This window comes from Pezoporus occidentalis, unplaced genomic scaffold, assembly GCF_034315485.1.
Source record: "Pezoporus occidentalis ecotype Australia unplaced genomic scaffold, CSIRO_AGI_Poc_V1 ctg3, whole genome shotgun sequence".
Classification (NCBI taxonomy): domain Eukaryota; kingdom Metazoa; phylum Chordata; class Aves; order Psittaciformes; family Psittacidae; genus Pezoporus; species Pezoporus occidentalis.
In genome coordinates this window covers 13,333,035-13,405,123 of record NW_026914940.1, presented here as the reverse complement: position 1 = coordinate 13,405,123, position 72,089 = coordinate 13,333,035, and the positions used below count along the sequence as shown (strand labels likewise).

Sequence of the window (72,089 nt, the reverse complement as noted above, 5' to 3'; positions counted from 1 at the left end):
TCTGCTCCCTGGTTCTTCCCCCCATTTTCATGTGCACATCCCCCTCTTGACCCATTAATTTGCAGCCTCAGGAAACTGGTAAGTGGGAAAGAACAGGAAAACAGGAGGTTGTAACTTTTGCTGGATTTTGAGCTTGGCAGCTCCTGAAATCAAGAAGGAAGGATGAAAGGGAAAAAAAATAATCTCACACCCAGGATTACATTGTGGTGAGTGAGACGGTAGAGAAAGGAGATCACTGTGAACACGAAAGGAGAAGCTGCCTATTTAATGTGCATAGGTATCAAGTTTAGGGATCCTGGTAATTCTTCAGCAGACGCTGGATTTTCACAGACACTGCTTCTCTCCACCTGTGTATGATTCTATGATTCCATGATGGGAAGGACGTGGACCTGTCAGAGTGAGCCCAGAGGAGGCCAGAGGGTTAGATGATCAGAGGCTGGAGCACCTTTCCTATGGAGACAGGCTGAGACAGATGGGGTTGTTCAGCCTGGAGGAGAGAAGGCTCCGCGGAGACCTTAGAGCAGCTTCCAGTGCCCAGAGGGGCTGACAAGAAAGCCGGGGACAAACTTTTCCACAGGGTCTGTTGTGATAGGGCAAGGGGTAACGGCTTTAAACTGGAAAAGGAGAGATTTAGACCACATATAAGGAAGAAAATTTTTATGCTGGGGGTGGTGAAACACTGGCACAGGTTGGCCAGAGAGGTGGTAGATGTCCCATTCTCAGAAACATTCAAGGTCAGGTTCGACAGGGCTCTGAGTATCCTGATCTAAATGAAGATGTCCCTGCTCATTGCAGGGTGGTTGGACTAGGTGACCTTCAAAGGTCTTGTCCAACTCAAAAGATTCTGTGAGTCCACATGTAGCCCAATGTCCTCATATAATTTTATCACAACTCCAGTCCCCTCTTTATTCTTCAGCTATTGGTGCACACCTCTGCTCAGAGCTCTGCATGATGACTTTTATGTCTCTCCCTTCAGAGAGACCTTGAAGAATCCAAGCCCATCAGCCTATCAGAAGTTCAGCCTATTTTTACTAATGTGCATTACCTGACGGTTCTCGATTATACTTTAATAGTCCCTCATGAGGGCTCTTATCAAAAAGTCTTTTGAAAATCCAAGTGTGCTGTTTCCACTGGGTCCCCTATATTAACACAGAAAAGAGCTCTAACAAGGCAAAGAAGCACATTTTTTTTTCTTAGAGAAGCAGTGGTGCTTTGATCCTGAGAAGCTATACTTATCCGAGCATTGTGCTGCTCTATCCCTAATTGAACCCTCAGTCGGGTTCCCTGCTATCATAATAAAGTTCACTGATCTGTAAAGCCTCAGATGGCCCCGAGCTTCATTTTGAAGATAAGCATCATGTTAACGAGTTTTAAGTTTTCAGGCTTCCTTGCTGTAAAGACTGTAATATATCCTTGTCAGTGTTGCTCCTGTTTGATGCTTTGGTTGTTTTTGAATCCTTGGATGAGCATCAGTCAGTCTGTATGATTTACTGCTCCTGGTTTTCACAAGTTGTATCACATATTCAGTCTATTAAAGGCCACAATGAGATTTCAAATAAAAGTGCCCTTTAAATAGGATTTTCCCCATGTTCCACCATAAAGATTGATGCAAAAGAGTACTCTAATTCCTCTGCTTATTCCTATTACAGCTTATAGAAAAGAAAAACATCATAGGAGTGGAACCTTATTAAAAAATACCTTTTCCAAAGTACCACTGTGCCAGGATAGCACAAAACTCACTGTGAGATCACAGAGGAGAGTTCTCCTAGCAGGACTGAAGCCAGCAACATAAAACCATCCAGGTAATTTTCCATACTTTAATCCAAGAAGGAAAAAACCCTCACAATTTGTTTAAGTCCCCTCTGTAGATGCCTCACCTCCTCTGAGTGTAAAGAGACCCCAGGGCAACTCCTAATTTAGGTGCATCAATCGGATTCCTTAAAGAAAGAGGAGTATGAGAGAAGAAGAAACCTCCAGAACTTAATTTGGAGCTCCTCAGTCAGGCTTCTGCTCTGAAAAGCATGTTTGCCTTCTCCAGGAGACCTCTGTTTTCCCCTCACTATGGACCTCCTCAAGGCACTGACTTACATCAGCTCCCCAAAGTACACATTTCTGTATACACAGGAAAACGGTGTTATATCCCAGTCTGCTGGAAGTCTATCCATACTTCCCAAGGTTGATGTTTTTTTCCTGCAAGACTCCTAGAATGCTGTCCAATTGACATTATTTTTAAGACCCCTTGGTTTGAATGTAGTTTTGTTCATAGTGAGGTTGCACAGTTGGAAGAGGAAAATATGAGCTGAAACGGTGGCACCACTTTTGAACATTAAGTGGAACAAAGACATGCTCTTTTGTCAGTAAATAAAAATTCTGTTAGTTTTCCCTTTGGGAACCTCTGGATATTCCTACCTAGGACAGAGAACCAGGGAAAACTAGGGAAAGGGAGAGAACTGACTGGATGTGGTAATCCAGGCTGGTGCTTTTTTCCTGTTTTAGGGAATATCTACTCAAATTTGATCAAGGAGCATAAAACTCTGAAAAACTGTAATTTTCACATGATCAGGAAGGAGGTTGCTTTAAATTTGAATACAATGCCCAAGAAGATTTGGATGCATTCAGCCTTCAACCTAAGGGTACAGACTGTTGAGCACAGTTATTGAGTACACAGGCTGAATGCATTCTGGGCATGGATATGAAACGGCAGAAACTGTTATTTGCCATGTCAATACCTCCCAACATCTGCAAATGAAGTGCACTGAGTACAAGAGGATGGACTCATTGCTATATCAGCAAACTGCTGCCCTGAGAAACTGGATCAGCAGCTAACCCAGCCACAGTGCTCTCCAGTCACCTGCTAAGCAAACTGCAGAGACCAGGCCTTTCAGAGCCACAAACAGTATGTTCTTCATTTTCTGGCTGGCTGAGCTTGCAGCACAGGGGCACTGGTTTGTGTACATGTTGTGTCAGCTGAAACCAGCAATAACTCCTATCAGAGCACATAACTAGAGATGCTCAAAGTGTTTTGGCCCAATGACACTTTATCCAAGTCAAAATATTGCACAGGTGGCTTTGATGATCTTTATTTTGAGGAAAAATAGAACCTGTTGGTAAGGGCACAAGCACAGCACAGTAGCAGGAGGGTCAGGTCCCCACTCTGCCAGATCTGAGGTAACCATACACGCATTAAAAGCTTTTCTTTGAATCGGGGAGTTGAGCAGGGACATCAGCCTGAGGCTATGTTTACACTGGCAAGGGATGCAGCAGGATGGGGAGGAATTTATAGAGCAGAGTAGCTAGTGCTTGAGGGGCCAAAGCCCAAATTATAGGTGTTTCCAGGGTTAGAACTAACCTAGTTTGCTGGACTGAATGTCTAACAGCAGGTTCAAAAGCATCAGGTGCCCTTCAAAGGACATCCTTTAGCTGACTTAGTTGCCCAGGGAGGTAGTGAATGCTCCATCCCTGGTGGTGTTCAAGACCAGGTTGGACAATGCCTTGGGTGATATATTTAGCTTAAGGTGTCCCTGCCCACGGCAGGGGGGCTGGAACTAGATGATCTTAAGGTCCTTTCCAACCCTAACTATTCGATGATTCTATGATTCTATGACTTTGACACAAAAGGAATTAATTCAGTGAGGATGACAGTCACTTAACCTTACCTCTGACTAAAACTGAAACATTAATGCGCATGTACATAAAGTCCAGCATACCGGGTTCATGGTCTGACCAAGAAATATTGTTACTGCTCCAGTTTTGCAGTAAAACTTTAAGAATTTTCAGCTCAGTGTAGATGAGAAATGAATTACAAATGTCAAAAGGCTCTTTTCTTAGGCATGTGAGCAGCTCTACTCAGTAAAACATGCTGTTGTGCACCTTGAAGAAAAAACATTGTTCTGTCTCTCAAGTTGTCATGGAGACTCATTGATGTATTTGATGTCAAACTCTTTGACTTGATTCCCCATTTGAAAATGAGAAACAGAGTAACTCCTAACCCCAGAGATGTGTGGCAAAAACTAATGAACTTTTATAAAGTATTCACTATAGAGCTGAGGAGAAAAAAGAAAATTTGACAAAAATATTATCATAATATTCTGTAATGAATGAAATCACTTACTGGATAATGAAGGAAAGCTAAAGTATTGTACATTTATCTATTAAGTAAGCATCCTTTCTTCTTAATGGAGATAAAGACCAGGGCCTATAAAAAAACAGTGCATGACAACAGGCTTCATAATGGCGTCATCTCTATATGCTACATAATTTTATAGGAAATAATAGATAATAGGGTACATGCACAAGAAGACCAAAGCTAAGATAACTATATCATAAGTGAAATACTTAGGTTTGCAACCTTAAAGAAGGCAATGTAGCTCTTATAGTCTAATATATCTATCTTTCTAACTAGCTCTCTACTAACACATCAGTGGAGTGACACTGCTCCTGGGATATGTTTGAGTACCTATGAATTAATAAAGGGTCTAACTTAAGGAGAGTAGAAAATATTAATCCCTCCATGTGTAAATGCATCCATCTGGGGGCTGAACTGAGGGCTGATAGAGGCATGATATAGATGCCTCTATCTAAATCTGCATTCTTTCAGGACCCAGTACCATAGCATTGCTCTAACTCCAGGAAAGCTGTCATCCTTCTGCTGCTATGAGGGGAAGCAGCACTGCAGGTCTTGTTCACAGGAACAATCTGCCGATACTCAGAGCTAATTCCTCAGCAGGATTCCAGGGAGAAACTCCGGCTGGTCTCCGGACTCTGAAACGAAATTTTTGAAGCCTTATTCAGACTGACTTTTTTCTCCAGGTAGGTTTCTATAGAGGCTATTAAACCAGCAAACCTACTATTCCGTGGGGCTACACATGGGGCACAAGACACCCCTCAGAAAATACAGAACCTGACTGCAGCTTCCAAAGACTTTCGTGGCTATCTCCCGCCTCAGGCTCCTTCCCTCCGACCCCTGGCATGCTGGGATGCTCTGATTCGGAAGGAAGGATGTGTCTGTGGAAATTACAGTAACAGAGGTTTGTTCAAAGGCAGAAAATGAATCTTGGAGATGCGAGGTTTGCCTGAATACAGAGGCACCTTGGGAGAACACCTTGGGAGGCTCAGCCAGGGAAGAGCTGCTTAAATTAGCAAACAAAGACAGTGTTAGAATAAGACAATGAACATATTTATGTGTGAAATTAGAAGACTGTAATCCTAACAGGAGCTTCAGCAGTCACAGAGGCAAATACCCAGCAAGAACCCACAGATGCCAACAACCTTTGAAAGGCATCAGGTGGCAGGGGTGCTCTCAGAGCAGAGGAGCAGATTGAAGGGCACACCCTGCCTGTGTTTCTGTTCCCAGCTTTATTCTCACCATGAGCTCCATGGCTCACTTCCACAGCCTGTGAATGGGAGGTAACGCTCCCTCCACACCCCAAGGGTTTTGCTCACTGAGGTTGTTACATGCTTTGACAGTCTCTCTGAAGGAAGAGCACTCTAAAACCATCAAACGCTGCCACAAACACAGTATGCATTTCCTTTCACAAACTTTCAGATTAATTTAAGCCTCAAGTAGCAGCTATTCAAGTGTCCTCTAAATGTGAATGGGATTGAGGATTTCATTTTTATCACTACAGAGCACTAGGCATTTTATTAAACACTGGCCAAGCTGTCTAAACTGCAAACCTTTCCCTAGCAGAGCTACGATACAAAGTACAAACTCTACCTGTAGCTTCATGAGAGTCTGAGTAAAACATGGAGCATCTCCTGAAGGAACTAAAATATTTGTACCCCACACAGCATGCTTGAAAAAACCCTCACTTTGACCTGAAATGCAGTCATTCCTGGAATGCAAAGCTGGAGAAAATATCACAGACACACAACCCTGAAGACAAGTCTATACAAAGCTGGGTAGATTGTGATTACCCAAATTCTAGCCTAATCACACCTGAAGTTTGGATCAGTTAAAAAATACGTCAGGATTTTCTTTATTTTTTATTATTTTTTTATAAAATACAACAAAGACCTTGATTCTATTTCTGACTTGAAGAATTGTCTAACAGCCCTCAGACCTCATGATGATGCATTGATTTAGTGCTTAGTGTGGATGAAAATAGATGAGATGCAATGATAACCAATTGTCTCCTGTCATTCGCATTGGTATCTTGAGAACAGGGACAAATGTTACAAATACTGCAGAAGAAGGCAGAAATAGGGACAGATGGTAGCTTCTATCTAGACAGTAATGCTAGTAACAGCAATGAAGCTCTTACTTCTGTGTGTAGAAGTAACACACAGACTGCTGTGTGTGCTAGACAGGCTCATGGGGGAGCTTAAGTAGCTACCTGAGTTGCTAGACTACACTGAAAACTGTGCTGCCTTATCTTCTCTGCTACCTACCCAATATCTGTCTTGGTGTATGTGTCTTTACTGTAGTCACACATCTTACTACAGTACTTTTGACAGTCTCCATGTCAAGTACTGAGGTTCTTCCTCTAAAATATGAAATCTGCTGCTTGAAGTACAAATGGCACCTTACAAACAGAAGGACAAGTTAACAATCAGTCAGCATTCCTGGAAAAATACAGATAAACCCATAACAGTTTACCAGCATGGTTATGAAAATGGTGTACAGGAGGTCCCATTGGCTTCATCCCTGTTGACTGCATGAGTCTGCCCAAGAGCCACCTGTATTGGAGCTGGTGTGTCTCTTTGAAATTACTCACACAGTCTTTGCTACAACAAAAAATACAACTCCAGAATTTCCTGGGACAACTTGTGCTGCTTTTTACACAGCTGAACAGCACTTGATATTTCACTACAAGATTTCCATTGAGCCACCACCAAGGCTATGATCTGCAGCCAGTATTACTGTTGCCTGGTTTCTGGCCCATGAAAAGAAGCTCCATGAAAAGAAGTAAGAACTGGTGGGCAAAACCTTTCATAAAAAGCCTATCATTTCTAACTTTTGTCAAAAGCAAATGGTCTGAAAATAACAAAGATATACCTGTGCTGGTTTTCCTATCAGCCTGTTGCAGATAAACTGAAACCCAGATGGCTCGTGGCTATCAGAGTGATGTGACGTGATGGCTGTCAGGCTCCTGCTGTCTAGGGCACTTGTTTCAGGGCCTGAGCAGAATTATGTGTTAGTGCCAAATCAAAAGTGGCCAGACATTGGCTCCTGCTGTGCACCAGGGACTAACACCAGGATCTCCCACCTTCATGGGTGTCTCACACTCCCATACAACTATGGGCTGGGTCTCTACCTGGCTTGTTGGGCATGCATTGCACAGGCTCCTGCTAGGTACTAGGTACGGGAGAAAAAGGTTCAAGCCCTTGGTTTATGTATTTAATATTAAGTGAAATCTGAAGAAAGACTATGTTTTATCCCTGAATCTGCCTCGAGGTTAGGACAAGCCTACCATATGGCACACTGAAGACCCATCCAAGTATTTTGAGTACCATGTAATTGCTTTTAATCAGCAACCAAAAGCCAACATCAAAAGGCCTTCCTTTGAAACAGAAAACTCTGAAATCTCAAATAATTTCCTGCCCAGACCAAGGTATAAAACTGCAGAGCTGGAAACTGGACATTTCTCTAAATTCAGTTACTCTGGCACCACACAAGCCTAAGCAGTTGAGAAGAGATCCCTGTGCAGAGGGATCCTGACCAAGCTGTAACAGTAATCACAGGCACAGAAGTTAGTGATGTGTCAGCCATTAACATTGCTTAAACCTCAGATTTACAGAAAGATTTTCTTCTCTGTGTTTCAGTGCCAAAATTCACTGGATTCTCTTGTGTAACTGATTAAAACAGGAGATGCTGACAGCTCTATCAGACAGATAAGGACACCTGAAACTTTCCTGCACTATTTCTAAGGTCAAAAAGACCTTAAAATGTGAACTGCCCACCTACATAGAGGATGAGGATTTTATTTTTTAAAGGACTGCAGACTGCTGATCACCCCCCAAGGGACAGTCACAGACTCCCAGGGGATGCAGCTCCTTGTGGAGTCCCAGGGGCGGCATTAACTGCTAACAGAAGACATCCCAAACTCCAGACACTGCCAGCTGCTAGAAGCCCTTCAGTTCACCCTTCAAAAACACAGCTGCAGTTTCATTTTGCAGAAAGGCAAAAACTATGTCCATGGGCAAACTTGTTCAGACCCAGTTTGGCATCACGTCCGCGTGGCTGTAAAGCACAGATCATCTGCAGCAGCAATTAAAGTTGGAGGACGAGGAAGAGGTCAGTGGACCAGTCAATAATCAGTGCACCTTTTCCCCACAGCTGGCACACAACCCTTCTGCAGCTTGTTGCTTAATTAAGGTTTGGGGTTTTCTGTAGTGCACTTCTGCCATCTAGAGGCTTTTCTGCCCTGCTGAAAATCTTTATCAGGAGGATTTTTTTCCTTCCTATATCCCAAACATTCCTAATCAGTTATTAAGCCTCTGATTAAAAGATAACCAGGCTAAGACTGATATCACATATGACTAAACTAGAATTAAGAATAGGCTGGAAATAGCAAAAGGTTTCTTGTGGATCACAGCTTTGGTGGACTGCAGCTTTTATCACACAATTATATTTCATAATAAGCTCTTTAAATAAAACGTCTTTGGATCAAGGGGGATTATACAGGAGACCTGAATCCATGCTTAAAATAAATCATTCTAAAACCCCCAGTGTGATACGCTGGTATTTTAAACATTCTCTGTGACTGCAAAAGAACAATCTTTATGTTTATCACCCACAAAACTATTTGACTTAAAATGAAGGTTGATCCTGTGATTATGACAAACCTTTTACAAACTGCATCACTGGAATGCTGCAGTTAAGCATCCTTAAGTATATAAAAGTAAGGGGATTTACATAACGAACCCCTCCACTCACCCTGTCACACAGCAATCCACCCCCAAGAGGTACTTAGTACATCTTCCAACATCACCAGATCTTCATGTGAGTCTCAGCTATTTTACAAGAGGGAAGACAGTTCCATTAGCTCAGCTACATGCTGCCCTGTATGCTTTAAGCACCCCTGCTATGCTCAGCCTTCGTATTTAAAAGCCAGAGTCTCTTCCTCTCTGAGTGAGGAACTGCTGACTGCTTCATCAGGAGACAGAGCATGCAGGAGAAAGCAGCCAGGGAGAGATGAGCATGACAAGCTGAAAGCCCTAAGGCAGGATGCAAATCAGGATTTAGGGTATGAGTTTGCACTGCACTGCAAGGGTTGCCTCAAGATTGCCTTTAACACCACTCTCCACCGCTTTAATGCCAAATAGGAAAGCTGACCTCCAGGAACTAAGCTAAGGGCTGTCCTGTATGGTGTTTGTGTGCCAAGCACATCTGGCAGGATGTTGTCAGGTACACTCAGCTCATGTTCAGGCTATGCATGAGATAGCTGCGTGGTCTGAAGGTAAGCGGACCATGAGCCAATATTCTCAGAACTGCTCTTGTGCATCTATCAAATCCATCAGCCCATCAAACACAATGCAGTATGCTCACTCAAATGTCAGCCGCCTCAGCATAAAATACACCCCCAAAATTCACGTTCAACAACTGCCGCTCACTTAAAGCCTGAAAGTTCACCAGGAAGGTCTGCATCCATCTGCATCTCTGTGTCTGCAAGCCTCCCTCTCCCCCTAAACCTCCGCTTGAACCTTGAAGTCACTGTGGAGCAGGGTCCAAGTGCCCTCAGCAACCACAGCCAACAGCTATGCTTAGCAAATACCTAACACACAACAATAGAATCAGCCTGTAAACAACATATGGTTACAGATTTGTTCACTTACAAAGAAATGGGTGGAGGAGATGGTTTGAATTTTTCATGTAGTGTTGGGTTTAATGTAAACTGCATGGTGTGAGAAGGCTTGGGAAGACATGTCAGCCCACTGCTCATCTTCCCAGGGGCATGCTCTGAGCACTGAAGAACAAAACCCCCCAGCACCTGCGCTCAAAAGTGAGCTCTGCTCTGCTTTTGAAAGAAGACAAGACTATATGTTTTCTGTTGGGAGTGAATTCTATGACCTCCTCACATGGCTCCAAAGAGGCAGATTTCGGGAACATCACTGTGTTACTGGCTCCTGCTTGTCTGTTCTGTGTTCCTCCCTGCTCTGTGTACATCCCTTTCAATACAGTTTCAGTAATATATAGGATTTATACACCTTAATACTGAATGTTGGCTTCAACTCTGAAGCCAACATTATATCCCAATTAGCCATTCACCATCCAGGACTTACTGATCCAGATGAAGCCTTTAATGGCCTGAAGAGCTCTGACATTTTATGCATTTCCACTGCCCAAGAAAACAGGTAAAGTCATCAGGCACAAGCAGCACTGCACTATTCTAGAAAATGCTCAGAGGAAAACATGGGAGAGAGAATAGCACAGGGATAGCAGAGCCCAAACTACCAGGGAGCTTCTTTGGCTCTGCTACCATCGTACAACAGCCCCAAGCCAGCTCATGTTGGGGAAGAGGCACAAGTGCCAGAGAAAGACCTTGCCAGTTTTTGTGTGACACTGGAGAACAGGACAGGTTTACCAGCACAAAGCACATCCTTTCCAGCCGCCACAAGGAACAGAGTCCCTGAGATTTGCTTCTTTTGAAGACACCAGGGACTCCTCTGATGAGTGGTTAATCTCACCTACTTCATCAGCCTTTAAAGGATTCTCTGTGGCACAGGGCTACCTCCCTGTGCACAGGGCCTCACCCCACCAGGTGCTTTACAGTTATAGGAAAATTCAACTTACAGCTCAATCAGATAAACCCTTCAGCTCTTCTGCCAAGCAGTAATCCACTACTGGTGTCCCAGGAATAAAGGCCGTAAACAAGCAATAGAAACATCCTGCAGAGGAACCTTTTTGTTCAGTGCTCACCATGTGGCTTACACAGTGGGGTAGCAGCAATACAAATCATCACTATTATCATCATGAAAGACAGAGGGAAAAATATCTAAAAAAAACAAATTGAACAGGGAAGCATACTTTCCAGATCAGAATTTAAATTAAAGGCTGCACTCGAGTACGTTATGATTTAACTGAGGGAAGTTTTTATCCTCGCTGTGTTATACATGGCAAGATGTGACTGAGCAGATATAAACAAGTACAAACTTCTCCAGGGAAGCAGGAGAAAGGCACTGTATTAGAAACAGCAGCTGAAGACAATGAATTGGATTTCAAGACCTATATTCTGGTCTTTTAAGTATTAATATATTGAATTACGCTGTTGTTGCTAGTATTGTTTTGAATTGTCTACTGTCATGGAAGTGATTGACTAGTGACAATGACATAATTCAATATGGTAATATTAAAAAACACTGAAATCTAAGTCTATTGGCTTCACTTGATGACATACATGAAAATCTGAGCATGACATCAATGCAAAAAGCACCAACAAAACCCTGCTGGAAGTTTCTTCCCTGTCTGACTTCAATCTAGTTGTAATTGCATACCCGATCTTGTTAAAACATCCTAGTTGGTCCCTTGGGATAGGTTGTTCTTCCCTTTGCCTTCTTCCAACGTCCTCCATACCATGCCGCTTTTAGTTGTATGAAGCAAAAGCCCTACCATGCGTAGCCATTTCTCATTCACTATCAAAATACTAGTTTAGGTTACTTAGTGTGAGATGTCTGAATGTTCGTCCTACAACCCTTCTGCTGCTAAGCCCTGGCATCTAAAGATGTCCCGTCTGAGATCCCCAAGATAAATCAGATGCCTACTTTTCCATCTCTGTGGTGGCCTGACCCTGACTGGATGCCAGTTCCTCACCAAAGCCGCTCTGTCACTGCGCTTCTCAGCTGGACAAGGAAGTGAAAATATCCCCAAAGGCTCATGGGTTTTGAGAAGGACAGAGAAGGACAGAGAGAGATCACTCACCAGTTACTGTCATGGGCAAAACAGACAACTTGCGGAAATCTGTTTAGTTTAATACCAATCAAATCAGAGCAGGGTAACGAGAAATAAAACCAAACCTTAAAACACCTTTTCCGCACCACTCTCCTTTTCCCAGGCTCAACTTCACTCCTCATTTCTCTGCATCCCCCCCCCCACAGCAGCACAGGGGTACAGGGAACGGGGGTTGTGGTCAGTTCATCACACGTTGTCTCTGCCTCTCCTTCCTCCTCAGGGGAGGACTCCTCACACTCTTCCCTGCTCCAGTGTGGGGTCCCTCCCACAGAAGACAGTCCTCCATGGACTTCTCCAGTGTGAGTCCTTCCCATAGGCTGCAGTTCCTCATGAACTGCTCCAGCGTGAGGTCCTCACCAGGATACAGGCGGAGATCTGCTACACCATGGACCTCTATGGGCTGCAGGGGCACAGCCTGCCTCACCATGGGCTGCACCACGGACTGCAGGGGAACCTCTGCTCCGGCACCTGGAGAACCTCCTGCCCCTCCTTCTGCACTGACCTGGGTGTCTTGCTCTCACATATTCTCACTCCCCTCTTCCAGGTGATGTTGTTCAGGGGTTATTTTTCCCCCTTCTTAACCATGTTATCCCAAAGGTGCTACCGCCATCATTGATGGGCTCAGCCTTGGCCAGCGGTGGGTCCATCTCGGAGCTGGCTGGCATTGGCTCTACCTATTGGCTCTCCTAGAAGCTTGTCACAGAAGCCACCCCTGTAGCGCCCCTGCTACCAAAACCTTGCTACGCAAACCCAATACAACCTCTTTTTATGTCCTGCCAGGCCCTGCCTGGAACAAGGTTAGAGGTATAGAGAGGATTCAAAAATTCAGCGGAGGTTGGTCTCTCAGGTAAAGCACTGCCAGCACAGGAGTTAGAACAAAGCTCATGTCAAACACAGCAGCATAAAGAAAGGTGAGATGGTTTTGGTACCATTGCTTGTTTTTCATATGCCTCATCTCAGACCCAGTTCTTCCTTCTGTGTTTGAAATCAGAGGTCCAGGGAAAAGGTCAAGAGCATCATACTCCATGTGGCCAGTGCTATTGGTTTATCCAAATTCAAAGCCAAAGCAGATACTACAATTTAAATGAACACTGTGCTCAAGAACAAATTACACCAGAAAATATATTACAGGCCCTGCTCTTACATTTGATGAACTGTATGTCTATTGATTTTAAAATATATTTTTCTTTCTCATTGTCACTTAAATGTATGGGATAGTGACTTATTCATGAAGCAGTAGGTATTGTTTCTTTAAGTCTGATGATAATTACTTTTATTTAATGAATAAGTTCCAGGTTCAATAAAAGACCCATCTGGCTTCATATAATAAATTGATTTTATGGGGCTGCTGTGAAGTGGAAGCCAGAGAGAGTTTTTATTGAATCTAGGCCCAAACACGATATATCAAAACTCTCATTTTCAGCCTATTTCATCTATTAATAAAACTCCATTTAATATCCTTGGATATTTTTCAAAAGGTTTGTCCTTTATCCTCTTTGTTGTAATTAGCACCGAGGGTAATTAGTTTTTACATAGGCGTTCTCCTTCATCTAGATACAAGTCATCTAAATTATTTTCATTTGCTTATGGAAATGAGAACACCACATTTTTATTTCTCCTTCAATTGCTCCCTGGTGATTACCTTAATTGAAATTACTATTTCTATACTGCTGCTGTGGAGTTTAACTCTTCAGGAACTGTTGCAGTGGACAACGAGGCCAGAGCCTTCAGTGGATGGCAAATGCACTGACACAGCATGGAGCTAAAGCCTCCAGCTGCTACGTCAAGTACCATGGCAAGAAGGACACAGGAACCCTGTGATGCTGCCTGGACCCCCACGAGCAGCCAGGGTTGGGAAGCAAGGCTCTGTTCCCTTCCATGCTGCCTTGGGGAGTGGCTGGGGTAACTTCCATCCTATGATGCCAGACGGGCATCCCACCACCGGCTCATCCTTCTCACTCCACAATGGGAAACCATGAGCCCTGAGTGACAGTGATGGCTCTGCCTGCCTCAAATCCATCACCATAGTAACTGAAATCTTCTGGATGCCCCAGCTTGCAGTGCTGCATCTGTAAACACAAGCAAGAGCAGGAGGTGAGGTGAAGCGGTAATGAATGCTTCACTTGGCAAAGGCTCCTCTGCCAGAGGGCTTACTTTTTCAGTCAAAGGGTTTTCCAAGGAGGTAATTTTGTGGGAGATATCGTGTTGCTGTTAAAACACCCTCTATTTCTTTCTTTGCTCAGGAAGGCTGTTATAAAATGAAAACATATATACATATATTCTTGCAATTATTTTATTTTTATACAGTTTTACATGAAATGCAGTGTTACATAGAAATCTCTGTCTGCATCTAATAAATATATATTTTCTAAAATATATTTTATTTGGAATAATATTTACATGCAAATAGAAATGAATATAAATCAATATTAAAATAATATTAAATTATAAATTGTAATAATTATAACAATATTATTATTTACTTAGCAAAAAAAAAATTTCTGGATTAAATGCGATAAAGGCATACAGACCCCCAAATTTATTCCTCTCTTCTTCTTTTGATGTGAAATGCAAATTTCTTTTTCATCACAAAGGATTTTTCTGATTTCATAAATGCTTTTCTTTGATTAAGACTATTTTTAATTCATTACCAATATTTCAGGGACACCAACTTCTCAGACTTTTGTCAGTATAGTTTTGCTGCTGCCTTGGCTTGATCTTGATGACATTCTGCAAACCATGCTCTCAGACTCTAAAGAGAGAGGAGAAGTGTGTGGAATACAAGGAGATGAACTGGAAAATATTAACTTAAAAATTAGTTCTCACCTTTTTAAAGAATAACGAATTTTAAACAACATGAGACACTCTGTGTGGGATACATGTAATCTGTCATTTCCGAATCACTGTTATTCAACCTTTAATGTGTCCAGGAATGCCTACTCTCACTCTTACTGTGGTGCACTTGGCCCAAGACTTACCTCAATCACATTTTGTTGCATTTTTAGTTCTTGGGCTCCCATGTGATGTGTAAGGGCTTTTAAAAGACCCAGGGGCTTATTCAAAGTATTTTGATTGATTACAAAGCAGCAAGTAACTTTCTGCTCCAGCTGAATAATGCACACAATAAAATGTTGCTTAGTATGACTACATTTAATACCTATTTGACATCTTTATATCATAGTCTCAGTGGCATCTTTTCTTTAATATTAAGGTCATTAGAAACACGAAGCTTGACCGTTCTCACATCAGGAAAAACATTTTCAAAGTTAATGTAGTAAAACTGGGAGTGCAAGAAAAAAAAAGACCCATAAAAATGAAGCACAAAATTAAAAACCTGGGCAAGCACATTTATTCAGGAGTCAGCTCTGCATACTTACCCAAGGACATACCTAAGAAAGGAAGAGACTTTCCAGCTGATGGCTGCTATTATCCCTGCAGTATGGGACAAAATGAGCTGTGATGCATCTGCAACCCTACTTACACGTCCTGCAACTGGGAACCAAGTTACAAATGACTGAACCCCATCAGCTTTGCTGCTGAGGAAGAAGAAAACCCCCAGATTTCAAATGCTCAGATTTCAGATGTAGCACTGATGGCAGAAAAGTACTTGCAAGCAGGTGCAAACTCAAGAAAGAAACCCAGAGATACAAAAATGTAGAATAGGGAATAACAGCTCAGAGTCACCCCTCAAGGCCAAACTTCACTTTGCAGACTTGCCTGATTGTCATTTAAAACAAAACTGAGCAATCCTCCAAAACCTACTCTGGGTATCAAATATTTAGGCTGTGTAATCACCAGGATATCCTCCCCTGGATTCCTGCACCTTGCTTCAGGGATCAGTTAAAAGCATGACATCTTCCTACCAGTCCGGCAGGTTTCATCCTCTCAGCCACTGGGACTCAGGGGTTGACAGCTGCCAAAAGCATAAAGCCAAATATCAAATGAGGTACCAAAGGCAAGTAGAAGGCAAGAGGGGGAGGAAGGTGAAAGAAACCCTCTTGCTGTGATTATTCATACAAGTAAAGTGCTTTAAATGTTCATCTTCAGAACTAGAGTAACTAGTGCCATTGCCGACGATAGCAAGGTGCAGTAAGAATCGAGGAAGGAAGATACACAGGGCTCAGGGTGCACCCTGCAGGAACAGGTGCACTTAAAGTGATGCTGTGTAAGGAGAGTTCATCTGAAAACAGCCCTTGCCCTGTGATGAGACTGTTTTTTTTTTTCTAACCGTCTCTGGTTTTGCCACAGGCATTAAAAATGGAGAAGCAGAGATTGAGGCTACTGAGGCAGAGAAGCCAGATGATATTTAAGCAGGTAGTATCCTCTGTACCACGGTCCTTGGACAAGGCAGCTTGGCATAAGACAAGGTTCTGGTAACGACATACCACAGAAAATACTTTAAAAGTAAGAGATAACTAAGGATCAGCAGCTAGGATAGGGTTTACAATGGAAAGGAGGGATTCCTTTTGGAGATATGCTATAGTACTGGTATTTCAGGAGGAGGTTAACCTGGGGAAGTGGAACATCTTGGAGGCTGGAGAAAGAAGCGGGTCTCACATGGCATCACTAGTGTCAGGTGATTTCCAGAGATGAGGAGTTCACATAAACAGGGGTACTTGTTGAAGGGGGTTTGAATAGTTGTCATCTGGAGGGCAGCTGGGCTGGATATCCCTGAGATTTCCTATCTGAGATGTCCCAGCCACTTGCAGATAAAATTTAAAAATTGTTGTTGAATGGTTTCTGTCATAGAAATAGAAATTATGTCATAAAAGCACAGGTAAGAGTTTTCACTGCCTAACTGCAAGTGCCATTGGCACTAGAGGGCTAGTTTTCACTGCTCTTGTGTAGCTAATGGAGATGGGCTTCTGGGGGATTCAGCAGAAACCCACTGCAGATGCTCTGATTTCCCTCTTCTAGCTACAGAGGGAAGCTGGATGAATATAATAAGAGTAGTTCCTGTGTTTCAGATAGCTAATGTAGGTAAGACGAAGCATGCTTAAGCAAATAACTCACAATGAATTGAGTGTTACAGACTTCCTGCGTGATATTAATGCCTTCTTCACTTCTGTTTTCAAAACCAACGATGGGCCCTGGGACCCTCAGAGCCTTGTGTTGGAAGACTGTGACTGGGGGATGACAAACTCCCAGCTGACTCTGAACTTGTTCAAGACTTGTTGTTCCATCTGGATTTACATAAATCTAAAAGGCTCAGTTAGATTCATCCCAGGCTGTTGACATCATGGGACCTCTCTCCATTATTTTTCAACCCATGGGAGTCTGGAGAGGTCTCATTGACTGCAGGATGGCAAATGCTTTCCCGGTTTTCAAGGGTAAGAAGGAAGACCCTGGTCTTCCAGGGTCCAGGCCTGTCAGTCTCACTTCAGTGCCTAGTAAAACTACAGAGACTGTTATTCCGGAGGTTGTTGAAAAACGAGCCAGAGAACATGTAGTCGCTGGTCATAGCCAGCATGGGATCACAAGGGGAAAGCCCTGCTTAACTAACTTAATTTCCTTTTATGACAAGGTCACCCATCTACTTGACCAAGGGAAGACAGATGTGATGGGTTTGGATTTTAGCAAAGCTTTTAATACTGTCTCTCACAGTGTCCTTCTGGATAAACTGTCTACCACACAGCTACACATGTCCATAATGTGTTGGGTGAGCAATTGCCTGATGGGTCAGGCTCAAAGGGTTATGGTAAATGGGGTTATATCAGTCTGGTCGCCAGTCACCAGAGGGGTTCCCCAGGGCTCACTTTTAGGGCCAGTGCTCTTTAGTATTTTTATAAATGTTCTGGACACAGGAATTGAATGTACATTGTTTGCCAATGATACTGAACTAGGAGGAGCTGTGGACTCCCTCAAGCATGGAGAGGGCCTTACAGAAAGATCTGGATAGGTTGGAGAGCTGGGCAATAGCCAACCATATGAAATTTAACAAAAGCAAATGCCAGATTCTCCACCTGGGATGGTGTAATCCTGGGTAAACATACAAACTGGGGGATAAGATGCTGCAGAGAGACCAGCTTGCTACCTACTGCACCTGCCTCAAGTCAGGCAATCTGAATAATTGGTACTGTTCCAGATGACAGAAATGGATCATCCTTTGTAAAACATGTCATGTCTTAAACTCATGGATTTACTTCATAACTATCTTCAGCCAATTTCAATACATGACAACATCTATCTTACCCAAACCAAACATCCACTAGTTCCATTTATCTTCATGGAAGCCCCTTCACACAGGTGCATCTCTGTACACTTCATAACAAGAATCACTTTCTATGGTGGTATCAACTAATGAATCTTCTTTAATTGCTGACAGCAGGATGAGCAACGTCAGTTTCTCCCACAAAGCCATGTCCATCTGTTGCTCATTCTTCATAGCTGCTAAAGTAAATGGCAAGCAGCGCAGCCACAATGATCTGGCACATCAAGTTTAAGCTGATGTTCCAGGCACCTTCCCTGTGCAGCTAATTTGGTATTCTCTTTTCATGACTCAAAACAGTTGTTCCCTAGATTTTTGTACACTAAGCTCACTGCACCAGGGATACTGTAGATGGTCAGTCATTGCCAAGGCCAGGGGTACAGTGCAGCTTCCAGGGGTTATGTGACATACAAGAATAGCTGGGTATGAAACCTTTAAGGCCCACTCCCCTCCCAGCCTGTTTCTCCATATACCTACAAAAATACATTATATAGATAGAGATATAGATGTAGATATTTTTAGATTGGATATAAGGAGGAAATTCTTTCCTGTTAGGGTGGTGAGGCACTGGAATGGGTTGCCCAGGGACGTTGTGAATGCTCCATCCCTGGCAGTGCTCAAGACCAGGTTGGACAAGGCCCTGGGTGACGTGGTTTAGTGTGAGGTGTCCCTGCCCACGGCAGGGGGTTGGAACTAGGTGATCTTAAGGTCCTTTCCAACCCTAACGATTCTATGATTCTATGATTCTATGACTTGATATAGATACAGATATAGATTAGATATATAGTTATATAGATACAGATATATAGATATAGATACAGATATAGATGATATATATAGGTATAGACATAGATACAGATATAAATAGACATGTATGTACACATATGTACACATATGTAGATATGTATGTGCACATGTATGTACACATATGACATATATACATATATATATGACATATATACATGACATATATACATATGATCTTAAGGTCCTTTCCAACCCTAACTATTCTATGATTCTATGATATGACATATAGACATACATAGACATATATGTACACATCTACATATACAGGTAACTATACATATACATAGCAAAAATGTAATTGATTGCTGCTGTGCAAGATGAGTCTTAAAAAAAAAGAAAAAAGAAAAAAGAAAAAAGAAAAAAAAAGAAAAGAAGAGGCATATTTGGGTAAATCTAATGTAAAATTCATATACTGTAATGCATGAACAGATTTGAGTTACTACGTAATACAATAGTAATGTCCATGGCTTTTTAAAAACGATCATGTTCCTTCTTCCCTCCTTTGCTAGTTTAATTATTTAACTCTCTGACCCAGCATTTTAACTTCTTGTAGTCTTCCCTTCTGTCTTTCTCCCTTACGCAATTCTATTCCCAGTTCTTCACGTTAATGTCAGCAATCACCATTTTCTCTCCCAGTGTTAGGCCATACAGAATCTGGATTTTCCATAGATTAAAATATTAAGAAAGCTGGAATACGTTTCTTGGTCTCACTGCAATGAAATGCAAGTAGAGCCATGCAAGTTTTAGAAATATAGAAAGAAAATTACTAAGAAGGTTTTTCAGTCAATATTCAACTTTTCAACTTCAATATTGCTGAAGTACTCTTCCCTCCTTTTTCTTTACCTTTTCTAATGTGTAGCCGTATATGAACCAAGCATTTTGATAAGCTTGATATATTGTGCCTCTGCCAGAACATGATGTTTCAATATTCTCTCATTACAAACTTGAGCAACCAATACATCTAATTAGCATCTTTATTTCATCAAACCAGCATTTTCTGATAGAAATTATTTCCCTGTTCTTGTTATTATGCCCCTGTTGGACTGTTGTCAATAGAAACAGTAATTCATCCTCTTTTAGAAACTGTAACTGGAAGCCAAATACTGGGTGTTCAGCCTGGTTTACCCACCAGGTAAAGCTGGAAAATAATGGATGCTTTGTAAGTTTTCAGACCACGTGAAACCTCTCAGAAGTTTTCTGCTCTACTCAAGACAGATTACAAAGTTCAGAACAACTCCTCTATTTTCTTTGGCTGTTTGCTTGCTTAATTGGTGTCAAGTCAACTTTGTTTAAAATATGATCTTGGCACCAGAGTGGGAGGCAGAGATCACACCTGGATATTCTCTTTGTTTCAATGCATGCGCGTCTGTACCTTAAACTGATTCCAAAGTATTTGCGAAACTCTTTAGCTCTAAAAAGCCTTTCATAGCTCGGGTCATACAGAAGAGGTAGCTGCTGCCACTGGGAAAGAATAAATTAAACTCAGCGGGTTTGGATTTCTTGACAGCGATACGCTTTCTCTCATACGTTGCGGCAGTATTTTATATCCACCAGGTCCACTCCCGCGGCTCCCCGCCTGCAGGCTGGGCACCAGGTGGCACTCCTGGCCCGTCTTCTGCCCGGAGCTCCCAGGGCTGGAGGTTTGGGGACATCGCCGAGGCTGGGGGCTGTGAGCCCCGGTGCGCTGGAAAGGCGATCCTCGAGCAGCCTGTGCTTTAATTCACATCACCGCTCTGTGTTTATCTTATGGTACAGGGCACAGGATGCACAAAGAAGGTAACTTAGAAAGACATTACCAGTGAATAGGACTTGATAGATATTATTGCTGTTATTATTTCAGGTTGTGTTGCTGTTTGTTAAAAGTTCATCATCTCTAGAGAAGAGAGAAAAAAGACACACATTTTTCAGGTATGTAAGAAATTCTTACAAAGAACAGCAGGGATACGCTGCCCTTTGCCTTCACTGTGAATAGGACGAACCTAAGGGATATTTAGTTTAGATAATAAATACAGTGCTGTAACAAAGAGAGTAAAGCACTGGAAATGATTGCATAGGGTGGCTCTGGAGACCTTGTCATACCAGTTTTCAGGAACAAGTGGGACTGATTTAGGATGAAGAGAAGCAGAAGAAAGGCTACAGGGCTTGTCAGTGTCTTTCCTAGTGCCGTTTCCTAGCGTTTCCTAGTGTAGGTGAGATAAAGATTGTACTCATGTACAGACTAGAGGTAAAGACTGTACAGACTACAGGTACAGACTACAGCTAAAGATTGTACTCTGGTACTCAAACAGCATCTTGCCCAGTGGTAAAGTCTGCATACAGTCAGGTAAAATTCTTGATTAACACTTTGTAACTGTAACTCTTCAGAGCCAAACAAGCTAATTGAAAACCTACTCAGGTATATTAATATTAACAGCAATCACCCTTTTGGACTGCATCCCATTCACACCCTCAGATTTGACATTCAAAAGAGAGAGCAATGAAAAAGAATAATCTTGTTCCTCTTGTAAAGAATTTCTATCTTTCCTTTGGAGACATTTCTTTTTAATACCTGAAAATGTGTTTGCCTGGTTGGCTTCATTTGTTTCTTCAAGCCCTTCAAGCTTGGAAACAGACTTCACTGAATATATGTATAATAGTTTCCCACACTGTGGACCATAAGGATAAAACTCAAACTAAGAATGAAGAGAATCCTATTTCATGAACGATGTATTCCAACATTCCTACATACCACATATGTGAAGGTATTTCATATAATAACAAACATGGAACTGGTAAGATAATTTTCTGAAGTGAAAGTATATTCACTTTACTAGACAAACATCATGTTTCTGGATAGGATAGAAATTCTGGATTAACGGAGAGAATAGTAAGGCCCTTATTTCTGGCATTATTTAAAAGGGAGGAGAGTTTACATCCTCTTGAAACTTGGTAGAACCTTTTAAATTGAGACCCTCACTAGCTTTTTCACACTGTTGGTGACTTTTGTTTAACAAGACCCTAAATTTGCTTATAGTGGACAGTCTTCTCTCTTCTAGCACAATGACCTTCCAGTGTGTGGGTCATCCTCATGCAGAATTTCCCAGTTCCTGTCATGTACCTTCTCTGTGTCAGCTGCTCTGCGGAACATGCAATTGCTGCCGCACACCCCCAGGAATGAACCTACTGATGAGTGTTTCTGTTTGAGACTGTCTGATCTTTAAAACTGACTTACCAGAAATGAGACATAATGATATAATATGAAGCAGAAAAAAGAAAACTATGCCTAATTTAAGACATTGGGAATGCTGGTACTTCAAAATGCCTTCAAGATACTAACTAATCCACAGCATGACACAGGTAGAGACTCCGATTTACAAGTTGTAAACCCAAGGCCACCTGGATTAAAACAGTCATTTCAGGCTCTATGTGCTCTGGTTACACTATGTAGAGCTACAGTGAGTACTAGAAATCATGCCTGCATCCGTCCACCTTTCATCTCTGCTGTCAGTTTGGGCATATATCAGACTCCATGGTGAAATGGAAAAATCTCTGATCCTCTCCATGATTTCTTTCCCTACAAACATGCGTACACAAGGAAGTGCAAGGTAAAACTGTTTCCTACTGAAGATGCCAATTCTCATACTGTATTTCAGTTTGACACACTGATTTTTCTCGTGTTGTCTCTAATTTCACCTGATTAAACTGATCGCTATTATAGCTAACTGGACAAGGAATCAGCTCCAGGTTGTTGACTGGAAAGACATAACTACAACGATGACTACAACAATGACAACAATATCAATCATAATATTAACAATAATAATATCCACAATTTATTGTGAAAAATAATAACTAAACACTAAAATTACTCTCTCAGTTCTCCTCTGGATGGATCAACCACGTCACCCATGTAGATTCCTGGTATGTTGTTTCTGATCTCTGAAGTGGGAAGAAATGGAACTGAGCAGTCCCAGGGAAGTACTTCACTACAGCAAAGTTGCAGGTTACAGCCACCACAAGATTTTCCCATCAGATGCTATAACAGTCATCTTGAAAACGGTTAATAACAGGATTTGACAAGAAATCCACATTAATATTTAGATTTCAGAGAAGCAAACACATTTGCATGTGTGCCTACAGCCATTTAAGTCTTAATTCTGAAGTTCCCACATTCTGTACAGCCTCCCTCACTAACACTCCCAGATCTTTTAAGTATACCATCTCTCTTTCTCACCTTTCTTAGCTCAAGTCATTCTGATCATCACACAGATGAAACTACAACAATTTCATAAGCAGCATACCAGAGAGGATTTTTAAATATGTAAAAGTTACCCATATCCAGAACTGAATCGGTTTGCAAAGAGACGTAACATATTTCATTAGCCCAGATGGTGCAATTAAGAAAAAAGAGAAGTCTGGATACAGTGTAAAAATTGAACTTTTCCCATTCGAAGTAATAAATGCATTAGATTGGCTTTTCTAATTGTGTTGATCTTTAAATATATTTTATCTTCAAATTCTGGAGAAATAAGGTTGTCAAAACTGACAAAAAATTTCTGATTCTAGTGAAAAGAAATGTGTCAGCTGACCCAAAAGAAATAGTTTTATTAATGGATTTTTTTCTTAATTTGCCAATTTTATTCTGATTTTAAAAGAAAAGTTAAAATCCACAGAAATTCAGTTCCTGTACAGCTCTACCTATGCTAATTCAACAACAGCAGGCAATTTATAAACAAACCCCAGTAAAACTGCAAGGAAGCTGATTTTGCTTACAAGTCTTAAACAGTAAGTTCTATTTCAGTTTATCTTGAGACTGAGTTAAAGGGATGGGTTGCTGTTGCTTTTTAATCAAATCACTGAAAATTAAAGCAAAGAATCAGCAACAGAATTAGAGCTTGGCAAACAGATTTTGGAACCTGTTTCTTGCACAAAGGCAGGGGAAGTTGCAGAGAAGTAGACAATAACAGCACTAATAAAGTGATAAGTTGTGTTCTGAAATGTAAAAGGTGAATCGCTTTGGGGACAGCAAAGAGATAAGGACAAACAAGACATTCAATAGCATCAAACTTCTCTGAGAAGTTTGAAAGATCTGAAAATTGATGGTGCTCCAAGATTCAGGCAATGTGAAACTAAGAATCTTAAAATAAACAAGAGTAGAAGGTGGAGGAGTTTCAGTTGACATTTTCAGAAAAGCATTTAGTACAGGAAAGAGTCCCTTTGGACTAAGAAGTAACTAACGTAACCTTTCAGAAACAGAGTCAAGGGACCCCACAGGAAAATGCAGAGCAGTCACATTCACAATCTACTTTCAGAGATCAAAAAGAAGAATAGTTAAAATAGCCAGACTTCTCTTGCCTTCAAATGCATCCTTTGTTAAGACTTCTTTGAAGATCTCTCTGACATGCTGCTCAAGAGAGCCGCATCCCTTAAGTAAGATGTCCTAAAGCACTCGATAACACAGCCACCAGCAACAAATGTCTAATGTGAAGAAAGAAGCATCAACAGATAAGCAGAAAGTGGAACAACGGGATAAGAATAACAGGTTGTCATAAACAAATCTGCTTGCATACCTTAGGGATCAGCGTTAGAGCTACATCATTGCTTGTCAACCAGTCAAGAAAAAGAAGGAATTTAAATTGTGTGTCTTGTAGAATAGCAGAAGAAAAGGCACATTTAAGGCTGAAAAAAAAATAAAGTGCGTTAATATTGATTTACTCTCCAACATATTTCTCCTGGAAGCGGTATGCGAGACATATCCCACCATCTACTGCCAGATAAATTACAAACAAACCCCAGCGACATCAGACAAAACAGCACAAATGTGTGCAGATGTCTCTTCAGAACACAGCTCAGGTAGGTAGTTGTGGTTTCCTATTTTTAGAGACAGATCCTCAGCCGATGCAAGCTGGCACTAAAGTCGAGACGCCAAAAGTTAAACCTAAGTGCATAGTTAAGACCATATTTTGGAGCAGAACAGCAGTTCACACTACATGCTGTTATGGCTTGAACAGGACATCTGGTGAAGACTCAGCTGTTAAATCCAGCTCTCTGAAGCTGCAGTCCAAAGGCTTTACCCACAGCCACCATGAAGGATGTCTTTAAAGCCATGAGCATTAAATCTTTGCTGCTTTCACAGAGCCTTACATGACTCAGTTCTTCTTCAGTCTTATTTGCCCCTGCTCCCACATGTGCCCACTAACCTTTTATGCATCACAGCAATCTAAACTAGACTAAGTGGCTCAGGGTAGGGACTTCATTTCCTCATTTGTTAGTAAAGTGCCATGTATACCTTTAGTACGATATAAATAAGTAATAAGGCTAACAAGGCTAACGCTATATGTAAGGACTTAAAAGTCACACAATCTTAACATCAATCTGCCATGTTATTAGCAGCCAGTGAAGCTTGCAGTTTCCTGGCCTAATGTGCATATGCCAGCCTGTTTCAATTGGCAGCTTAGCTGCAGGTGACAAAACATCTTTTCTGACTTGCATAAAAATATGTATGGAAGCAAAGAAAAACCCAAGACAGTATCTACTACAAAGAAAAATGGTCCAGGCTGACAAAGAGATTTAGAAACTGGATGGGGACAGGGGGTGTATAAAGCCCATGATGATTCAAAAGTGCAGAAAGATGTTGGGCTCAGTGATGCTGATGGTGACAGATCGGGCATTCGGCAATATGCATCTTTTGTCGTTCCAAGCTGCTTGCCTGAATTCCTGCTGCCTTTACTTTGTCTCTTTCATCAGAGATAATCTGTCAATACAGGAACATGGGAATGGAAGTTGAATCCATTACATGACCAGGACTGAAAGCGCACCACTGGGAGTGGGAAGGGGCAGGAGATTGAAGGGGTGTGCGGGCTGTTGCCAGGTATGTCTGTTAAGTAACTCTCAGAGGTGGCTCAGCTTTTACAATTACTGGATTTGAGGATCTCTGACCACTGGCATACAAAAAGCTGGTATATTTAGAGATGAGCACTTGGCATCACTCCTGAAAGAGGTTTGAGGCTGGGTGCATAACAAATGACTCAAACCATGTATCATTAGCCCCTTGAAAAATCCTTAAGTCAGAATAAGCATTTTATGGGATGAGATGGGGGAAGTGAAACAAAGGCTGGACAAGATACAGGTGATGACACTGATAAAACCAAAATCATCATGTCCCCATTCTGAGTGAGGTAATCCAGGTCATTAGTCTCTAAGTCTCATCTATGCTAGATGGTTGTATTGAGGCAGCTTTGTTGGCATATTGCTTTCTCTTTGTATGCACGTGGACTCTCTGATGTGAATTACACTATCTCCTTGATCACCTCTCTGAAAATACCAGCTTTCATGTCAGAGTAATGCACAGTTACCTACACATTCTCCTCTTCTTATGGTGCAAGAAAAGTGAAGTGTCTAGAACGGCTGTGAAGACCGCAGTCGGCAGCTCAAAGTGAAGTCCTCATTCTAGCGATGAGCAGCAGTTTAAAAGACCTGCCAACGACACACTGTAAAGGGAGTATTGTATTTAAGGACCCTCAGTGGACTGAATTAAAGTATGCACATATCCATACTGCTTATAGGGACCGTCAGCTGCTTTGTAAAGGGAAACATCTACAGTATAAGTAGTGGAAAAATACTGTTACAGAAAATAAAATTAAATGTAAGTACATGGCAGTGCAGACAGTGCCATGAAACAAATAAAATGATATCAAAGAAACTGTACCTGTATAAAAATCAAATCTTAGTCAGATATGAATCCTGTTAACTTCAGCTGATGCAGGAGTATAAGGTTTTTCAGATGAAAAAAGGCTGCTGTAGACATTTCTGTAAACAGGTTCTATTTTATCACAAATGAACTTAAAATGGTTTTACAATTCTTTTCTTCTTTTTTTTTTACACTTTTACTGATATGGTTTTTTTTATCTTCACTCTCCTTTTCCTTGCCTGCAGTTCACCCTGAGAACAGAGACTAAGTAGGACAGTAACCATTCTTCCTTTGGTATGATGGGCTTTCACCTTTGTGATCCTTTGGAGGATGCCAAGTCTTGTGTTTAAACCACTAATCCCCTTTGGAGGAGGTATTACTTTCTGGGTGGTTTCATCAGTCAGACTCACAGCGACTGCTTCTCAATTTACATTATTTTAAATGACAGTCCCTTATCTGTCATTGTCACATGGCACAGTAGGCTTTCTTTGAGAGATGAGAGGGACGGTCTGTTTTGTCACATTAGTTCTCTACTGCAATTAGAACCTGCATGTCTGCTAACTAATCACACTTTGTCTGCCTCACAGCTACATTTCCACTTCTTTACTTTCTATACAGCCTTCACATTAATTTCAAATCTTTGAGATGGACATGATTTCTTAGGAATAAGCTCCAAATCTACACTGATTACCCTCAGTTTTGCTTCAGCAGGAAGTTTTCCTTTCTTCCATCCTTCATCGTCACCAAACATTCATCTTTAAAAGTAAAGAATGGCGTTGTATTCAAGACACTGGATTCTGGCCATCTGCTTCCAATTTTTAAGTATGCCACAGGCTTCCCCAGGAGGTGGGCCACTCTCACTGGGATGGGGCTTGTCTTCCCTGACTCAGCTGTCCAGTCTAAGTTGTTCCCTGCAGTCAAGAGAGAAGCATCATCAGCGATCCTGGTGACACCATTCTCAGCAGTGTCTTTCAGTCTCCTTTGACTAATGGGAAAGTCTGGACAACAGGGTTAGTCTCTACACCACAGCTTTCCTAACACAAGGAAATCCTACCACTACCTACTCTCCATCCCAGATCTCTAATGTGGTAATAACAACCATGACCTTCTTCCACCTGTTACCCGCCATCTCTGTTCAGAATATAGAATGTTTTAACTCATACTCTGTGTTTGAAGAGTACCTAGTTAAATATAAGAGGGACTATGTGTGTCTCCACTGCAGGAAAGGTTGCAGCACCCCTCTGGCTCCTGTTATACATCCAGCCAAACATGGGAGGACACAGCAAACTACCGGGGCAGGGGGAGAGCTCTGCCAGTGATTGACCACATCCAGCCAGCCTTCCTCTGTTAGCTAATAGGAAGATTACTTAAGAGATTTTCAATATCCTTTCAATTTGGCCTATATTCAATTTATATTCCACAAATATTTTAGGTTTGCTGAAGTTGTCAGTATCCCAGTATAGATCCAGCATTCAAATACATGCAACTGTTTGACCTGCCATGTTCAGCTCTCACTCTGATCACTTTGCCTTCCAACTGTATATTTCCTCATCTTGACATATTAAGATTTTGACCAGAAGAAAGCCATAAAGCTCTGAATGTTCAGAGGCATCTGGAATCGAGCTTTTTTTATTCCAATGATTATGAAAATTGAAGTTAAATATGAAATTCACATTCACACCCAGTATCTGGTTGTGACTATCTGAAATTCATAAATACCTATTTAACACATTATTAAGTTACTCAAGTGTTAGTTCCTAGGAATAGACACGAAATTGTTTGGATTTATCCACCACAGCTTAGAACTCCCCACTAGATTTTGGTTCCCCTTTTAAACCAGATGATAAGGAAGAAGGTTGCTCCAGTTCAGATCTTCCTCCTTGTTAATTTCACAAGGATAAGAAGCCCCAACTAGTTTGGCCTGAGCTGATCTCTATTCTTGATCCAGTATTGACAAGACTTATGAATGCACAAGCAGCAATTATCACTATAACAAAGTTTACGGCATCAGGAACAACATAATGAGGAGAGGCTGCTGAAGCAATTCACTCAGTTTTCGCCAGGAAGCCAATCTGTTCCTGGCTCTCACACTCATAGGAAGGCTGTGTTCAAATTTAGGTCTTGCCTTACATGGTCAAATAAGAATTCTATCTCTGCATAAGGAACGTTTCATCTGAAGTTATTTTCTACTCTTCCCTTCTCCTTTAGCTAAGGAACACTTCGCTTAAGTTCATTCTGAAAATGTTCTCCTCATTATAAACCAGAATACATTGACATCTTCTCATGGTACACATACCAGTGCACAGAACATTACCAGCAGTAGCACAATTCCTATAGACCAATTATACTGCTGACATTTTCTAAATAACCACCAGACAAGACAAGACATGAGCTGCTATCATTCCCCTAGTGTGAAGACAGATGGGCAAACAGTCTTGCTCAGACAATTCTCAGAATTTTAGTCAAGCAGTTAAAATACATGAGGGTCACAAAGTATTATTTTCTTCAGCTACATTTTTAATATGATGGTTTCCAACATAAAAAATGACTGGGGAGATAGATACATTTCACATGTATACACAGTTACATACCTATAGACACACACACAACATGCAATACAGAGTATGTAGTATCAGCTTATATGGTTCATACCTTTTTACAAATGCCCTGTCCTAAAGGTAGATTTGTGTATTGGATGCATATTAAGATGTGAAATTCAGCTTATTTTAAATTTATTTGTGTTGTCTGCTTCTTTGGATTTTCAGAAATCACTTATGTGCTGGATGACTTTCTAACATCCCTTATTTAGAGGGGTCAATACTAATCCGATTTTTGTGTCAACCTTACAGCACAAAGCACAGCAATTTCAATAATAAAATTAGTTATTATTTTGACAGGTCTCCAAAGTGTGATGTTGGACTGAGTTTGGAATGTCAATAAACTCAAAGCTAAGCACATGCTTAAGTAATTCCCTGTATCAGAGCCAATAAAACCAGCTGAGAGGAGGGATTCATTAAAGGTAGACTTACGAACTGTTAGCATGGGAATGGTCACTGGACCTTTTTAAGTAGATTACATAGAGAGATTGGATACAAACAAAGAGACACAAATAACCGTCCTTGCTGGACATGACAGAAGGTCAGGAGAAGGATCTGCAAAAAACAATCCAGTAAGAACCTGACCCGGTTCACTGAGACCATGTCTAAAAGTAAGACTGCTACTGCTTTCCAGTGACCTTAATGCGGCCCTAAACAATGGGGAAAGGTGCCAAGTTGAGAGATTCAGGTGCAGTCCTGAATACTGGGGACTGCAAATGTGTTTGCAGCCATCATTTATGTCCATATTAAAGGACTGCAAAAACATTTGCCTGTTGACAGAAACAGAGTTTGGAGTTCCTCCAAATAATAAAAACATGCTGCAGATGTGCAGCTGGAGGGATGCAACAGCATCACCTATTAGTCAATACAAACAATACTGTATATGCACAGTACAAAAGCACCATCATGTTCTCTAAAGCAGTAACAAATTAATTAACCTCCGTTTGTATGCAGCATTATTTCACTATTTTCAGTACAACAGTGGCCAGCACTGCCCTTAGCCTGGATTCCTGCTTTGTGCTTAGAGTTCCCATGTCCTTCCTGTTGTAAATCTACTGCATGACTGTAAGCATCAAAAGTGGGGTGAAGGATATGTAGATAAAAACTGGAGAAAATGATGGCAAATTGGATGAACTAAACCATGCTCTTCCCATAAGATTTGTCCTGTTCATATGAAACACAAGATATTGGTGCTTAAATTCTAATGCTAAAGACCAAGGCATAGCAAACTACTGACTGCTAGTATACTTCCTGTAGAAGGATGAAAGATTGTTGGCCCCTCTGGGATTATAAATCTGAGAAGGTCTGTTATTTCAGACCTGATGTTTAGGCCATTAATAATTCAGTGCAGCTTTTTCCTTTACTTCAGTAGCTGTAGTCCTGTCCCTAGCATCATTTTTTTCCCATTTAGCCCACAGATTTTATGTGATTAACATCTGAAATATATTCCTTGGGCTGGTGTTAATTAATTTAGCTGATATATTACAAGTTTTAAACTCTATTGGTCATAGAAGGCTGAACTTTGGGGTTAATTATTTCTAAATGGTTTTAACCATAAATAAAAAATATTTAAAAGATAAAAGAAATTAAAATTAGAGAAAGATGTTTCTCTATCATATTTTATTAGGCTCCCACCAGTGGTCAGGTAAAGAAGCCACAATTCTCCCACTAAATTTGCATTAGCTAAATAATACAGGCAGAATGTGCTCTCAGTGTGGGTTTCAAATAGTTATCCCAGCAAAGATATGCATCTTAGAAATGGCCCTTTATTTACTGTAAGCTGGACCATCAATGCCACATTCTGATGTATCCCAAACCAAGACTTAAATTCTGAAGTTCACATTCTGAGTTTGTGTGAACCCATTTATTTTAAGTTTTGCCCTCATTAGTTTTCAGTCAGGATTGTCAGTTAGTAAAATAAAGGGTGGCACAGATGCTCAACTATGTAAATTTCCCCTGCCACTTGATAGCTGGCTCTTTGACGTCAGTGGAAGCGTGACAATTTCCATCAACCCCAAAAGATGGTTCTTTTCCTCCTGTTATCCTCTTCCCTGAAGACATGAATCACTAGCTGCTGCCACTCCTGTCATATATTGCCATATAGACAAAAGATAAGTCACTCAGAAAACTTCACATTTCATGCTATCATCAGAGGATGTGGATTTGAAAACCCAGTTCAACTGAAATGACAAATGATGAAACACTGACTTGACCTTTGCACTGTAGTTTTCTTTTTTTCATGCTTGAGGATAAGCTTCTAATTCTTCTCATGCCTGCAGCTATTACTCAGCAGATATCAGCTGCTGAAGGACCTCTTCCCACGCCCTCTTAATACTGTATGTTTGCTCTGTCATTTCTGGCACTAATGGAAGCAGCATCCCTAAATACATTTCTGTCATTACATATTGATTGAGAAGAAAGATAAGATTGCAGTGTTCCATCTCTGGTGGGAAGATGTGCACAGGCTGCAGAATAAAAAAAGGAATATTTGAAAGATTTGCAATTACTGGTCCAAGGAAGGACCTTCCTCTAGTGTGTGTAACATGTGCTGGTAAATTATAATCTTCCTAAATGAAACTAAAATCTCAGCTGCAGAAATAGCAACAGGGCACAGATTTTATCTGAAAACACTTTCTAGACACAGATTTTAATTTTGTAAAGGCTGCAAAAAGGATTCTACAGATTTTTCTGAATTAAAAAATATAATAATTTTCTGTATTATTTATATATGCCTTTTTTCTATACAGTACCTGCATGTGAGAAATAAAGACATATGGGCCTGAAAGTCCTCAACTCAAGTAATGAGAGCTAAGGACAATACCTCTGGCAATTAAAAATAGAAAGAAAAATCTACAATAAAGAACTGCTCCTTGCAGAATATCTTCTAGTTTTCTAGGTGTATAGTTCTTCCATCTTTTCTATTTTACAGTGATGCAAATTGGTATTGGCAAACAGTGATTGGTATGATACTGGTATTATTGTTATCAGCATCATACCAAGACAGCACACACACTTTCATATCTGAGTCTTTTGTTGATAACCACATGGATGGTATTTACTAATGCTTTTTACAAAAGGGTCTTTTAAAGGGTTAGTATTGGCTAAAATAATTTGTTTTAAAAGTCTGTCACGTGTGCCAGCAATGTCCTTATCACATTCAGTTGAAAAGAGTTTTCAGATGCCTAGCTGAACAATAAATGGTAAGGTTGAAGGGGTCTGTTTATAATGCTTTGTTGTGGGTTTTTAGCTTGAGCAATTAAACTAATTAGTCAGCTTCTCCTGTTCACACAGCCACTTTCTGGTCTGTTTCACTTCAGGTTTTTTCTCTTATTATTATCACAAAGCTATGTGGTATGTCATTCACATAGTGCTGGCCAGAAATTTGCCATCAAAAGCTTTCATTTAATGAAAAGCTTCTATTCAGTTAAATGAATACATCTGTAGCTACTCCTCACATCATGTATCAAAAGACGAGCACTTTAAAAAGAAATCTCCCTCCCATGCACATTTCAGATGTAAAAATCAATGAAAAAACAGACAAACCCTAATTTTCATCACTTTTTGGGAGTCACTGGAGATGAAGTGGAAGAAGGTGGGAATGAGGAGAGTATACTTTTTAACCAATTCTGTTGGTATCACATGCAGTTCTCTCTGATGAAAATGCATGGTGGAAACACCTTCAATGACTTTTAGCATAAAGTTTGGGGTGTTTAAAACTGGACTTTTTATACATATATATTTTTAATGGGGTCTTTTAAAATCCAGATCAAACCTTTCTGCATTATAGGAAGCAGGCAATTGCAGCTGAAGGGCCCCACAGCAGCTGCTTTGAGCTCCGGGCTGGAGGTACACTAGAGGTGCAGTAGGAGGTACACTAGAGGTGCAGTAGGAGGTACACTAGAGGTGCAGTAGGAGGTACACGAGGTACACTAGAATAATTAACATGCTGCTGCAACAGTCACAGTCTTCCGTGTTGAAGCTAAGGTGATTTTTCAGCACCACCAGTGCCATCCACTAATACAGCAAGATTTCAGCTCATTTTGCAGAGCAGCTGGAGACACACTTAGAGTTAGTAAGGCTTTACATGAATGGAGACTTGTGCTTTTCTGTTTTAACTTTTGAGAATTCATTGCATTGGTGCACTGCCAGGTTGGACAGGGCCTTGAGCAACCTGGTCTAGTGGGAGGCATCCCAGCCCATGGCAGGGGGATTCGAATTGGATGACCTTAAGGTCCTTTCCAACCCTAACCATTCTATGATTATATGATTGTATGAAAACTGTTGGACTACCTCAGAATCCTTTGCTACACAATACCATGGAATTTTAAAGTATTCTCTCTACCCTCACAATCTGTGTGCCTGCATCCTTGCTCTTCACATATCTGTAAAGACAGAAGCAGCCATGAGAGTTTTCCTAGGGTTGAGACAGCTCATCTGCTGTCCCTGTTAATGCACCAGTAACTCTACAGCAGCCCCTTACAAAAGAACATCACTGTACTTCTCATATGGAACAGCCTGAAACTGCAGCAGAGACTGGTATTTGAACTCTGTGTGGCTGACACTCCTTTCTTCCTTTTTTATTGTCATTATTTTCAGTAAAAGCATTGCTACTAGCTGTGGTTGAGTGTCTACTCACAGATGACTGGAAGTATGCAGGGATTCTCTGAATTCTCTAAGCATCACCATGTTTGGAAACCCTCATGCTGTCACACTGCATCTGACAGTATGCTCACTCTGCTTTTTGAGTTGTAACCTCAGAACACGCTTACATCTCAGATCACTAATTATCATTTTCATTCCAGGAAAAGCCTTATTCCACATACTGACAAACTTGTGAAACTGAAATAACACCAGACTTCTCACTCACTTCACATAGCTCAGGGAGACAGCACTTGCTTATGACACACTGCATATTAAAAAAGCCCCTGTAACAATTAAAAAATAAACAACCCCACCAAATTCCATTATCCTCTTGAAAATTACAAACATGACAACATTATGAGTTTTTTTTCTTTAGTAGCTCTCTTCTCTTTCATCCTATTTTGCATTTCAAACATACTAATCATAAGACCAAAGAAAAAAAATGCAGTTATGGATTTGAGTTACTGGACTTGGGAAGGCATTTGACACTGTCCAGCATGACAATGCCCCAACTGGAGGGGCACGGATTTGACAGATGGACCACTTGGTGGATAGGATATTGGCTGGGTGCTCGCACTCAAAGAGTTGTGGTCAATGGGTCAATGTCCAAGTGGAGACCAGTGACAAGCGGTGTTACTCAGGGGTCGGTACTGGGACCATTTAACAGCTGTTTAACATCCTTGTTGGTGACACAGACAGTAGGATTGAGTGTGCCCTCAGCAGGTTTGCTAACGACTTGTTGTGTGGAGAGAAGGGATGCCATCAAGAGGGACCTCAACAGGCTTGAGATATGGTCCAGCACAAACCTCATGAAGCTCAACAAGGCCGAGTCCTACAGGTGGGTTGAGGAAATCCCAAGCACAAATACAGGCTGGAGAGAGGGTGCATTGACAGCAGCCCTGAGGAGAAAGACTTGGGGGTGTTGTGTTGGTTGATGAGAAACATGACCTGGCAGTGGTCACTTGCAGCCCATAAACCAACTGTATGCTGGGCTACATCAAAGGAAGGGTGGCCAGCAGGTGGAGAGAGACGATGCTTCCCCTCTACTCAGCTCTGGTGAGACTCCCCCTGCAGTCCTGCATTCAGCTCTGAGGTCCCCAGTGTAAGAAGGACAGGAACTTTTTGGAGCTAGTCCAGAGGAGGCCACGAAGATGATCAGAGGCCTGGAGCCTCTCCTATGAAGACAGGCTGAGAGAGATGAGGTTGTTCAGCCTGGAGAAGATAAGGCTCTGAGGAGACCTTATAACAGCTTCCAGTGCCTAAAGGGGGCTTACAAGGAAGCTGGAGAGGGGCATTTTATGAGGGCACAGGGGAATGGCTTCAAGATGAAAGAGGGGAGATTTAGATTATAGATTAGAAAGAAGTTCTTTACTGTGAGGATGGTGAGGCACTGGCACAGGTTGCCCAGGGAAGCTGTAGCTGCCCCCCATCCCTGGCAGTGATCAAGGCCAGGTTGGATGGGGCTTTGAGAACCTGATCTAGCGGATAGTGCTCCTGCCCATGACAGGGGGGTTGGCAACTAGACGATCCTGAAGGTCCCTTCCAACCCAAACCACTTTATGATTCTATGATGATATGGTTATGGATGTACTCACTGGTAGGACTGCACTGCAAAAAGGAGAGTAGACTACCCTAGTCAGCTAGCACCCTACCAACAGTCTGGGAGTTAACATGAGGCGGCAATTATTTCCAGTAGGTAGAATGCATGTTGGGATCCTTTTTCAAAATGTAAGAGTCCAAAAGTACACATACGGGCACCCAGAGAACTGCCTGATGAACATTTACTTTATTAGTACAGCTGCAGTCATCCAGAGCCTACTGAACATGTTTCACATGCAGCATACCCTACAAGTTACAAACTACTTTCCAACACACCATAACAAAATTAGGATACACAATGTTTAAGAAGAAAAAAAAAAATAAACTAACCTAAAATGTAATGTGCAATTAGTAAAGATCAGGCAAGATGATTAGTTTTGCAATCACTGAAGTCTGCACTAGCTGGGAATGCGGTCAGTAAAAACAGCCAGATGTACATATATTCCAGCTTACAAGAAATATACCACTTCTAGTAATTGTGATATACATCTACAAGGCTATATAGAAACAGGATAGAAAACGATGGGGAAACACAGGACATCCTCCATTCTGTAATGTATTACTTGTAATATTGCACAGAGGGAATGTGGCCAGAAGTTTTGCTTAAATAATGTCAGTGATTCAGTCCAGGAACCCCATAATCATGCATCAGCCTAGAGGGATGATTTGTGTTCAAATATCTGCCTTCAGCTATGCTTTTTCCCTTATCTATTATTCCATTCCCCAGTTCACATAGTCTTATATCACTGGGAAGACACAAGTGGCATTTGACTTGTGTCAAGAGATGATGGCTTTTGTGGACAGGATCTACACTATATCTCTTTCATGCCCTTATAACTCTTCCTGCATCAACATCTATACTGCTGACGACTTTCATGGCAAATTAGGACACTCCAATCTCCTTATCCAGAAACTATTAAGTCCCTTTTTAATCTATCTTCTTCTTTGCTGTGAAATATACAATCTCTGAATTGTAAATTATCCAGGGCAAGGACTGTTTTTCTCTGTATTCAAACAGCAGAGTGAGGTTCTACTCTTGCCTGGAGTCTTGTGCTGCTATTACAATGTATCTGACACTACTAAATAATGGATGTCTGGTTTTGTATAAATCATTCTAAAACTACCAACAAGAAAACAAGATGAGCAAAATGCACCTTAGGATGAATAGATTAGGTGAATGGATGTCCAAATAAGGGAGTAAAGGAGACAGAATGAGTCAATGAATGGTTACATGCGTAGGGAAGCTACTGACCAGAATGCAGAAAACTCCCAGGACCTATCTGTATCACCAGAAGGGCTGATCTTACCATGACACCATCCTCTTAAGAACTGTTTTAAATGCCATGTTTGCATGCAATATCAAATTCACATGCAAGAAGAGTTGTGGAACCTGTAAATATGAAGGGAGACTAGAGAATCTAAATTGGTTGACACTGAATAAATCACAATTAATTCCGCTAGTAAGAATGAAGTTAAGGTGAAAGAAAACACCTCCTGCCAGAGACACAAGAAACAATGAAGAGGCTTACAACACTTCGAGAATACAGATATTCTCTGCCGCCAGCTGACGGGTGGCAAGTACCCCCAGATGCCAGTGGGGTGGGCTTGTTTCTGTAAAGTCAAAAAAGAAGTTTTCACCCGCTACTAGGGGTTTTATGGGCAGAAATAAAACATTAATAGAGGCAGGTGAAGAGAGAAACCCCAGGCTGCTGTGCCCTTCATGGCCTAGGACAAAAAGCCACATACTACAGAGCACAGCATGGAACCCCTCACACAACTAGGACATGTTCTGGGAAAGAAAAGAGCACAGGTTCTCTATCTCTCCCCTACTATGGAGTGAGTCACAGGAATATTATCTGTCAACACCTTAATGAGAAATGTGCCTCCAACTGGAGTTACAGTGGGAAACTGCATAGCAGTAATGACCCCTGAAGAGAAAACTCATCCTTGCACTCCTGCTTATAATGCTAATAGCACATAAGCAGTCAAACACCAGGGCAGACTAGCTTTTCTCCTGTATTAACTACTGTTTTGTTCACCACAAAGTCATTTGTCACCAACATAGTCCTAGCATTGGTGTAACAGCTGCAAAAATATAATTAGTCCCTACACCTCTGTCCCACTGGGTACCAGTTGCTGCTTCAGTGGTCTCTTTGGATATGTTTCTGTCCTCTACTGGCCAGAGGTCAAGTTTTCCAGAAGCTAGTTGCCTGTACAAATTACAGTGCACATATTTTACATCTCATTGTAATGCTTTCTTTTGCCAACATCCGCTTCTTTGCAAATGTTCCATTTCCAAGCCATTTTTGTGCAAGCCCCAGGAGAAGCCATCAGACAAGCATGCTGAAAATTTATCCCTGGGCATCATTAATGCACATCTGGCTGATGAAGACATACAGTTTATATAAGCTGCAATTTGGAATGTGTCCTTTTCCAAACAGCTAGTCCTACAAGATACCATTTTCTCTGGAAAAAAATAGGGCTGGGGGAAATATCTGAATGTCCAGCTCAAGAAGTCACAGACTACCCACAGCAATTTTGGGGCAAGAAGGAAAACCTGGTGTGTTTGAATAATTTTCAGCATCAGCATTTGGAGCACCTATTCAGCAGGAGACTGCAGGAGAGATGCTGGGTAGTGAGTGACCAAAAGGAGACATGACAAGTCTGCTTGTGGGCTTGGATCTAATGTCTAAATATTGAGATGACGTTGGGACTCTGAGACATGTCTTTGGAGACAAGCAACTGAATGATTGCAAAAAGTAGATTCTAAGGATGAGACTTCTGCATTAGGATACCTTGAACTCTGAGGACTTCTTTTTTCTTCTTTTTTCTTCTGTCCCAGTTACAGTGACAGTATCAACTGCTGGGCATAAAAGCCCATCATGTAAAATGTGGGGAAGGATGTTTTAACTATCTTCATGCCAGAAAGCAGCAAACATAAAACCAGTGCTTTAGTGTTTAAGGGAATGTGAAATGGGCAAAGGGCAACATTTTTGAGCTGAAGGTCAAGGAGCAAACTCTAAAAAAATAAAGAACTGATGATACAATATACCTGTCAGAGATGAAGAAATGGGCGTGTAGGACCCACTCAAAATGAGAATGGTACATTATGCTTTAAGCCCTCCAAATGTACACTGAACTACCACACTTTGCCTGACTTGCCTATCATCTGTTAATGCTTGGTTTTATATTATGGAGATGTGATTCTAAGTTAAGGAGGCAATCCAGGTCCTGGCAGTACCTATACTGAAGCAGAACACCTGTTCCATTGCCATCTGGATACATTTATGGCAGGACTGTGCTTTCGTAAGCAACCCTGGCTTGCTTTCATTAAACTGCCTTTACCTCAATCCATGAGTTTTTCATCTTATTTTCTTCCCCCTGCCCTGCTGAGGAGGAGTGAGGGAAGGTTTGGTGGAGCAGCTTGGTGAGCACCTGGCAGGCACCCCACCACAAAAGGATATTGTGAAATTAGAGGTTGAGAGATAATTTTTTTCTGACTGCTCTGTGAACATTCAGAGGCTGGGCTATGGTAAACCACTGAAGCTGGTTACTACCTGTATAAAACACAGCAGGTATGACACTTATCCTGCTTCTCTGAGCCCCAGCAGAAAGTGCCAGTAACACATAGCAAGCACAGACCAGTCATAGACAAATTTGCTTATGGATATACAGAAGAAGCAGCAGTAAGCTGGGAGGCTGAACTCCTTCCATCTTGCTCTCTTGCTCTCTTCTACCACCTGCAGCACTGAATCATGTCATGGCACAGAAATTATAATTGCTCAGTCCCAGCTTCCCTTTGGTCCAGAAAACAGCTGTATTCATCCTCTACTGAGCAAATCCATGGAGTAGTCACCTTTGGTCTCCAATCGTATCTAATTTATCCCTTTTTATCTTGCACTATCACTATTTTCCTCTAAATGGCTGCCTTTATAGTTCATGAAAATACCTGTCTGGATGGGGAAAATATTGTCACAAAAAAAACCCACACCACACACAAAAAGCAAGCCTACAACCTGCCTCACCTAATCACAGCCATTAACTGTTTCCTCTGGCCAATAAATGTAGTCTCCAATTAATTAAACTCCACCCAGTTTAACTGTCTGTGTTGGCCACATACTAAAAAAGTCATGTGCTGTGCTGTTATCCATCTCAGCTTGGTAACAGCAAAATGTCTGTTTATTGTTGGCAAAGGTTCCACAGAGTCCCATTATTTCTCCCTGAATCCACACATAAACACCGAATAGGACAGGACTGAGAATGAAAGTCCCTTCCTGGTCAGCACATTTCCCCCAAGCCCATCTGTCACCCTCGAGGCAGTATCAAAGCACTGCTGCTAAAGAACAGCGTGAGGAGACTTGGGAGGGAGTATGTTCTTCTTTATTCAAGGAAAACAGAGGACGCTTCAGGAGTTTCACCAGTTCTGTTTATTTTTAAGCAGAATGATTCATATTGCCTTGCGAGCATATCGACCAACTTACAGCAAATTGTTTAAACAAAAACAATTATCCTCTTGCCTCCCTTCTGAGGTTTGCTTTCCTGATACAGTACAGCCATATGGTCCCTGGAGTTTCTCAGGGTATGAGTGACAACCTCTTACAACATAAAAAAAATTTGCAAGCCATTATTATTGTAAAAATGTCAATCACTGACACAGTTACTCTTTAAAGAGTCTTTGGGTTAAAGTTTACTGAGCATTACGTGTAGACATATGCTCTTTGTTAGACTTTTGGTAGCTTCTGTACAACCCAGCAACAAAGCCTGCAGCATCCTAAGACACTGGTTAAACTGATGCCACAGAAACCAGCATCATAGAAGTGAAACATCAACTCTGACTTGGACACCTTCCAGATGAAGTACTTGGCCCAAACTGAAGTCAGACAATGGCTGCTTAACAGATTGCTTTTCAAAAGAAAAATACATATTCATCTTTCCTCTTTCAACCAAGAAAACATTCTTTATCTAAAAGGAGGGGATTCCTTTGTCTAGGAGCAAAAAATCAGATTTAGATGGTTCCACAGACTGGCAATGAAGAACATTAGGCCTCCTAGCAACATTCTTCAGCACCCTTTGCATGCAGACTTGGCTCTGTATTTCTACTGCTTGCTGTAAGTGGCAGTCATATACTTCAGAATATGACTGTATATGGAGTCTGTGTCTGGCAGTAATGAACAGTAGGTGGTCTGAATTACTCATTACTCTCATGCCATCGGATGTGGGGCAGCAAGTTAAGCAGCGTGAACAGAGCTCTTGGGCATACAATCAGAAGGAGAAAACATCATCCTTTGTGCTCGACGCTTGAACAGTTTCTTGCATCATTTCCTTAATGTACAACGAACTGAGCTGCAAGCCTTCAAACAAGCCCCTAGAAATTCTCCAGGGGCTGCTCTTCCCAAGTGTTCTTCTCTTCCCCCAGAGACTGTGGGAGGTTCTTTTGCTTATGAACCACCCCCCCCCACCCCCCCCCATTTTTATGAACTATTTTCTCTATCTGCTTAAGAAACCACTTTTGTATCTTTTCTGCTAAGATCTTTGTTAAAATGAAATTACTTACATTGTGGCTTGGCTAAAGCAGTGTGCTAGAGAGAATTTAGCTAGGCAGCAAAAAACTTCAATTTAAGGGGGGTGGTGATGTTTCCCCTCATTAATCTGTTTCTACGGTACAAAATGTTTTCTGCAGCAAAATGCCTCTCACAGCAAGTTTGTATGGTTCTGTTCCTGAATGTTCCTTGACTGCTTTCTGCTTTCTTTAACAATGGCTCTATACCATGCGTCAAACATCTGATTTATTTTTACAGCATTACAAATGCAATGCATTTCATACAAAAGCTCTTTCATAACATCAGTTTTAATACAGCACAGCTACTTTAATATGGTATTTTCTAAGAATTCGTAAGAAGCCATAGGTGTATAAATGGCCTCTTCTGCATTTTCAGGTACTTATTGTCAAAATCACACAAATACAGAATCCTAGGCATGACATCAACAGGAAAGAAGAGAAACTTTGGTATTTTTGCATATGAGACATTTTTTCATTACGCAGCCAGAAACCACTAACTACTGTATAGACAATTCATCTATCAGCCCCCACAGACTCTGCCTGGTTCCTTTTGAAGACATTTATTCTTCACAAACACAGAGGGCCTTGTCTGTACTTCAAAACTGCACCAGGACAACTGTATTACTGTAGTACAAGCACTCGGGGTGGACAACATAGAATCATTTTATATCCATGCAAATACAGTGATACAGGAAGGCCAAAGCTTAAATCTTTTCTATACTAGCAAAAATTAGACTCGTTTGGGTTGAAATAGACTTTCAAGATCATCCAGTTCCAACCCCCTATCGTGGGCAGGGATACTTTTCATTAGACCAGGTTGCTCAAAGCCCTGTTCAGCCTGGCTTTGAACACTGACAGGGCAGCCACAGCTGCTCTGGCCAACCTGTGCCACTGCCTCACCTCGCTCATAATAAAGAACTTCTTTCTAATCTCTAATCTAAACCTCCCCTCTTTCAGCTTAAAGCCATTCCCCCTTGCCCTATCACTACAGGCCCTTCTAAAAAGAGCCTCTCCAGATTTCTTGTAGCCCCTATTGGCACTGGAAGCTGCTCTAAGGTCTTCCCAGAACCTCCTCTAGCTGAACCAGCCCAGCTTTCTCAGCCTGTCTTCAGAGCAGAGATGCTCCAGCCCTTGGCGCATCTTTGTGGCCTTCTGCAGACTCTATACAAATGTACAGGTACCAGTACACCTATAAAGCTCTAAAACACAGTCACGTGTGCATGTGCAGACCCACATATACACACCTCCCCTGAAAAACTGCTATTCAGCAATTTATCTCCGTCATCTGCCAAAACCAACAAGTCCAAATCCCTACCCTCGCTACACCCGGGGTGTGACTTGTGTGAACTTTCTAGGATTCTGACCTAACTTTTCAACCTCAAACCACCTCCTGCAGGACTCCAGGCTGACACCTCTACATGCTGGCCTGCCCAGAAACGTTCACGTCACTCAGGAAGCCAGAACAACGAGCGAGCTCTCGAATAAGGCCTTCAACGGGAAGACCGTGACCGGCTGACAGCGCCCCCGCGACACCCACCATGACAAACACCCCTCAGCCGCGGCGCCTGCCGCTACGTCACTTCCTCTCCGGTTCGCCTGCGCCGCCGAGTGCTTCCGCCTGCGCGTTTCCAGGGCAACGCGGCGCCCGGCTCTGTGAGTAGGGGTGCCTGGGGCCGGGGGGAAGGTTCGAGCGGGGTTCAGTGGGGCCGGGACGGCCGGGTCGGGCGCTCCCGCTACCAACCGCGCTTCCGCGGGGAGGGCTGCGGGGCCCGGGGAGGCCCTTTCTCGCTCCCCGCCTGCCGGGGGCCGTCCCGCAGCGCTCCGGGGGCTGGAGGAGCGGAGCAGATGTCGCGGCCCGTCTCGGTAACTCCGCGCGGGTCCTCGGGCCGGTATCAGCGGGCCTGGTTGTCCGGGAGGAGCCTGCAGCCCGGGACCCAGGCGAGAGGGAAGGGTCTCGGGCTTCGGTACGGGTGAGGGGTGGGAGGAGCGGTTGGGCAGGTGCCGGTTCCAGAGTCCCGGAGCCGGGCAGAAGACCCTTTGGTGTCCCCTTGCGACAGGTCCGGGCGGGGGCCTCACGGTGACCGCTCCCGGGGGGGAGGATAGGAGAGATGTCAGGAGCAGCCCCAGTCCCACTGCCCCGCAGAGCGGCACTGGTTAAGGGAGCGGTGTCCCAGCCAAAGGGCGCTGCACTGAGCCGGCTTTTACCAGTTGAACAGTTTAATCTTGGATAGGATAATGCATCTGGAGAAGGAATGGCATGGCCGCCATACAGCAGTTTATTATGATAGGCTCAAGTACTTAATCACAGCGTCTTACCTTTTTGGCACAGCTTGGCTCCGTGGGAGATGTCAACCCCTCCCCTCGCCGGGGCAGGCATACCGCCAGGTGCCTTCTCAGGGACACAGGCTCAGGCAGCTCGGGAGGTAAATACAGCTTCCCTCTGTCGAATTGGCCAAGAGACTGTGCAGGACATTGTATTCCGGACCATGGAAATCTTTCAGTTACTGAGGAACATGCAGGTGAGAAATAACTTTCTTTTTGTGTGCCTCAACTCTCCATGTGTTTACCAGGCACAGGAGATAACTTAGGACATTTAAATGCATGACTCAATCAAACTGCTTTGAAAAGTTGATGAAAAAGTGAATGCTAGTCTTAGTATATTTTCATACTTCTGTACATTAAGTAAGGATGGAGAAAGTTCAGAAATGCCGACTTGTTATTGCCCTCACAATAAATATGCTCTAAACACGCTGAGTATTTGGGTTTTCCTTTATGAATAGTTGTCTGTTTATATGCTAGTTATGTTTCTCTGGTTCTGTGAAAATCTTGGGATTATTTTTAGAGGATTTCTCTTTGATTTTTGTAATATTTTTCACCTAGAACTTTTGGATAATTTGTTGTTACTAAAGTGGACATAGTGCTTACTTGTGGCTACTTACTGAGAAAGCATACAAACTTCTGTTGTTCTTTGTTGAGAGCAGAAGAGAAATAATCATTCCTATTCTCTCTGTTTTCACAACTGACAATTTCCTCCGGTAGTTGTCTTAGGTACGGGTATATATACTTAGAGTTTGCTAACTATGAATTCATTTTGTGTCTCTGAATTGTGACCTGGGGTTGAGACACGAAGTCTCAAAGTGTAATAATAACAGTGTCATGCTTAAGATTTTTGAAGACATTTGCTGAAAAGAGTTAGAGGTGACAATGACCAAAGTGTAGAATCCATGAAGCTGTTTGACAGCAGTGATTTGCACAGTAGATGAGCAGATAAAATACAGAATTTTGCAGATAAAGAAAATAGACATTTCAGTGATTTCTGTGGGGATGCTGTGATTGTCTTACTTTAAAATGTACAAACCCCCTCTGAATTATTTTAGCTGATATATGTCATGTGACAGAAACTTTACTGTTTTTAACATTTTGGGGGTTTGGTTCTCAAAGTTACCGAATGGTGTTACATATCATACTGGAACATATCAAGACAGACTGGGAAAGCTGCAGGAACATCTCCGTCAGCTGTCGATACTCTTCAGAAAACTGAGATTAGTCTATGACAAATGCAATGAAAACTGTGCTGGGCTTGATCCTGTTCCCGTAGAAGTAAGTATCTTTATTTGTATCTAAATTAGAGATCAGAATAACCACTCTCTGCTTAGTGTATCACCGATTCTCTTGAGTTGCAGGAGACTTATAACAAGTTTTAAATGACACTGGAATTATTCTGTGGACTGAATTCTGTTTATTATTTGGAGTTGGTTGGAACATTGTGAAACTTTACCATTAACATTAACGATTCTTACCAGTTGGAAGGGATCCAATTCTGAAATCAACGTTAATTTAAAATTTTAGTCTTTTTCCTCAGGCTTTTTACTGCATTCACCAGTTCATTTCCCCTAGGAAAAAAAAATGGTCAGGGCAAGTTTGTGGGATTTTATTTTATCTTTTTTTAAGTAAGTTGTTGTAGCAGGAAAATGTCTGCTTTAAGTTGTCACCTGCCAGCCTAGCTCTGAGTAATAACCACTTTTCTCCTTGTTTTGGCCATCAGTCTGTACCTGCAACTCTTAACCTGTTGTGCCACTATCAACCAAATCTAAGTGTGCAGTGATGATGAGAAAGTTAACAGCAGGATTGGCCAAAGTTTTTCCTAATACAAATGCTGTTCCTATTAAAATCACAACTTCATTTTTCCTCCTCATATGTTAAGTTGCTTCTAATTCCTAGTAATACCCTTAAAACCTGTTTTGATTTGAGGAACTACTGCTCTATATTAACCAGAACTGCAAAGTTTTTTAATTAATGAGCTCTGAATTCTGAGGCAACTTCTGATTGTCCATAGGGTTTTAATCATTTAGATATTATTTTTTATGTATGAGTCTCTTCACTGAATAGGAATAAAGAAATGAAGGAGTCCATTCTGTACAGTCCATTCTAGACTACTTATTGCTTTATGGAAAAACTCCTATTAGGTGGTCCTGTGGGCCTGGTCCTAAGAATAGCCAAACAGAGGCCCACTAAAATAGCAAGTCATAATTAGGGTATTAGCCAAGTAGCTATGTAAAGCCAGTCATAATTATGTTCAGTGTATCACTGAAATACTTTACAGTAATGTTTGTGGTATAGTAAATTTTAAAATCACAATCTGCAGAGTTTGAAAATACAGGGGTTATCAGTGATAAACATCTTAATGTAAAGACTGAGTTCCGCCTGCAGTTCTGAAATTTCTTAGGTCTAGGCATTCTGATATGTGGGATTGTATCTTCTTGAAGCACATGAGTTTTCCTGGGCAGCAAACTGAGGTTACTGCAAGGCCTTTGGGTTTGAGGTGATGAAGTAAGCTTGTCTCTGCTTCCTCTTGGGAAGTTTGAACCTTTGGAGAAAATAGTATTACTTTCTGTGTCATATGGCTTTTTTTGTTTGTTTGTTCGTGGTGGGTTTTCTGTTTCTTTTTTCTTTTTTCCTTCCTTATTTGCTTTTTTTTCCTAAAGCTGATGTTTCTTGTCTTCACAGCAACTTATTCCGTATGTTGAAGAAGATGGCTCCAAGCATGATGATCGTGGTGCTGCAAGTCAGCTTCGTTTTGCTAGTGAAGAGAGAAGGGAAATCATGGAAGTAAATAAGGTAAGAAAGTTGAAATTAATTTGCATAAAACTGAAAATGTCAGTTTGTCATTGCAAAGCTTAAATTTCTTGATTGCTGTACTAAATGCAGCATGTGTGATAACTACCGTCAAACTTGCTATTAAATACTTCTTGCGGAACTAATTCAGAATTATGTTTTAGTGAGCAATTTTGGGGTTGTTTTTTTTACCTGTACCTCTGGATGTAAAGTTTAGGATTCCTGACAGTTTTAACTTGTGTCTCTTTTTCATGGGATCACAGAATGGTTTGGGTTGGAAGGGACCTTCAAGAGCATCCAGTTCCAGCCCCCCACCATAGGCAGGGACACGTTCCACTAGATCATGTTGCTCAAAGCCCCATCCAGCCTGGCCTTGTGAGCTGCCAGAATGTTGCAGCCACAGCTTCTCTGGGCAGCCTGTGCCAGTGTCTCACCACCCTCATAGTAAAGAAGTTCTTCCTAATCTAATCTAATCTAATCATCTAATCTAATCTAAATCTTCCATTTTTCATTTTAAAGCCATTCCCCCTTGTCCTGTCACTACTTGCTCTTGTAGAAAGCCCCTCTCCAGATTTCTTGTCAGCCCCCTTTAGGCACTGGAGGCTGCTATACGATCTCCTGAGAGCCTTGCCTTCTCCAGTCTGAGCAACCCCAACTCTCTCAGCCTGTCTTCACAGGACAGGTGCACCAGGCCCCTGATCATCTTTGTGGCCTCCTCTGGATTTGCTCCAATAGGTCCACATCCTTCTTATGTTTGGGCCCCAGAGCTGCGGTCTCGCCAGAGCTGAGTAGAGGGGAGGGATCACTTCCCTCCGACTGCTGTCCACTCTCCTTTTGATGCAGCCCAGCGTACTGTTGGCTTTCTGGGCTGTGAGCACACACTGCTGGCTCATGTCCTTTTTCTCATCAAACAATGCAACATCTCCAAGTCCTTCTCCTCAGGGCTGCTCTCAACCCATTCTCTGTCCAGCCTGTATTTGTGCTTGGGATTGCCCTGCCCAGGTGCAGGACTTGGCCTTGTTGAACTTCATGAGGTTGGCACTGGCCCACCTCTCAAGCGTTTCAGAGGCCCTCTAGATGGCATCCCTTCCCTCCAATACACTGATTGCACCACAGCTCAGTGTCATCAGCAAACTCGCTGAGGGTGACTCAGTCCCACTGTCCATGTCGCCAGCAAGGATGTTGACATTTATTCTTTGGAATACAGTGTATTATGTATATGCTTAACCCACTAGATATTAGCACTTCAGATTGAAGTAAGGTGCCTGTTGTACTTACTTCTTTTTAAAACTTATTTTAGGTGTTAAAAAAACAGGTATTGAGCATCAGATGTGTAAATATTATTTCAGTGATGTGAGTTGGTAAAGAAGTTTCAGGGCAACCTTCTGTATTTTGACAGTTTGAAGAAGACCATTGCTTTTGTTAAGTGCTGAATTTATTGAGTGTTGACACATTCAGAGAAAAAATGTACTATGTATGACAAAGATGCTGCTAAATTTTCAGTGTGAGTGGCAGTATGCAATTGAGTGCAAAGATGGACTCTAAAAATAAATATGCCGTAGGAAATGCTAATATAATATTGAGATTAAAAATATGTAGTTTTAGCAGACCACAATTTCTAACGTTTCTTCAGTCTGTAAAGTACCAAGATAGGTTTAAATAAATATTTCTGTTGTTGTAAATCAGTAAATGCTCAGTAAAATGCATAACCTACAAAAATAAATGAACAAAGGAAATAAATGAGTAAACTACTTCTTTATGGAGAGAATAATTGTTGGATTTTCAGCTTTTAAACTATTTCTGCTACTTTAATTTGTCTTCAGCAGTAAGAGATGTATTGAGTTTTTCATAACCAATTTATTTAGAAAATGTATGCATATTGTGTAGGACAAAATGAGGACTACCAGAAGTTAGAGAAAAGCAATTGTCAGCTTTCTTGTTGTATTCTTTCTGTTCAGTGCTGATGTAGCAGGTTTGTATATATTGTATATGTAATGTACTGTGAATTTATGCACATTTATTTGCAATCTTTAAGTGTTAATAAGTTTAACTGTCCATATTTGCTGTGTTTTTAATAGTTCTCTGACATGGTTTTGCCCTTGTTGTTGTATTTGCATGCTACTATGTTTTTAAACCTCTTTGGTGTGATCTTGTGAAAAGAATTTCATAAATGTTAATGATGAGTTTTGAACCTTAAAAGGTTGATGGTGTTACTGGACCATTGCTAGCAAATTTGCAATAAGAATGTGTTAAAGCCTTCACTTAAATCTGGTCTCAAATCCTGTATTTACACTTAAATTCCTTGACCCAATTTCCAGATTTTCTTGAGTGCATTGGGTTGGTTTTTTTTGCCTCCCTCCAACTGTCTGAGCACATCCACCGCCACTTTCCAAGTTCCACTTGCAATACAGACAGAATAGGAAATTGCTAGAAATAAAGAAATTCCTATTTTTACCAAAAAAAAAATCACTAGTATCGGGTTAATTGACCTAATTTCTGACCGTGGCTGCTGGGCTCAAATAGCATTCTGGTTCTCAGCTGGCACTCCTGACAGCTTTTCAGTCCTCTGTAGTATGGAATGTCCACCTCTGACTCAGTTTTGCTTAATCTATTTTAGCAAAATCCCAGTAATACAAAATGTTGATGAAAATGCTGTGACAGGGAAACCAATGTGATAGATGGTGAAGCTTTTTACATTCTTGACCCACTGTCTTTACTTCCATCAGCTGGTCATCCTGCTCTCACCTAGTGCTTTTTTGATGTGATATGCAGTACCAAAAAAGGCCTTATTGCAATAACCCAATACTTTGATGCGATTGACACATTTGAATTCTTAGACCTTTCGTGTGTCTCTTAATTTTGCCCTTCTTGGTGTGATATCACAGCCAGTCTTATCTCTTTAGTGGTTCTGCATGTATGTGAAGGACACAAACTGCCCTGCAGTGCGGAGCTCAGCCAAAACTAGTAGACCCTATAAACCTTATGGATCATGTGTTCTCAGACAAAAACATCCCTCCTTCCAGGAGTCACCATACATAGCAGTTCTGCTTTGCTACTACAGTTGTCTGGAAGGGAGCATCCCCAGTGGAGGGGTCAAGGAGCACCCTGTAGTTCCTTTATTCACCATCTCATTCATGAAGTAGGAGACCCTGTTGATGTAGCACAATTCCTAAATACTGCAGTACCTTTTGATGTCAGTTTACTGAATAATAGTGGCATTTTTTGGTCTTATTTATTTATTTCTTCTGATATATTAGACTTGTTTTTTTAGGTCGGAAAGTTTAATGTGCTCACCTTGGCTAAGTAGTACTTGTTCATTAATTTAAAATATAGATTAGCTTACAAGGTAATGAATTTCTGTCCTAGCAATTCAGTTATAATTAGCAATTGTAGGTTTAAATTCAAACTATTAAGCTTAGAAAGAAATGGAATTTTTTGCCTGCACTAGGAATGCCACTATTATTATAAAACAACCAAACAAACCATTTGTGGAACACCAAGTAGCTCTACTTTTGTACAAAACATTTTTGTACCAAAAATGTAGCTTATTCCTTGTTATCTGTATTTGCTTTCTGGGACTGTAAGTTGTTGTGGTGATTGACTCTTTTCTGGAGTGAAGAATTTAGTCCTCCAGAATCAGTTTAGCATTTGCATTCGTCTACTAGTACAAGTCCTGATCCAGTTTTCACTGAACATAATTACTATTTGCAACTGTTGGAAGCTATTACCAAAATTTCCTCACTTGTTTGCATATTTTTTTGAGATGTTCTCTCTACATGTTTTTTACATTCCAAGTATTGCATCACCTGTAATATTTTTAAGATGTCAGGCTCACCTTGAGTCTGTGGTTTTGTAGTACATTTGACAGGACTTACAAAATAGCAAATCACAACTAAGAGCACTTTAATTTGTGTTGCTGCCTTATCAACAGTTTACCCCTTTTTTTAAAAAAGAAATTGAGCAAGAACAGCATTGTTTTTTTAGGTGTTGTAGGTCTGCTTTCAAATGAAACACTTGGGAAAGCCATCACATAATTCGTAGTCTTGATACATTTGGGTGAAAATGAAATTATATGAAATAGCGTTAGGACTTTCCAGGTGGCCCTTTAGAAAAGTCATGTTTGATTCTTAGTTAATCTTTGCTAACTGGTTAATAGTGATTTTGCTAAGAGAGGAAAAGATGTTCTACATGACAGGCATTTAAGTTAAGCTGTTACAAGCTTAGCTCTGGGCTTTTTTGATAACAAGCATTGTGCAGCTGATGTTTAGGGAAGTAGTCCTTAAAATGACAGCAATTTGCAATTAGCCTTTCCCTTTGGAGAATCGTACCTGAAAACTACTTTTGGCCATGCTGAAAACCAGCTTTCTTTTTAAACTACCTTGCACGCTATTTCCACATATTTTTAATTTGTTTTGTAGTTGTAGAGTCCTTTTGCACCCAAAATATGAATGTGCAACAAGGAACACTGTAACAAGAAGTGAAGAATTGCTTATTTGGACATCTTCTCAGCAGATTAATCTGCCCTAGGGGCATTTCCATCCTGTTTTGGATACCCAAACTGTCTGTGCAATAGTAGAATTGTAGAGGAATTTAGGCTCAGTGGGAGGTCTGATTCAACCCCTACCTCAAAGTAGGGCTAGCAAGCAAAGTTAGATCCAATTGCTTAGGTTCATATCCAGTAGCATTTTGAATATTTTGTGAGGATGGACATTCTACCCTTTCTAGGCCCTTCTTAATTATTGATTTTTCACTGAAAAAGTGTTCCTAGTCTTACATTGGAATTTTCTTAGTTGTAACTCATGTCCACTGCCCCTCATCCCTGTGCTGTGTACATTCAAGAAGAGTCTAGCTTTGTCTTCTGTGATCTTTGTGAGGTAGCTGAAGCCAGCATTGTGATCCTGCCTTAGCCTTCTCTGCTTGAGTCTGAACAAATATAGCTTTAATCATCTTGGTGGCCTTCCACTAAATGATCTCCAGTATGTTAGTGTTTTGTATTGAGCCCCAAATTGGACAATCATTCTCCAGATCCAAATAGAGGAAATAACAATTTCACTTGAGCTGATTGCTGCTTTCTTCCTAATACAGCACAGCATGCAGTTAATCTTCATTGTTGAGAAAAGATCTGTTGCTGACTCATGTTCCACTTGTCAGAAAGTTTCAAAAAAGACCTCAGGTCTTTTACTTTAGTATCAATCCTGAGAAACATCAAGAGTGACCAACTGCTAATTGGTCTTGATACTGATAATCACAGCATTTAGAATCCAGTAGCCTCTCAGTTTTCCATCAACGCTGTCATCCACCTTCCAAACCACATCTCTCCAGTTTGGCTACAAGGATATTGGGAGACTGTCTGAGCCTGACTGATATGAAAGTCCTCTGCTCTCCCCTTGGCCCCACAGCTAGTCATTTCTAAATAGAAGGTAATTATGTTGGTCTGGCACAACACATTTGGTAAATCCAAGATGACTGTTCCTGGTCAATTTACCATTCATGTGTCTGGACATGGCTTCTGGAAGTCTTTGCTGCATAGTCTTTTTGGGCTCAGGGGTTAGGCTGACTAGTCTGTAGCTTCCATAGTTTTCTGGATCCCCCTCCTCACCTTTCTTGAAGATGAATTGAGATGTTTCCTTTTTCATCAGGAGCCTCTCCCCATCTGCAATAGAAAATTATATAGAGTGATCTTGTAATGTCATCAGACAGCTCTCTCAGCACTCAGATGCATTTTATTCCATAAAATGAAATACTTCATTTTCTATTTCATGTAAAATGTTGCATTCAAAGCTTTTCATGAAGCTTTCTATATCAAAACAATATCATGTTTACGAAGCTGAGAAAAGTTATGAAACACCACACTTAAAGCTGTCCCTACAATCCCAATTGTCATATTGTCCCTTTTTGTCTTCATATAAATGCATATGGTACAACTGTTATTACATTATCACTTCTTCCCCTCCTCCCCCTTCTTTTCTGGAAGAGTCCTTGAGGTTATTCTGCTTTTGTTGCAGACTAAGTACTGTTTAGATTGAATCAGTATTGTGATAAGTAAGATTATAAGAGTCCTGGTTTATGTGTCATTTAACTTGCTTGAGTGTATTAAATAAGCAGGGAATTTGGGAATGAAAAGGAAGGATTTAATGTGAATGGTAAGTAATTGAAGGCTGCTCTTGAAAACTGGATTTTTGTCTTTAGCTCTGCCACAAAATGTCTGTGGTAGTTGTTCATTCTGCCCTTTATGGTTAGTGATAGCTGTCCTTTGAATATGTGGGAAGCTGATAAAATACCAAGTTTAGTGATGCACTTGGATCTTAGATGCCTCTGGACAAAGTTGATAGGCACTCCAGTTTTATCCATAGTGTTCCTGTGACTTAGTTTGCCATCTGTAACTGAGAATCATACAACTGTGTGATTTCATGTTAAGAATGGGGATGTAACACCAAGGAGTGTGGTGGAGGAGCACCTTGGGGAATGGATAATTCCATTACAAGCTACATAGCTTAGAGGTTACTCAGTAAATAACACCTCAGATGTTATCGTTGGATGATAAATAATTGGTATGAAGCAAACATCCATCCATTTTAATGAACACACTCCTCTTGGAACAACAGAGTGGGGTATACATGCAATTGCTGTTTGGTTCAATATGTGAAAAGTATTGAGCGTGCAGTGGAGCAGAGGCTGTCACTGGTGCCTCTGCTTATTTCAGGAAGAGTGATGCGTGCAGAAGGAACAGTTTCCTTGTAGCTATCAGATGTAGCAGGAGGCAGAAAACCCAGTCTCTCATTTCCAGTAAGGGTAGCAGCTAGAATAGTTATGCCCATGAATGACATCAGGAAAAGCTGTAGTTACTGAACAATGAGTGAGTTAATGTTTAATGGCGCAGTAGGTAGTGTATTAGTGATGAATGCTTTTAACCATTTTTAAAAATATTATAAATACATGAATATGTAAATTTATTATGATGGCAAGTGGGCCTTGCTATCAGTTAAGTAGCCATAAGTTCAAGCATCACCTGTCAGCTTTAAAAGAGTTTTTGCAAAGTGTTGAGTGTCCTTCTTTTTCCTGCTGTGCGCGTATAACATTGCGAGTCTTTTGACTCTAAGACTGAAGGCTGGAGGGGAAGAGGTTTATCCACCTCCTTACTTCAGAGATTTCATTATGAAGGACTCACTTAAAAAAAACAACAGTGTGAATTGCCAGGGCAAGCTTTATTTTTCTCTCTCATCACAAACATTGTGTTTCTGTAGAGGGTTTGACTTACGTGGAAAAGTAGAGGCCGCTGTTTGTGTAAGGCTTTCAGCAATCACTTCCTACAGAAGTTTAACGGTCAGAAGGAGTAACATGCTCATGAAAATGAACATGATGCAAATTTTCTGTAGTAGAGTCAGGATCAACAAAATAAACATAATTGGTTTAATTCTGCAGGTAAAAGCACTACTATTATTAATATTTGATGGTTTACTAAGCATAGATATACTTGTGGCGTGTGCTGTTGCAGGTCTGGAAGAGAGCAGGTAAAAACTATTTACTTTTCATTTTCTTAAGCAGCAGAAGTGCCTGTACAACATAGACAAGTACTTCTGATGTTTTTACATGCATCAGTTGGAATATAGCATAGTGTTTATGCTATTATCATTGCCTGAAGAAGAAACTTTTAACAAATGGATTGAGTGCAGAATAGTGACTCATAGTGATATTTAGGTTTTAAAATGATGGATGAGCTTAAGATGAGAAGAGAGATGGCAATAGTGTGCAAAGGAAAGTTCTTATACATCCCTGATAGAAAGTTGTAGATTGGTCTAGACAGCCCTGATGAATAGAATCATAGAATAGTTAGGGTTGGGAAGGACCTTAAGATCATCTAGTTCCAAGCCCCCTGCCATGGGCAGGGACACCTCACACTAAACCATGTCACTCAAGGCTCTGTCCAGCCTGGCCTTGAATGCCACTAGCGTGGAGCATTCACAGCTTCCCTGGGCAACCCATTCCAGTGCCTCACCACCCTAACAATAAAGAACTTCTTCCTTATATCCAATCTAAACTTCCCCTGTTTAAGTTTTAACCCGTTACCCCTTCTCCTGTCACTACAGTCCCTAATGAAGAGTCCCTCCCCAGCATCCTTATAGGCCCTCTTCAGATACTGGAAGGCTGCTATGAGGTCTCCACGCAGCCTTCTCTTCTCCAGGCTGAACAGCCCCAACTTGCTCAGCCTGTCTTCATACGGGAGGTGCTCCAGTCCCCTGATCATCCTCGTGGCCCTCCTCTGGACTTGTTCCAACAGTTCCATGTCCTTTTTATGTTGAGGACACCAGAACTGCACACAATACTCCAGGTGAGGTCTCATGAGAGCAGAGTAGAGGGGCAGGATCACCTCCTTTGACCTACTGGTCATGCTCCTCTTGATGCAGCCCAGGATACAGTTGGCTTTCTGGGCTGCGAGCACACACTGCCGGCTCATGTTAAGTTTCTCATCAACCAACAGCCCCAACACCAGTTTTCATTCCAAATGACATGGAAGTGAACCAACGATGAGTTTACGTTAAAAAAAAATTATTTCAGTCAATGTTGAAATTCTTGTGTCCTACTGAACCCAACTCTGTATGAAACATGTCAAGTTCTTTATGGAATGCCGCAGCTATTTACTGGATGTATGTTATAGTTCTCCCACTTTGTTTCATTTATGTGGCTTTTGCGTTTCTGTATGTGTTTTCATAAACGTCCTGCCTAAGCCTACTACAGGTTACTGGAAGGTGCAGTCCTTGCCAACTCCATCATGCTGGCCACAGTACTTGCAGCATCAGTCAAAATGAAGTTACTCACGTTGAAAATTATATCACCAAAGAAGACCCACTAGGATTGGGTTTCCGTCAGACCATTTTTCTGACAGAGAGGGGCCAGCAGAAACATGCCTGGTGAGGTGAATTAGATCTCCTAAATTCACTATAAACTGTCTCATATAGGATAATTTTCCTGTGCTATCTGTTCTGGTTTCAGCTGTAACAGTTTTTTTTCTTCCTAGTAGCTGGTAAGGTGCTGTGTTTTGGCTTCAGTCTGAGAACAGTGCTTATAACACACTGATGTTTTTAATTGTTGCTAGATAGCACTTACCCTGATCAAGGACTTTTCAGTCTCTCATGCTTTGCCAGTGAGGAGGGGCACGAGGAGCCAGGAGGGAGCAGAGACAGGACACCTGACCCAAACTAGCCAAAGGGGTATTCTATACCACAGCACATCATGCCCAGTATATAAACTGGGGGGAGTTGCCCAGAGGGGATCTATTGCTGCTTGGTTTGGGTTGGGTATTGGTCAGTGGGTAGTGAGCAATTGTATTGTGCATCACTTGTGCTTTCTGAATCCTCATTTCTCTTCTTTTGTTGTTTCCTATTATTACCATTATTGTTATTGTTGGTATTCTCTGTATCATCACAAAATAACTATATTTTATTTCAGTTATTAAACTGTTCTTATCTCAACCTGTGGGGTTTACATTCTTTCAGTTCTCCTCCCCATCCTGCCTGGGAAGGGGGAAAAGGTGGTGGGAGAGCAAACGGCTGCGTGGTGCTGAGTTACCAGCTGGGTCTAAACCACGACACTATCTTAAAAGAGATAAAGTCAGAAGCTGTAGCATGTATGTAGGATGAAGTACCTTTTCTTGTTTGATACAACTGTTAATCCTGAGAAGCGGTCCAGAGTTCAGCTAAGTCTTTTCAGTAGAAGGAGGAAAGAGTGGGAGACAACTTGCAAGCAATCTGTTCACATGAAATTTGTCATTACTGCAGAAGCTGCTTACACAACTTGCCTGTTTTCCAAGAAGGCCATTTCGCCTGTCTTTCCAAGGCTAGACCTGAGCTGAGAAGCTCTTAAGGGGTCCAGCCAAGTCTTAAAAGCAGAGGCCAGCACTGCCAGTGGTGCAGAACATAGTAATCATGTAGTACTTTGTGGTGTGGACCATTGCTGGTCAAAGATTGGTAACAAAGGATCACTACATGCATTTCAAACAGGAGACCATGTGCTCTGAAGTGGTGGGTTTTCCCCTCTCTTTATACTTTTTTTCAGCCTAGCAATCCAGAAATGGTGCTTCATCTTAGATGGGTTTTTTTTCTATAGAAGAGCTAAGAAAATAGTTCTTCACTGAAGACAAGGATCTAAAATTATCTTCAGATGAAGTAACAGTCATATACGTCTTGTCTTTACAGGTGCTTTGAAAACAAATGAAAGCCAGTTTGAAGGTTCCCTTGTCTAGCATCAAGTAAAGATCAGGCAATTTACAGTTTCATAGCACTTGCCCAAGAAATGAAAACAATCTAACAGAATGAGTCTTTTGGGTAGCTTACATAAAGTTCATGTGAGCATACCTACATAACAGTATTTAACAGTACAATTAGACATGGATGGAGAGAGGACACAATGTGCATATCAGAGGTTAATGGTTCTTCTTTCTATCTGTGACCTGAGTAACCATCACTGACCATCAGCCTTCATTTCTATTAATGAAGGCTTTGAAAAACTGGACTTGCATGCCCACAGTATCAGTGAATGGCATTTTGTGTTAAACTAGTAGTTTTGTGTAACATTCATTGATTTCTCTAGGAATGAATGTTGAGGATGGCAAACAGAGATATGTTTTTAAATGCCGTAGGTATGAACATGCTTGTTTATCTCATCCCTCTTGTGCTTTCTCAGACATCAGAATCTTATATTATGAGCTTTTGTAGGAAGACACATGCAATTCTGTCATTTGGATCCTGTGGTAACTACATGCTTCTCAGTTTTCTCTCTTTAGGAGCTGGATCTCTGCTGTAGATTGTGAAGTCTAGCAAACAGAAAAGAAAGAAGTATATGATAAATGCGCATAGTTATCTTTAAAATATTTTTTTAGTCTGTCAAATGCTTGTTTAGAAATTCAAAGTGAGTGCACATGAATTGTCCTACATCTGTTTTTACATCCTTCTCAGGAGTCTGGAATTGAGTGTTGTCTCTGCTTCCAGAAAATTTATCCACCGAAGTCTGGGTTCAGGAATGTTTCCCTTACTCAAAGTCCTATGTTCCCTGTGTAATCTAAGTTTAATGACATGTTACTTCAGGCCATTCTTACAGGTCTGAAGTGAACAGACTCTTTTTGTCTCTGGACTTCTTTCCCAGCTGACGAGGTGGGCAGCTTAAACATATCAGTGTGTTGTCCACATCGAAATTCAGGAGGCTGATTTTCAGGATATTGCTTCTTTTGTTGCTTCCTTTATCACTGTTCCAGTTACTTTGGTTGTATTACTGATCTGAGTCACCCTTTTAGTGTATTGCCATTTGTGTAGTACAAATAACAAAGTTATGACAAACCTGAAACATTTGAAATAATTTGTCCTCTTTTGATGGTAACAAATCTTTCCTGTGCTTTCACTTTCCTTGGAACTGTGGACTTCCCTAATGAATAAGTAGTTTGATCTCTAATGTGAGAAATCTGACATCTTATCAAACTGGAATGAAATGAAGGAAACAGGTTTTTGTTTAACAATACACAGTAACTTAGTTCTTGACAGCTTTGATTTGAGCAGGAAAATGAATAAATCAGACAATATGTGTATTATTGTGAAACATGAAAGGTTAGGGAGATTGTGTGATGTCTTAATGCACTGATCTTTCTTCTGTAAAGACATAATTTTCAAGTTCTGGTTATGCACCCAAATAAAAGTGAGTTTGCTGGTCTTCTGTTCCTTCAAATGCTTCTGCAGTTTGCAAAACCAGTACATAATTCTGAACAATTCAGACTGCTTGGGAATACCTGTTTCAAGACAGGACCCCTTACCTACATAGGCAGAAGGGCTGGAAAAGCCTGCTTGGCTTCACCTGTACCTTGTGCTTAGTTGAAGTTTCTGCCATTAGTCCCTCACTTTTCTGTGCACCTAAATTATACAAAATATATTCACATAAATGTATCTGTGTCCTGATTTTTTTTCTTACTACTTGGAGTACTGGTTTCTGGACTTTGGAAAGAAAGGACCCATCCCCTCATGCCTCCAGTTTTTGAAGGGGGCAAGTGTTTTGATTAAAAGAAGTGTTGTGAAGTGAAACAGCATTTCCCCTCTTAACAATGGTCCTTAACTTTTGAGGCTTTCTTGCATTTTTTAGAGTGTGCTTTAAAGAGGATGTACTATCCCATTAACACTGCTTGCTGACAACTGAGAAAAAGATCCATATAGCATTTAATAATACTGTAATTTTGGTTGAATTTCTGAATGTGCTGTTTGAACTCATCACAGAAAAACTAACCATAAACTCTTCCCACAGAAACTGAAACAGAAGAATCAGCAGCTGAAACAGATCATGGATCAGTTACGGAATCTTATTTGGGACATAAATGCCATGTTGGCAATGCGGAACTGAACATGGAGAATCAAACTTTGCGATTGGAAAAGATACCAATTTGGATATACTTAATTTCTTCTTCTGAAGTAACATGTTTTTTCCACAACCATTTTGCAGTAATGTTTGAAAAGTCTTCAAGATTAAAATGTTGGGGTTTTGTAATAACTTACATGGTGTTGGTTTTGTTTTTCATAAAAGATTCATCCTCCAGGTGTTAATCTGAGCAATTCAGTGGGGCTGAATATAATACAGCCTAGGTAAATTGCTGTAGTAATTTGGACTGCTATGCAAATGAGGGTTTTTATAAATGAATTGTTTCTGGATTTATTTTTTTTTCTATAATACAGTTGACACTGCTTTAAAAATGTGTTTTCATGCCCTTCTGCAGTGCAAACCACCTCTACAGGGAAGAAAAATCACAATACAAAAAAGCTCTAGTAAGCCACAGGACCACAATAGGCAATCAGATATTACAATTCAATATGTTTCCCCATTGTGGGAGCATACACTACAGGCTACTATGCCACGTAAGCACATCTTATTCCATATCCTATCAGTGGGTATATATTAGATAAATTGGAGCAAAAATCAAAACCTACATAAAATGACCCCTATATTATGGATATAATTAAGTCCTTTTAAGGCTACATATGTGTAGCCTCAACATTAACTTCTTCTGTAACTATCTGTTATAATTTCTTGAGTACTGCTCCAGGTATTGTATGATGAAGTATTCCTGTAGTATTATGTATGGTTGGAATACTTCGGATTTGTTTACCAGAATGTACTGAATAAATGCCTCATTAATCTTTTCTCTGTCACTGTGAGTCCTAGAAAACTTTGGAGTACCTGAGCAGTACATTATTTTGAGTTAATCATCAACCTTCATCTGTCTTTGTTCTGCCTCTGGTATTCCTCACAGATTTTGTTAGCCCTAAATATAGCCTTAATAATTTTTGTTGTCCAGGGATGCTGCCAGTGGACTAGGTGTCTCTTTTATCCAGGTAAAAGAATATGTAAAATAACACCATTTCGGTGCACATCTGTAGGGTACTGTACTGTTAATATTTGTCCAGTTGAAAACAGACCATCCTTATGATTTGCTTCTTGTGTATTACTTTTAACTCTCACTCCATGCCCCATCAGATTCCTAAACAGTTTTATGTGAAAGATTTGCTAAGAACCTTCTAGAGAGTCCAGTTAAATGGTATCCTTTTAAAAGATACGCGGTTTCGATATTGAATGCTTATTAATCTGAGGTATATGGGGTTTAAAATTTTGTACTGCTTTTGCTGTTCTATCAGTCTTTTTATTTTGTTTTTTAATAATTTCAACCCATTTGCCTACTCCTTGAGGTAAAATTTTACCTTGAGGTAAAATAAAGACATGTAGTAGGTCTGATCACACCTGCTTAACAGTGTCTTTTCCCTAAAATTGGGTGCAGTATGGTTGTCTCTTATTTCTACTTTTGAAGGCTTTATATCTTAACAGAACAATGGATGCCCAGTCTTATAATTGCAAATAAACAGAAAATGTTCATTTTGATTAGTTTACCCATTGTTGAACATGATGTGTAACTATGACCATATCTAGATGTGAGTAGCTGTCGCAACATATTACAAATAAGGACTTTTTCTTTTCTCCCACGTTACAAAAGGAGTGGACAGCTTACTCAGTGGCAGAGCTATCAGCAGAGCTGTTCATTTCCCATCTGCATTGGCCACTGTGGCAGACTTGTTGGTCAGAAATAATGGTTGATTTCGGCAGTTGTGAGAGGCAGAACTATTTTATGTACAAAGCTTTTGAAAAGAAGACTGCAAGTAGAGATTTTGATTCTTTAATACACGAGCGCATTTTTGTGTTTGCAAGCTGTAGTGGCAGCTTTCTGTTTGGTGTGTGTATAAGCATTCATCCAGCTCAGAAGTATTTGAAAGATCCAGGAAGAAGGATTTTGAAATGGCATCAACATTTTAATTGTGTGTGTAAAATTCACAGTACTTAGTATTTTGCTCTATTTTTGGAACAACTCTGGAAAATGGAGATTAGTGTAGACTTTGCTCTACTGCCTGTATACTATCTGTGTATTCTTACTAAGCATCTTTAAAGTTTGTTGACTTTTTTATTGCATATAAACAGAACAGAAGTAACCTAAGATATAAATAGGAGTGTAAATATTGCAACTAGGTGTTTGGCCAGTACAATATTCAGCTTTCTCTGTGCAGCTGCTAGCAGTAGCCAAGGTTTATACTACAATTTTTCATCTGGGAGAGAGGAGAAAACACTTTAAAGCACTATCAGAATAGATGGCACAGTAGCTAAATTGAAAGTGCAGAATTGACAGAATTGTAAATTATCACAGTAAATACTGTCAAAACAGGAACTTTGCAAGGTGTTGGACCAAAACTGTACAGTTTGACTTACACAGATGAAAGTAAGGGTAGTGAACATAATTCATACGCTGTCAGATCCATGAATAAGTATGGCCAAGGAGTTGGCCAAGAAGATTACAGTTTTAAGAAAAGTGGCAAGTCCTCAACTGTGAAACACTTTAAAAGAAATTACTGGGCATCAACATGTGCTGAAATTTAGTATTTTAGTAAGTGCTAACTGAACTTTAACTGCCGGTTAATGAAATGGCATCAAATGAAGTGCTTACAAATAACAGCGAAGCAATACCAACACAGATGTTTCCGTGTTTTGTTTATACATCACTGACTATTTCTGCTCAGGCAGAAGCTGGATAAGTGTACAGACAGTCCCAGGAGCAGATACCAGAACCTAGGATGGTCCCATATTTGGAATATAAAAATATTTGGGGAGGTTGGGGTTCTTAGGGCCCTCTTTTGCACAGAGGGCGTGCATGGAGCTATGCACTGGGGCTCTGGAGCTAGGATGCTGTGTACTTTGTAGCATGTTTATGAGAGCACCCCAAGTTAACTCACGGTTTCAAAGTGAAACCATTAATCCAACACTTTTGTAGACAATATAGCAGATATTCAGTGTTCAGTGACACAATACAGAAGATGCCGTGTAGGCACTATGCAAAGATCCAAGGGTTTTCTTAAGTAAAAAGACGAGAGTGCAGAGCATATTTATGCTTCATTCAGGAAAGATGTATGGAGTTTGCCTTTCCTCTTTTCTTCCATAGAGGCAGCAAGGCCATATCGAAAGTGCTCTTAATAAGCCATGGCTGTTATTGTCCTGTAGAAAAAAACCTGCTCTGATTATAGTATTTCTTACTGATGGAGAAATTGGAGCTTGTGCACAAGTGCTACTTAAACTAATCACTGTAAAGAATGGATTTAGTTGGAGTAGGACAAGGATTCCAGCCTCATAGGAAACAAGATTTCATCCTTGTTCAAGATGGCTGCACAAGCCAGAAAGACTACAGCTGAAGGATGACTGATATCTGCTGTGGAAAACAGTGAGCTCCAGATGTAGATTTGGAGATCTGAAGTTCAGAAAAAAAATGTCAAAAAAGATACAATGACACCCAAGGACACTGTCAGTCACTGAGGTTTAGAGAATGGATTATTTCAGTTACTTTGTGCTAACAAAGAAAATGGGGAAATACAAAGGCGTTTACAAATATATCAGTACAGAAAAAATATTTGGGGAAAAAAGCAAGTAGTTTGCTCACTCTCCTTATTGAATAGTAATGAAGACTGATACGGTAGAGCATCAGGGCTTTAACAGAGGGGGGTTTTGCTAAATTGGAAGGTTACTCTATACATAAAAGTAACAAGCTGGCTGATACATATCAGGATATTAATGAAAGTGACAAAAAGTATGTACCAATAGCAGGTTTTATTTAAGAAAATGTATTAGATAACTGGAATGTAAGAGGTAAATAAATGCAGTGTAGTGATTTTTTTTTTGTCTTGTTATATGTAACTTCTGTGTAAATTTAAAGGATTTTTCTTATATAAGGGATGCATTCTGGCTTCTGTTGCAACACTACACAACAAATAACACTGCTAAAAGCCATGAACAGTATTTGTATTGATGTGAATGTCGTAGGAAGTAGAATCCATGTTTGACAGCACTTCTTACTGGACTAGGTCCAGTGAAGACCACAGGCATATTTGAGGCATGTTTTTATGTCCACTTCATTCTAGGAACATCTTAGCTTGTTGTATGCCTTGATGTTTGTTTGAAAGCTACCTAATTGCTTAGAGTTCTGCTTCTGCCCCTGTTCCCAGCAGCTGATGATATCTCATAATCACTGCTGAGGTTGTATAAACTCTGATTTTCTGCCCAAATCCTGTAAGAGGCCAGATGTGTGAGGCCCACTTTGGCCCTTCGTGTTCTCACTTCTCAGCTGACTGACCTTACTATAAAGCTACAGAGCAATGTTCTGGAATAGAGTTGAAAATGAGTGGCTAAAAGGATTGAATTACACACACACCTGTGATAAAATCCTTTCTGCTTGTGCTTTCTCATGAAATCTTGCTTGAAAGATACATTCAGATTTCCTAAGTAGGAAGAAAGATACGTGATTTCAAAATTGTCTGAGTAGCAATGGATATTGATGCACTTGTCTTTATAGCGATGTAGAGGTTTTAGAAGTATTTACAGTCCTGGCAAGGGGGAAAGAGGGTCATGAAGACAGTCCATTACTGAAATACATTGTTGAAGTGGGAAGACTTTCAAACAATAAGGAGAAAATACAAGGAAATACAATGGCAATAATCAAAACTTAGGTGCACATGAACTGACCATAAAATAGAAGCAAGGAAAGAGGATTTGGGAAAACACATTTTAAACCTGGGTTAAAGAAGTAATTGGGATGCAGTGAGATTAAAAAAGCCACTGCAGTTTTGGGGAACATAAGCGAATATTTCATAGTAGTGAATGCAAGTGCTCTGAGACCAGTAATTCTGCATGATATACTGCATTAGTTTTGGGGTCACGTTAGTAACACAGTGAAAGACAAGAATACTGATGTGCTACCATATGGATCATCACTGAATAACTGGTGAAAGCAAAGATAAGGCTTAAATGTAAAAAATTTTGGGTAAATGCAAAGAAGAGGTCATTGAAGTAATTTGGAGTGGCCGCAGTGCAGAACAATGAAAGAAGGTAAGCAAGAACTTACTTCACCAAACAGCAATGAAGAGGAGTGGGTACAGGAACCTCTTAATGCCAAGATAGGAAGTTAAACTCGGAAGTTAGAAGATGTCTTTTGAGTTACTTGGAAATCTTAAAACTAAACAGCACAAAAAGACTAGACAAATGCATTGGGAAAAGGCAAAAAAAACCCAAACAACTCCTATCTTGCATTGGCAAAGCAAGAGGTGGACTGAACTGAGCCAGCTGGTTTAACACCTTCAGACTTCATAGTTGTAAAGCATCTTTTATTGGATGAGTATCTGTCAGATGATGAGCTCCTGAAAGCACCTGGACTAGATGCCACCTGCAAGTATTAAACAGGTTTTCATGGCTTCTTTGTGGTGATTTGCTGCTGAAATTCCTCTTCATGTTAACATGCCTTCGTGGAATTTGTTAGAGGAAGTGGGGCAAAAAAGGAAATGCAGCAGCACCTTATTTCTCCCTCCCTGTCATCCCACCCTACATCCCCAGCCTCCTAATCCTTAGTTTTGGCTCCTTTCCCAGTGAAGAGCTGCTCTGTGACCTTGCTTCAAAGCTGAAGTAGTAGCTGATGCCTGTTGACTATGTAGAACTTCAGAAGCCTTCTACTAATGGGAAACACAGTGCTATTTATACACCCTTCCCCAACTGACACTAAACCCAACTGTAATGTTAGCATGCCCTGCAGCATGAATGTGCACAGAGGGAGCATATTTGTTCCAGCACAGGCATGGAGAGGTGATCTAAGTATGTAAAACCTGTGATGGTCTTTTTCCTCAGACCTAGAGTAGCATTAGAAATTGTTATGTTAAACCACATGCTACTTTTACAGCATTTACATATGTTACATGTGTTTTTGTTCAATGTGGGAGTTTTTAATTACTTTCTAGGAAACGAGAACTTCTTTTAAAGGTCTTCAGTAGTCTGAGCAACCGCATCTAAAATGCCCTTCAGCAATCACAGAAGACAGAAGTAAAGGATGGAAATAGAATTTAGGCTTTGCATTTTCTCACAGAGAAGAAAATGGGGTTTTATGTGTGTTTAATTACTATTGCCACAGTCCCGATTTCTCATCATAATCATTTGGTAGCTTAGATTTTATAAAGCTATGAGCCCCACTCTAGCAATTTGAAAGCAATAAGCAGATTCAGGGTAGTTAAGCTAAATACAATTAGATCTATTTATTTTACAGCTCCATGAAGTTGTAGAGACCACTGCAATTTAAATTAGCTTTACAGAGTCAGAACGGACTTGGAATTAATTCATGCTGTACAGCTTTCAGATCTGAGCTTTTGGGCTTGACTCAAACAATTCAGCTAGTTTTCCTGCTGGACAAAAATGCAAGCAGAGAAACAGTAAATCCTTCAGTTGTGCAAACTCGTGTCACAGACAAGAGTGACAAAACCTGGTGGAAATTTCAGCCTGCTGGCACCCTGAACTACAGTTACCGAGCAGATTAGGGGATGTACTATTGCCATTTGCTTCACTTAGCACGGTATCTACCACAAGAAGTTTGTTACAAGGGCAGAGCCCAGATGGGTAGCAGAAGACAGCAACATTCACCCTCACACATGTGGACTGACTGCATTCAGGTTTGAGGCACAAGTATTTATTCCTGAATTTGATTGCATCCATGTGCCATGCATATGAATTTTCAGAAGCCCCTTGTATCGGTTTTAGTACCTTTTAAAGGCCTTTCACTAGCTCACAGCAAAGTCTCTGCAGATCAACACTATACTGGTATGCCAACAAAGATCTCTACTTGTATGGGTGAAGATGAGCGAAAGTGATGGGCATCTCTGCCTCTGAAGAGCAGAGTAAACAGGAGGGACTAATGACAGAAACAGAGCAAAGAATTGTTTCCCCCAGGACTGAAGGGTTTGTTTTCCCTTTGTTCCATATTTTTATTTTGTCAGCTTTTTACTTGAATATGTGGAAAACTTCACTCGGTGCATGCGGGTTTCCATTTCCAGCTCCAAGACCATTTGCATTTGAAGTTTGGGTTCAGGCTGTCGAAAGGCAGGAATTATCTGCAGTGTGCAAATGTGAATGTGGAGCACAACTGCCCAGGAGCCTGGTGATACATCATCTCCAGGGTTTTTGTCGAGGTCTTATATTTTAACAGTGTCAGCCTCCCCAGTCTGTTCCAAGCACGATTTACACCCCTTCTGTCTCCTAAGAGGAGAAGAAATAGAGGCGACAGAGATGCTCCCAGCAGAGTGACTAATCGTTACCCTTCAGGAGTGTTCAAGGATAGCACCTCTACTAATCATTACACAGCTGTTTTTAAAACAAGGGAGAAAAAATCAAAAAGCAAAGCAGTTAATCCCGTTTCCCAAATGCTCTGCAGTGCACATTGTTATCTATTCAGCTTCTCATAGTCATTACCAGAGAGAAATTAGGTCTAGTAATGGTCAGTACGATGCTGTCAGTGACACACTTCAATTTTAAATGGAGTCTGTTTTCTGCCTGTATCAGCTATTAACTTTACTGTCATTGTCACAGAGCCATCAATCTCAGTCTGTCCCAAACCCATTTTCTTTGTGGAGTCAGCCCATCTTCCTTATTTCCTACACATGCAGATTTTAAATCATCTTGTAAACCTTGCACCACAGCAAGGGTTTAAGGCTGCAAGACTCAGTGGGCTGTTCCCCTCCACAACATACACTCAGTATTTACTACCAGATGACATATTGCAGCTACTATCCAGACTGGGTCATGCCAGAAACAGGAAAACAGAAGAGGAGCCCTAAAGCTGATATGGAATGGGTGAAAGCCTGGTTCCACTGAAGCCAGTGGCAAATGCAATAGAACTCAATTTCCAAGTAATTGCTATAAAAATTGCTTCAGAGATAGTGAAAAAGTGGCCTTTGTGGATCTTGTACATTTTAGAGGTGATCTCTGACTTCATCAAAGCCCCTGAAAGCATCAGAAATGCCTCAGTTAGTTGCCTTCTAGTTTAATGTGGGAGAGTTTGTTACCAGAACATTTTAAGCCCTCAATTGGAAGAGTCTTCTGTTCTGGATTTTCCCTCTCTTCTGGTCTAACAGTGTCTAAGAACATTAACTTCCAAGGCCCATAAATTTCCTCAGAATCTCTAGAAGGGCACAGCTTAGGGAGCATCTGTGTGATTTATAAAGGCTAGCTGTGATAGGAAGAGTTCCTTGAATAGAGAGCATGTTCTGATCTTCATTTTATTCTATAAACATGAATCCTTCAAGCAAGAGTCGTTTTTAATAGCGACAGGGAAGTTTCTGCCTCTTGGGTCCATCACAGAAAGTTGCTTCATTAACCTACATCTCATTGGAAAAAAGCTATAAAGAGACCAATTTGTTAAATACAGCAACTGTGATGGTGTGTTTCATTGGTACATAACACGGTGAGTAATGAAACCTGTGTGATTCTGGCTGGGTACCTGTGCAATTACTTTGTTGTTAAAGTGGTGAAAGTGGTGGGCACTCGGAATCTGAATACTGCAAGAGCTGTATTGCCACGTTGAGTGCCATGTCCAACTAGGTGACACTAATATTTGTTGCAAATCTTGCGCTCAAATCCCATCTCAACCTGGAGATGTCTTTATTACTGCAATGACGGCTAGGTTTTGCTTACAGGAATTCTCAGGCTTTCTAAGCCTTGATGTAACGGAGCTGCTGTGACCCTTAGATAGCATTTAGATGTTGGCAGAACTCCTGTACTGACCCTTCTCATCACTTCTCACTCGGGAGCTGGAGCGAGTAGTCAGTTTGTAAATGAGGGACAAGAGACTGCACAAGGAGATGAAACACCCATCCCATAGGCGATTAAAGCACTTCCTTGAAAGACCCACATTCAGGTCTTAGGCCTTTGGTAGCACATCAGGCTCAGCTTGATGTGGGGGTGCAGCTTGAAGGGGGATGCAGCAGCATGAATCAGGCCTGAAAAGCGCCGACTTTATGCCTGGAAGGTGCACTCTCATATGCAAGTCTTTTTTTTGCATACATAGAAGGCTCACTGCAGAGAGAGAAGGCAAATGTGTATTTCAGACAGCTGGGAGATGCCATGGAGTACGTGCATGATTTACATTTGTTGGAAGGTACCACTCCTGAGTATAAATCAAACAGTTGCATCCAGAAAAGAGAAGAGCAAAACATACTACTGTCCTGGGATTGCATGGCAAGGTGCTGGTAGCAGGGGGGCTACAGGGGTGGCTTCTGTGAGAAGCTGCCAGAAGCTTCCCCCATGTCCAATAGAGCCAATGCCAACTGGCTCCAAGACAGACCCACCAGTGGCCAAGGCTGAGACCATCAGCTGGAGCAGGTTTACTGACAATAGCTGTGACCCCGCGGGGGACCCATGCTGGAGCAGTCTGTTCCTGAAGGATACACCCCATGGAAGGGACCCACACTGTTTCCTGTGGGAGGGACCCCACACTGGAGCAGGGAAAGAGCATAAAGTGTCCTCCCATGGGAGGAAGGAATGGCAGAGACGTACGATGAACTGACCACAACCCCTATTCCACATCCCCCTGCATCATTGTGGGGGAGGATGTATGGAAAATCAGGAGTGAAGCTGAGCCAGGGAAGAAGCGGGGGTTTGGAGAAGGTGTTTTAAGATTTGGCTTTATTTCTCATTACCCTGCTCTGATTTAATTGGTGTTAAATTAAACTGATTCCCCCAGTCAAGTCAAGTTTTGCCCATGACAGTAACTGGTGAATGATCCCTCCTTGTCCTTATCTCGACCTGTGAGCCTTTTGTGATATTTTCTCTCCCCTCTCCAGCCGAGGAGGGCAGCGATCGAGTGGCGTTGGCAGGCACCTGGCATCCAGTCAGGGTAAAACCACCCCAGTTACACAAAGAGAACCAAGCAGGTATTCCCTTTAGCTACAGCATCAGAGGATAAAGACAGAGGTGGCATCATGTAGGAAGCCCACTGCAGCAAGGCGCACCGGCTATTTTCACCACCAGGCTGTGCCAGCTGCAGTGAACTGCTTCCCTGGTCAAGGAATGGCGCAGGTGTGTTGGTCTTTAAACCGGTGTTACAGCTCAAGCATCAGCAGGGCCTTTCCTGCAGTCTCTAGAACATCCTTTAGCATTGCATCTGATCCTCTAAGGCTGCTTCTGCAATGACAGTGAATTTGCAGCTGTGGGATTGAGCATGAGACATGGTCTTAATACCTTCTCACCAGATCTTTGCAAAATTGCCTGATAGTACTCTATTAGAGAAAATATATAACACATCCTTCTCCTTATGCTCTCTTCACACACTTGTAAATGGTGCATAAGAAACAGAGTCCTATAACTGTTCTTCTCACAACAGACACACACCTCTATAGCACCAGCTGCACACATAAAATCACAAAAGTAAGCTCCCTTATTCACATTTCCTATGGCTGGAAAAAGCATCCTTTTCTGATTGCAATCAGCATTCTTGGCTAAGCCACTGGATCTGTAAAGTATCTTGCCTGATGGGGCTCCAATAGCCAGGTGAGATCCTCCACAACTCCTTGGGAGGATGAGACTGCAGTGCCTCTTCCCTTCTAGGACTTCTCTACATAAGAAAGATAACAGCTAAGACCAAATATGAGAAGATGCTTCATGGCAGGAGAACAACAATGTCCTGAGCTTAACCTCTGCCAGTTAAAGATAGAGGAGTTCTCAGGAAACCCTGGTTTTCACTCTGACTCTTTTTGGACCTGGGAAGGGTCTCTGATTCGCAAACTGTAACAGCACTCCATCTGTAAAATAAGAAGGATAAGAAAACTTAGCTGCAGTCCTCTTAGTTTTATTAGTTATTGATGTCTAGAAGTAGGTTGGCATTGTGCAAGACGTGAAGAGTGCTGCTGCCTCCAGGGGCTTTTAACCAATCAATCACAAATACAAGCCTGGAGCTTATCAGTAGCCAGAATGTGATATAGTTTTGGCAGTGTTTGGTCTTGTCTGAATGGCAATGTCATATTGGAACAGGGAGATCTGTAAAAGCACAGATTGACAGAGGAAGGTGTGCTTTGAGAAAGGATGTATGAAAACAGAGGTGCATTCCTTCCTAAACTGCATGAAAGAAGCATTCAGTTGTTGAAGATGGTCTGGAGCATGGAGGGGTGGATAAAGGCATCACTGAGGTGTGATGTGATGGCTTGAGTGGAAACGGGAGCAGGAAATATTGCAGTTGATGCTATAGGTCAGAGCAGTGTTCTGGGGAGCCTTGAAGGGAAGCACAAGCAGCTGAAATTTAATGCAGGAGGCCAAAGGAAAATGATGGAAGAATTCAGAGGTGCCGCTGGTGAGGCAGATGATTTACTGAGGCATTTGAAATAGGTTGCAAAGGAAAGAGATGAAAATGAAGAGGAGGCTCTGGTAGTCTTGAGGAGAAATGATCAGGGCACAACCACAATTTTTGTCGCAGGGCTGATGAGTGAGCCTTAGAGAAGTTGCACATTGTGAAATGAGGTAATTTGGCAAACGTCTGGCTCTTGTCTCAGACTGGGAGAGATGAGTCCCGGGAGATTTAATTAACATGTAGGACTCCTTGTAGGAAATTGCTAAGTGTTGCTGCGCCCAGAAGTTTCTCAAGAAAGAGAAAGCAACTTGAAAGATGGTCACGATTCCCTGATTTCAGACAGAAGCTGCCAGAGTCGCAATCTGTGCTTGCTGTCCAGGTGATGAATATTCAGATCTGTTGTCTCCCCATGAATAGAAAGCTCTAGAAGGACCAATTCCTTGTTTCTTGAGCCTCCAGAGGGTTCGCTTTGAATGATGTTTGAAATGTAGCTCAATAAACCTTTATGGAGAGGTAAAGTATAAATTCTATCTTGATTTCATATTGACCTGTTATAGACAAGCAACTGTTCCAAAACTGTTTTCACATATTCATTCATCTCCCTTTAGAGAATGCAGTGTGCCAGTTTCTGAGAGAGAACAAAATTACCATCTATTATTTTTAGATGCAAGCAATTTGTGGTTAATGTTACTCTGCCGAAACAGGGAACCAAACTCCCCATTTCAAAACCAGTTTATTGGACAGCTGTAAAACTCAATGTGAAGGAAAGAAGAGGTATTTTCACCTAACTCAAATAAGCCAACATGTACTGCCAGCCTACAAGACTGAAGCTGGAGGAGCTCAGCAAGAGAAGATGAAGAATATTAGTGTGCTGAAATGTCTATATATGGATGCAAGGAGCATGGAAAATAAGCAGCAGGTACCTGAAGAGGTACTAAACAATGAAGTTTACGAACTAGTGGGCACAGCTGAGGTGAGGTGGGCTGATTCCTGTCCATGCTTTGAATCTATAAAGAGGGAGACAGTGTGCACAAACAGGCAGGGGTGTGGTGGCAGGGTGCAGCTGTGTTTTCCCACTTGTGGTGCATGCAGTGGACTCAAATGATGTTCTGTTTTCCCCAAGAAACTTCAAATTGGTGGATCAGAAGAAACAACGAGCATGGTGGATCCAGCTTTTTTGTTCTTGAGCTCCTGGAAATCCACAAAGTACTGAACAAACTGGTGTTTGTGATTAAAGACAGCTCAAGCACTTTCAGTTAAATTAACACTCGCAAGCTACAAAACACTGGATGCTCTGTTTGCATGTTGGGTGTGTTCTTATGAAGCTTCCTAACTTCAGTAATTAGTACCAGCCTTGGGACAGGCCACCCACTTTCCCACTTTGATGTCAGCTACTGAAGGGAAGAATGTAAATAGAAGCTGGACTGTAAACACAAACACCTACTGAGGTCTTTGGTCCAGTATTGTAGTCACTGCTTTAGGTTAAACAGCTCAAACATATGAGAAAGAACTGTCCCATGAAATGTGAAACCATAAGAAAGGACATTTTAGCCAGCCCCAGGCATAGGTAGTTTGACCATTAATTGTTTGCGCTTCTCTTTTGCACACAGTGTTGATCACTGAAATCCTACATCCATTAGCTGAACTCCAGTGCTCGGATCCCAGTTTTACAGTGGAGCTGAGAGCCACAGCTGACCTGAACTGGCCAAAGGGATATTCCATACCATATAATGAATGCCATGCTCAGGCATAAAAACTGGGGAAGAGGAAGAAGATGGTGGAGTTTTGGCTTCAAAGGTGGCCATTGCTCAGCTTCTGTGCCTGTGGGAGGAGGTGAATGATCTCCTTTGTCTCACTTGGGTTTTTCCCCTCTTTCCTTCACCTGTTAAACTGTCTCAACTCATGAGTTTTCCCACTTTTGTTCTACTTGTCCTCTCCCAGTGGAGCTGGAAAGCTCATGGAGAAAGTATTCTTGTGAGCACATCAATGTGAATACAGCAACATGAGACATTGTACTAGCCACAAGGTCAATGCCAGAGCTATTTCTGTAGCACATCAATGAAGAGTGACACCTTCACCCTGTTGTGGCACCTGCTCCCCAGTCCTGGGGTGATGAGATATCTCAAGAGTCCATGTGAATTATGGAGTAAGATGTTAGGTACCCAGGTTGCCACCTTCTGCTAGGAAGGTCCCTTTCCAGTTAGCTTCCCACAGATGTATGTGCAGGCCTAAATAACTATCTAAGGATAGTTCATTCAGAGACACTTTTCCACAGGCAGTATGGATAAGATTCCACCAA

At 41.3% G+C, this 72,089-nt stretch overlaps 1 protein-coding gene across 1 annotated transcript; it reads left to right on the top strand.

The window, feature by feature from the left end:
* The first annotated feature begins 42,533 nt into the window (after positions 1-42,533).
* On the top strand, positions 42,534-58,612 carry MED30 (mediator complex subunit 30). The gene is made up of 5 exons (XM_062627146.1): positions 42,534-42,624; positions 43,301-43,490; positions 44,413-44,571; positions 45,979-46,089; positions 58,366-58,612. Exons 2-5 carry the CDS (start codon positions 43,317-43,319, stop codon positions 58,459-58,461), a joined length of 540 nt encoding a protein of 179 aa, XP_062483130.1. The 5' UTR covers positions 42,534-42,624; positions 43,301-43,316; the 3' UTR covers positions 58,462-58,612.
* The last annotated feature ends 13,477 nt before the right edge of the window (positions 58,613-72,089 follow it).

Bases quoted from the DNA above. Each gene is read 5' to 3' on its own strand.
- MED30 (XM_062627146.1), top strand. From the start codon at position 43,317: ATGTCAACCCCTCCCCTCGCCGGGGCAGGCATACCGCCAGGTGCCTTC. The intron at 44,572-45,978 runs GTAAGTATCTTT...TTGTCTTCACAG, and splicing joins TTGATCCTGTTCCCGTAGAA to CAACTTATTCCGTATGTTGA. The intron at 46,090-58,365 runs GTAAGAAAGTTG...CTCTTCCCACAG, and splicing joins AAATCATGGAAGTAAATAAG to AAACTGAAACAGAAGAATCA.